Source organism: Medicago sativa, chromosome 8 (genome assembly GCF_051527215.1).
Source record: "Medicago sativa cultivar Bolivia chromosome 8, Bolivia_mono, whole genome shotgun sequence".
Taxonomy (NCBI): Eukaryota; Viridiplantae; Streptophyta; class Magnoliopsida; order Fabales; family Fabaceae; genus Medicago; species Medicago sativa.
The window spans coordinates 16,220,968-16,293,056 of record NC_140756.1 but is presented as its reverse complement, the minus strand read 5'-3'; the positions used below and the strand labels follow the sequence as shown (position 1 = coordinate 16,293,056).

General features: G+C 35.6%; 2 protein-coding genes and 1 pseudogene across 4 annotated transcripts; 2 read left to right on the top strand and 1 right to left on the bottom strand.

Moving 5' to 3' along the window:
• Positions 1 to 1,544: 1,544 nt before the first annotated feature.
• LOC146897359 (uncharacterized) lies at positions 1,545 to 6,520 on the top strand. Of its 2 annotated transcripts, XM_085734772.1 has the most exons (5): positions 1,545 to 1,822; positions 2,011 to 2,132; positions 4,059 to 4,133; positions 4,265 to 5,573; positions 6,198 to 6,520. In XM_085734772.1, the coding sequence occupies exon 4, from the start codon at positions 4,267 to 4,269 to the stop codon at positions 5,449 to 5,451; it is 1,185 nt and encodes a 394-aa protein (XP_085590898.1). In that variant the 5' UTR covers positions 1,545 to 1,822; positions 2,011 to 2,132; positions 4,059 to 4,133; positions 4,265 to 4,266; the 3' UTR covers positions 5,452 to 5,573; positions 6,198 to 6,520. The 2 variants fall into 2 exon arrangements, with proteins under 2 accessions (XP_085590898.1, XP_085590899.1); XM_085734773.1 differs by having other exon boundaries at positions 4,059 to 5,573.
• Positions 6,521 to 49,231: 42,711 nt separating this feature from the next.
• LOC146897358 (TMV resistance protein N-like) lies at positions 49,232 to 57,262 on the top strand. Its single transcript, XM_085733939.1, has 7 exons — positions 49,232 to 49,812; positions 52,189 to 53,233; positions 53,342 to 53,653; positions 53,735 to 55,226; positions 55,352 to 55,524; positions 55,598 to 55,681; positions 55,783 to 57,262. Exons 1-7 carry the CDS (start codon positions 49,304 to 49,306, stop codon positions 56,785 to 56,787), a joined length of 4,620 nt encoding a protein of 1,539 aa, XP_085590065.1. The 5' UTR covers positions 49,232 to 49,303; the 3' UTR covers positions 56,788 to 57,262.
• Positions 57,263 to 58,790: 1,528 nt separating this feature from the next.
• Positions 58,791 to 60,215, bottom strand: LOC146897357 (linoleate 9S-lipoxygenase pseudogene; annotated as a pseudogene). Its single transcript, XR_015022436.1, has 2 exons — positions 60,047 to 60,215; positions 58,791 to 59,720 (listed from the first exon to the last, which is right to left on the bottom strand). The product of XR_015022436.1 is annotated as a linoleate 9S-lipoxygenase pseudogene (transcript).
• Positions 60,216 to 72,089: the final 11,874 nt, after the last annotated feature.

Sequence of the window (72,089 nt, the reverse complement as noted above, 5' to 3'; positions counted from 1 at the left end):
AACTTTACAAGAAGCATCATATTATCAGAGGAGCTCTTGTCACTGCCATACCCAAAGCAGAATACATGAAGATGAGTGACAAATCCGCTGCTAAAGCTATGTTTGCTTCTCTCTGTTCAAATTATGAAGGGAGCAAGAAGGTCAAAGAAGCAAAGGCTCTCCTGCTTGTACATCAGTATGAGTTATTCAAAATGAAGGATGATGAAACTATTGAGGAGATGTACTCAAGGTTTCAAACCTTAGTTTCTGGTCTACAGATTCTAAAGAAGAGCTATGTTGCTTCTGATCATGTAAGCAAGATTCTCAGAAGCTTACCTGCCAGATGGAGACCGAAGGTGACTGCCATTGAGGAAGCTAAAGATTTAAACACTTTAAGTGTCGAAGATCTTGTTAGTTCTCTCAAAGTTCATGAGTTAAGTCTTAATGAACATGAGTCTACTAAGAAGAGTAAATCAATAGCTCTTCCATCCAAAGGCAAGTCATCAAAAGCTCTCAAAGTGGTTGAATCTGAAGAGGAAGAACAGTCAAGTTCAGATTCTGAACCAGATGCTGCAGAAATGGCCATGCTCTCAAACAGACTTCAATATCTGGCCAAGAAGAACAGAAAGTTTCTCTTCAGAAGGGGTAACTCCAGAAGCTCAAGGAAAGAAGATCAGAAGGGATGCTTCAACTGTAAGAAGCCAGGTCACTTCATTGCTGAATGCCCTGATCTTCAAAGAGAAAAGTCAAAGGACAAGTCAAAGAGGTCTACATTCAAACCAAGCAAATTCAAGAAGCAAATTAAGCAGAGTTTAATGGCAACCTGGGATGATTTGGGTAGTGAATCTGGATCTGATAAAGAGGAAGCTGATGAAGATGCAAAGGTAGCTGTTGGGTTGGTAGCAACAGCAACTTCAGAAGCTGGATCAGATTCAGACTCAGAAGATGAAAATGAGGTATATTCCAAAATTCCCAGAGATGAACTTGTTGAGTCACTTAAAGAACTTCTTACACATTTTGAAGTAAGAACCAATGAGTTGAAGGATTTAAAAGAAAAATATGCTGATTTGGTACAACAGCAAAAATCAACTTTATTGGATCTGAAAGCTTCTGAACAAGGACTTAGGGGCTTTGACTTCATGTGTAAAACATATGAAGATCAGCTCAAGTTCTTATGTCAGAAGCTACAAGAAAAGTGTAATGAAAAACCTTTAAGTCACTACAAAAAAACGCGTTAATTGCGGCGGTTTTGTACTGGCGGTCCCTGTAACCCGCCACTATATCCGGTGTATTGCGGCCGTTTTTCTAGCCGCCGCTATCTACAGTACATTGCGGCGGTTTTGACCGCCAGTATTAACAAAATTTTGTTGCATAATTTACATTATATATTATGGCATTTTTGACTGCCGAAATCAACCATTTTAACTTTCCTAACCTCACAATATTTGGCGCACTAACTTCCCTCTTTTTTTTCCCAATTTTTTAGAAAATCCCTCCATCCTTTTCTTTTGTCCTTTTCTGTTGACATAAACTATTTTATAACAAAACTATTTTATAACAAAACTTATATCTTTTTCCAAACCTTCTCTCTTATATCTTTTTCCAAACCTTCTCCATGTTCCAAAAACCCTCAAACACGTTTCCATCTCTTCTAAACTATAACTAACCCTTTCTTCCTCAATGTTTCTTTGATTCCCGTCCTTTTCTTCACTGATTCCTCAATCTTTTTCAATTCATTACAGAACCCTCAAACACCCAACCCATTCGATTCCCTCAAACCCAATCTTCAACCGATTTCTGAAACCCTCATCTTTGGTCCCTGTCGAAGTCTTCTCTCAACTTGGTGAGTTTGAAGATTGCTTAGTCTGAAATACCCAAACCCTCATCTTTGTATTATTCTTGATTTTAGTTGGTTAACAAGGTTCAATTTTGATTATAAGGTTCAATTTTGATTATATGATTAAGACTTTATGCTGTTGGAATTTGTTGTTGTTTTCGTTATTGATTTTTTTGTTTTTCTTTTACTGGTAGAAAAACTCAGGTTTGTGACAAGAAACAAGCAGATCTACTGTTGATTATTTGAGGAGGTTTTGATTAAGCTAGAGATTTTGATTATTTGAGGGGGTTTGCTGCCAAATCAGGAGGATCTAGAGGTTTGTGAAAAGGATCCTTTCAAATAACATGTTTTTTATTACTGTTGTTTTATGTGTTTCACTTTTTATGTTTATACAATATGTTCCATCAAATAACACGTTTATGATTTTTTTGTTTTGTTTTATGTTTATTTTATTTCCATTTTTTTTTTATGTTTTGTTGAATAATTACTCTCTAGCTTGGTTATTTTAATTTTGGTTGAGTTCTATTTTTTTTTTTGGGATGTCATAACAACTTTAGATGACCAATGAACTAAGGTGATTTTTTTCCAATTTGTGTACCTTAAATGGTTTCAATTTGTGTGAGATGAGTTCAAACATACTTGTAACCTTAATTTTTTTTGCCTATAAAGATCTTCTGAATTGATGCCATTTGACTCTAGAAAAGTCAAAATTTTCGGTTAAATTGTTTATCCTATGGCCTTGTTTAATCGTTTCTCCTAAAGTTTTCTTTGATCTACTTTTCTTACCGGAGCCTTAATTGAAATTCTTTCAACATGATCAAACCACCCTACTTTTCTCCTCAACAATTGGTGTTTGTTTTGTATATATATTTGTTTCCTGTTTGTGTTGAGCATGGCTCATAGTCATTGATAAGTGGGAACCGCTCAACTATACTTATTACTTCATTTTAGTTTGTTGGTGGAACCTTTCTACTGTATAATCAAATGATAGAGTATCATTGTTCTTATCTTAGTAGTTAGGAGTTGATAAGGGATAGAATAAAGGGAAAATAAGAGTAGTTAAGAGGAGGTAGTGGAGTTTTTTCGTCTCTGTTTGTGCCTGTTTTTGGTGTCTGGGTGGTGCTGTTTGGCTGCTGGTCCAGCAGAAGTGGCAGGCCTCTGTTGTTTTTCTGCTATGGTGTGTCTTTGTTGTGGCTTGGATTGCATTTTGGGTCCTTGTATGTGATTTTTTTGGTGTTTTAGGCATGATAGTAAGTTGTGTAACAGCTGATGTGTGCAGTTGCTACAACTTCTGTAGTTGATAAGGGATAAAATAAAGGGAAAAAAGAGTAGTTAAGATTTGTTACTTGTTTGAGTAGTTAGTTAGCTATTTGGTTAGGTAGAGAATACAAGGATGGAGATGATCATTGAGTATTGTAAAAAAAAGCATATCCTTCGTAGCTGAGCTTTCTGTCATAAGCCAAATTAATTGTAGCCAAAGTATGTTTATACTTTATACTTGTTGCCTCCTCCTCCTCCAGAAAATTTTTCCTTCCTCTAGAGTCTACTTCTAGAAGTGCAACAGTTTCTCAATGACTTATTTTGTCACATACAATTCAACTAACTGAAGTTACATAGATCTTATCCATTATATATATTAGTTTTAATATTTCTATACTTTTGTTTCTTGCGCAATTCAAAACTTGCTGAATTTCTAGTTTTATAAGAAATAATTTAATGCATATACAAATAAAGCTAGTCATTGTAGTCTTCTATAATTGTTTGTTTGATCTCTTGTATTGATGCTCTGATTAGTTTAAAATCAAGTCAATTATGTGGGAGTTCGGCATCCAAATCTAGTCAATATATAGTGGTCTGATTCTTCAAATAATTACATTTTTGTTATAAATTTCATTTGCATTTTTCAAACATTTTCTCAAACTACACTTTTCATATTGTAAAATTAGATGAGCACCACCATTGTCCTGTGGCAGCTGCCATAGGCCACAACACCTATTATATCTAACATAGACCACAGCACCATGTTTTATGGTGGATTGTTGGCTTGCTGCCATAATCTGCAGATAGATAACAGTGGATATTATTATTATTATTTTTTTTTGGCTTTTCTGGATAACATAAAAAATCAAATACATGATTTTTTGCTTGCCAAATCATTGATTTTAGTTTCCTTGTGATTCAAATATACTTCAATTCATTCTGTACTATACTTTTAACACTTCATTTTCTGTTTGTCCCATAGAACTGCTTTAACTGTCAGCACATCAATTGCCGTTGCACCAAAATTGCCGTCTGAAATCTCAAAACTGTGGAGGAGGTATGAGATGCGTTCCTTGTACCTTTATACATTGTCTATATAATTCTATATCTTAATTCATCATCAGTGATTATTAAAATTTGGTAGTTATGAATCTTAAGATGCAATGCTTTAATATATTTTTTTTGTAGTCATGTCAATTGATAAATCATGGATTTGCAAACCACTAAGCACACCTGAATATGAAAATGGGATAATTCACTTTTTGAATTTTGCATTTGAACATCAACCTGCTGATGTACTTACAATTAAGTGTCCGTGTTCAAAATGTGGTTTCAAGAAGGGGGGAACATGGGATGAAGTTTACATACACCTAAAAAATAGACCTTTTCCGAAAAATTACAAAATTTGGACTTGGCATGGTGAAAGACCAAATGTAATCGCGTCTGAGGCAGTTCAAAGAACCTGTGTTGCAGAAGATACTTTTCAACCACAAAATCCAATGGAAAACATGGTCAATGATGCATTTGGAATTGGTCGAAACAACCTGGACGATGCTGTTCCATCCTCTGTGCATAACAATGAAGGGCATAACTCGACACGTGATGCTGACGATGTCGAGATTTATGCGTTGTTAAAGGACGCAAATGAAGAATTATATGAAGGGTGTACAAAGTATTCAAAATTGTCATTTATAGTTAAATTGTATCATATAAAGTGCTTGTGTAGAATGAGTGACAAAGCCATGACTATGATTCTGGAATTGTTAAAAGACGTGTTCGTAGATGCAAAGATTCCTAATTCATTCTACGAGGCTAAGAAAATCATCAACAAACTTGGTCTTGGTTATATTAAGATACCTGCTTGCCCAAATGATTGTATGTTATATTGGGGTGAAGAAAATCAAGAATTGGAAGAATGCAAAATATGCAAGACATCTAAGTGGAAGGATAACAAGAAGAAACAGCCTGCAAAGATATTGCGCTACTTTCCACTAAAGCCAAGATTGCAGAGGCTATTTATGGGTTCCAAAACCGCAGAGTCTATGAGTTGGCATGCATTGGATGGTAACCAAGATGGGCTGATGCGACATCCTAAAGATTCCGAGGCATGGAAAACGTTTGACTTACTTCATCCTGAATTTGCAGCAGATCCTCGAAATGTACGACTTGGCCTATCCACCGATGGCTTTAACCCTTTTGGAGTTATGAGTTCAAACTACAGCATTTGGCCGGTGGTTCTTATCCCATACAATCGCCCTCCATGGGAATGGGAATGGTTCCTACTATTGCTTTTAAGCATACTACCACACGACTTAGCGGTATGGAGTTTGGCTCTTTTCGAGGTAGTACTTCAAGCGGCAGTTCTGCATTGGTGAACCAAAAACTTGCAACTATGGAGGCTCAAATGGCAGCACTTGTTGGCTACATTAAAGCGAAGGAAGGTGGTTCACTACCTCCAGAGTTAGCTGCTGCCTTATTTCCCAATGATACACAACAGGTATAACAACTACTCAATGCATTTATGATTTTGTGCATGTGTCTTTCTGGAGTAGTAGCCTACAACCTTCCTCATTGCTAAATATATAGAGATGCATTTCTAGTTGCGTAGAATCCAAAAGGCCCAAGTTATAAAATAAGTGAAGATAACCAAGAGTTGATAATGACTAATCCATCACGTTCAGACATGATCAGTAAAACGCAATTTTGTGGAAAAAGATATTATGTAACATGAAACTGACGAGAATAAATGAAAGTTTTAAGGGTTACGGACCAAATGTTGTTATGTAATATGATTTCAAAATTTCTATACCACTACCACTATTACCGGCGCTACATTAAGCTTTGGAAGCATTGATATTATTTGATGATATTTTACAAAATGGATCTTAATGCTATTGGGCTAATGAAATAAATACTGCTAATTTTTTTATCAATTAAATGCATTAATTTCTTTAAGTTTTTCATCATCAATCTTTAAATTCATCAATTATGAAAAATTGATTTTGGATAATACTGTCTTTCAAGCTTTTACTTTGATAATAACTTTTACTTTGCTTAGGTTGTTGAATTGGCAATAATATCTTGCTCAATATGAGTTAACAATTATAATATTTTTTTGCAGGCATCAAACGTAGGAAGTGAATCTCCAACACCTAATGACATATCTAGATCATCAGATGAAAGCAACGCACGTGGAGCACGAGAGTCCTAATTTTAGTGACAGCAGTAGTGTAGTCATTTTCATGTTTTGAAACTTGTTATTTTGAGAATAGCTAAAGATGGTAGCAATGGTTTGTGTAACTTTATGTTTGGAGACTTGTTTATTTTGAGACTTGTTTATTTTGAGAATGGGTTTATTTTGAGTATGGGTATTTGTATCAAACTCCACTTGAGTTGAATTATAACTATATCAATGACAATGTTCAAAATTTGTTTGTCCTTTAATTTTGTTCAAAAAATAGAAATGTACAATTATATATTCCTATGAAATAATAATATTATAAATAAAATAATTTCAATTTTCTGAGCATTGTGGCATTTTATATGTCAATTGTGGCAGCTAAATGATTAAATATCAGAAGTAAATTTTGGCAGTTGGACATGCCACTACATGCAGAGGTCTCGGGAGTAATTTCTGGCGGTTAAAACCGCCGGTACTTTCTGCATATTACGGCGGTCAAAAATGCCAGAAACACCTATTGGCTTTGTCACAATAATGTAAATAATGGCGTTTGAAACTGCCGTTAAATACAATTAAATAACCGCCACTTTAAACCAAGTACAAAACGGCGGACAACATGGCGGTTACGTAAAAACTGCCGCTTTAAACATTGTGGCATGCAAAATTTCGGCATTTTTTAAAATGCCACAATTGTACATAGTGGCGGCTAAAACCGCCGGAACATACATTTTTTAGCCGCCGGAAAACACGCGTTTTTTTGTAGTGAGTAACCATGAAATTGCTCTTGAAGATTTTATTATATCTGGCATTGACAGAAGCAGAGTGGCTTCTATGATTTATAGCATTTACAAGAACAATGGCAGAGGAATTGGTTTTCCAGAAGTGAAACTGGAGAAAACCAATCTAAAGTCTTGTTGTGAATGCATCAAGGAAGGTCTGAAAACATTCTTTGTACCAGAAGGGGCTGAGTTGGAAACTGTTGTTCAATCAGAACCTGAAGCTTCTAGTTCTAAGGCTAAGATTACTTCAAAGCCAAAGAACTCTAAGTCAAAGGCTATGATCAAATCTGATTCCAAAACTTCAAAGGTTAGGATCCTGAAAAGATCAGAACCTATTCCTCAGAGTCTGGTGAAACCAAAATCTGGGGTTCTGAAGTCTAAGTTTCAGAAGAAGACAGTTACTGCTTCTGAAGTACCAAAACCTAAGGTGATGGCTAATCAGAAGCAACCCAACTCACAGCACAAGGTACAAGGAGTGAAGAGTAAAGCCTTAAGTACTAACCTTCCAGGACCCATAGAACAATGGGTACCTAAATCTAAAAATGTCAATGATGCAGGTATGTCTAAGAGCAGTGCCAAAGCAAAGATCATGGTACCTAGACAGCGGTTGCTCAAGACACATGACAGGAGACAAGTCCATGTTCCTCAGCCTAACAATGAAAGAGGGAGGAAATGTGAAATTTGGAGGCAACCAGTCAGGCAGGATCATAGGTACAGGAACTATTGGTAATTCCTCTACCTCAATTAATAATGTATGGTTGGTAGATGGTCTTGAACATAACCTTTTGAGCATAAGTCAATTTTGTGATAATGGTTATGATGTGCTTTTTGAAAAACCCAACTGTACAGTAATCAACAAGAAAGACAAATCCATTGTGTTCAAGGGAAAGAGAGTTGACAATGTCTATAAAATCAATTTTTCTGAACTGGCTGATCAGAAGGTGATTTGCCTACTATCAGTGAATGATAAGAAATGGATGTGGCACAGAAGGTTGGGACATGCTAACTGGAGGTTAATCTCTAAGCTTAGTAAGTTACAACTTGTGAAAGGGCTACCAGACATTGACTATCATTCAGATGCACTTTGTGGTGCATGTCAGAGAGGGAAAATTGTGAAATCATCTTTTAAAACCAAAGACATTGTCTCAACATCAAGACCTTTAGAATTACTCCATATTGATTTATTTGGACCAGTGAGTACTGCATCCTTATATGGAAGTAGATATGGATTAGTCATTGTTGATGATTACAGCAGATGGACTTGGGTGAAATTCATAAAGAGTAAAGATGTTGCGTGTGATGTATTCAGTAGCTTCTGCACTCAAATTCAATCTGAAAAAGAATCAAAAATTTTGAAAGTCAGAAGTGATCATGGTGGAGAATTTGAAAATGAGCCATTTGAAGCTTTTTGTGAAAAACATGGAATTTTCCATGAATTCTCTTCTCCTAGAACACCACAACAAAATGGAGTTGTAGAGAGAAAGAATAGAACTTTACAAGAAATGGCCAGAACCATGATTCATGAAAACAATTTACCAAAACATTTTTGGGCAGAAGCAGTGAATACAGCATGCTATGTTCAAAACAGGATCTATATTAGACCTATTTTGGAGAAAACAGCATATGAACTCTTTAAAGGAAGAAAACCCAGTATCTCTTACTTTCATCAATTTGGATGTACTTGTTACATTCTGAACAACAAGCTCTACCTAAAGAAATTTGATGCCAAGGCCCAAAGAGGAATCTTTTTAGGTTACTCTGAAAGGTCAAAGGCATACAGAGTGTATAATTCAGAAACACTCTGTGTTGAAGAATCTATGCACGTTAAATTTGATGACAAGGAGCTTGAAGATAAAACTTCAAAGCAGGGTGAAAGTTTTGCAGAGATACAGGTTCCTGAAGCTACTCCAGAACCTGATCAGATAGCTGAGTCTGAAGATAGTCCAGAAGCTGAACCCACATCAGAAGCGCAAGATGAAACTGCTTCTGATGAAGCACAAGATGGCTCACATCAAGAAGATCCTCCCAGAAACACATTCAAACACAAGTCTTCACATCCTGAGGAGCTAATCATTGGAAACAAAGATAGTCCAAGAAGAACAAGATCACATTTCAGACAAGAAGAGTCAATGATTGGACTAATCTCAATGATTGAACCTACAACAGTTGATGAAGCACTTTCAGATGATGGATGGATCCTAGCTATGCAAGAAGAGTTGAATCAATTTCAAAGAAATGATGTGTGGGATCTGGTACCCAAACCTCAGCACAAGAACATTATTGGAACAAAATGGGTATTCAGAAACAAGCTGAATGAGCAAGGTGAAGTAACAAGAAACAAAGCCAGACTTGTTGCACAAGGGTATAGTCAACAAGAAGGCATTGATTACACTGAAACGTTTGCTCCAGTTGCAAGATTGGAAGCAATCAGGTTACTTCTTTCCTATGCAGTTAATCATGGCATAATATTATATCAGATGGATGTCAAGAGTGCATTTCTCAATGGTGTCATAGAAGAAGAAGTGTATGTTAAGCAACCTCCTGGATTTGAGGATATTAAATATCCTGACCATGTTTTTAAATTGAAGAAATCACTATATGGCTTGAAACAAGCTCCCAGAGCTTGGTATGATAGACTAAGTAATTTCTTAATCAAAAATGATTTTAAGAGAGGACAGGTTGACACTACACTCTTCAGAAGGACCCTTGGGAAAGATATTCTTGTTGTGCAAATATATGTTGATGATATAATATTTGGTTCTACTAATGCATCTCTTTGCAAGGAATTTTCTGAGTTAATGCAGGATGAATTTGAAATGAGCATGATGGGAGAGCTGAAGTTCTTCCTTGGCATTCAAATCAATCAATGCAAAGATGGAGTCTATGTTCATCAATCAAAGTACTCAAAGGAGCTTCTGAAGAAGTTCAAACTTGAAGATTGTAAAGTGATGAACACTCCAATGCATCCTACGTGCAACCTGAGCAAAGAAGATGAAGGAGCTAAAGTAGATCAGAAGCTGTATAGAGGTATGATTGGTTCTTTGTTATACCTCACTGCATCTAGGCCAGATATTTTATTCAGTGTATGCTTGTGTGCAAGATTCCAATCAGATCCTAGAGAATCTCATATGACTGCTGTCAAGAGAATCTTCAGGTATTTGAAGGGAACAACTAATCTTGGACTCCTTTATAGGAAATCCTTAGATTATAAGCTAATTGGATTCTGTGATGCTGATTATGCTGGTGATAGGATTGAAAGAAAATCAACCAGTGGCAATTGTCAATTTCTAGGTGATAATCTTATATCCTGGGCTAGCAAAAGACAAACAACTATTGCTATGTCTACAGCAGAAGCAGAATACATTTCAGCTGCAAGTTGTTGTACACAACTACTTTGGATGAAACATCAGTTGGAAGATTATCAGATAACTGCTAACAGTATTCCCATTTATTGTGATAATACTGCTGCTATTTGTTTGTCTAAAAATCCAATTTTGCATTCAAGAGCTAAGCACATTGAAATCAAACACCACTTTATCAGAGATTATGTTCAAAAAGGAATTTTAGATATACAATTCATTGATACTGAAAATCAATGGGCTGATATATTTACTAAGCCTTTAACTGTTGAAAGATTTGATTTTATAAAGAAAAATTTGAACATGCACTTCGTGTCTGATTAAATGTTTGCTTGCTCCTGAATAGGATTTTAGGTTCTGAAGTTAGTTCAGAAGCGGTAGTCCATCAGAAGCTCTTTATTGAGGTTCTGAGGAAAACTCGCTTCTGATGATGACATCAGCATCTGAAGTCCAGAAGCTGGATTTGTTGCTTCTGAATAGTTGAATTAGTGGAAACGTTGGGAGTTACTTGTTAAAGTAACTTCTGGCCCACTAACTTGGTAGTTACTCTGTGAACTTCTTACGTGGCCTGTATGTGTTGGTGTATAACTAAAAGGGCAATGATGATTTAAAAGCTTTGAAAGTACTTTTCACGCGCCCCCAATTTTGTCATTAATGTTATGTTTGTTTGTCTCTTTTGAATTGCAATCGTTTTACTTTTAACACTTTGTCAATTCACACACTACTCACTCACAACAAACACATTTGCTCTCAAACCGTTTGCGAAGTAAGCGCATTCTCTCAACCTTAGAACCCTAAAAATCTTCATCTTCTTCAAATCTTCGTCAATCATCAAATGGCATCATCAAGCTCGCAACGAAAAGATTCAGTATCTACTTCAAGAATGGTCCCTGAATATGACTACAGAGGAAGAAGCATGAAATTGGAAGAATGGGATTTGCAAGTTCAGATAGAGAATCCAGTGGACTTTGATTCTCTGAATTTTCATAGGTGTTCTATCAGAAGCTACTATGAAGAGCAAGGACTCATGGATTATTTCAGAATGTTGAATGGACCAACATATGAAGCTCTGGTTAGACACTTCTGGGTAAGAGCAAAATTTTACAACAAAGCGGCATCCTTATCTGAGGAAAGTCAAATGGTGCTAATGTATCCTGAATTAGAAGGGAAAACAAGAGAAGAAATGGGTCTTGCGCCATTTGTTGAAGATGAAATCAGATCCAGCATCTGTGGTATTCCAATAAGAATTGCACAATGGCACATAGAGTATGTTCTCAAGGCTGCAGCCTCTGGATACTACTCTGGAATTGATCTTTCAGATGCTGCTGAAAAACGCATTTGGAAAAAGCAAGCCAACTTGGTGATTTACAATTCTGAGAAGGAGAAGAAATATGCTGAATTGAGCATGGAAACCAAGATGCTTCTGAAGATTCAGAATGAGACCCTGTTTCCAAGTGGTGACTGTGTGAAACCAAATCTAGCTCAGAAGGTCCTTCTCCAGCACTTCATCAAGAAGGAAAAGGTGAATGTGCCCAAATACGTGTTCAAGTACTTGGTAGAGTGTTTGAAGCAGAGTCAGCTACTGGATAAACCCTGGGTTCCTTATGGAAGACTCCTCTCAGAGATATTCTATCAAGGAGGTATCTTGAACAGTCTCAGTCAATCTCAAGGCTTCACAGATCAGCTACTTGACACAAAAACTGGAAAATTCATTAATGCTCATACTCTATTGAATATGAAGCTAATCAGTGAAGTCACCAAACTTCAAACTGATTTAAGTGAATCACTTGTTATGTCTGATCTTATGAAGGACTTTCCACCCATCTGCAAGAAGGATCCCATTGAAGTGCAATTGTACTATATCAAGGAACATTTTGAGGCAACCAATGAGAGAATCAGATTGGAAGATATTCCAGAGGAAATGTATGGTGGTGCTCTGCCACGAGCCAGAGGCAGAAAGTCAAAAAGGAAGATGACTGCAGAGCAATATCTAGAGGTTGAACAAACTACTAAAAAGGCAAAAGTTGCTGCTGACAAGCTCAAAATTGGTAGTTCATCAGTACCTTCTATTGAAGAAGCCATTGAAGACATGGACTCCAGGATGATCATGGGTGTTGACATTCCTCTTGATCAACCTGCTATACCAAAGAGGAAGAGAAAGCCAGCCTTGAGAAGAACCAAGGATTTTCCTCATATCACCTTAAGAGCTCAAGCTGCTTCTGATTTGAAGTTAAAAGAGTTACAAGAGAAGAAAGCAGCCGCTGAAAAAGTTCTGGAAATTGCTGCTGAGCTACGAGAGTCTGTAGTTTCAGAAGCCAAGCAACTGTTGCAGGTGTCCAGTGAATCTGCTAAAGAGGATTCTGATCCTGAACCAGAAAAGGTAATTAATATATCTTCAGATTCCGCATCCGCATCATTATCAGATTCTGATGATTCTGATGATGATGTACCCTTAGCTCAACTTTTTCAAAAACCAGTAAAAAGCCAATCAACATCAACCAAAACCAACGATAAGCCCTCTTCGTCAACTTCTTATGAACCAGTTGGCCACATAGTTAATGAGAAGTTAGCTGAACTGGCTGTGCAGAGAGAAAGAGTCATTGATTCTATCTTTCGCCTTAACCCTCAACCCCTTTGCATTCAACCTCTCAACATGATTCCTCCTGAAAATGTTGAGTCCACCTCAGAAAAAGCCTCTGAAGCAACTCCAGAAGCAGCTGCTTCTGAAAACGTTGTTTCAGAAAACCCCCATCAACAAACACCTGAACCACAAAAACCCACAACACCCCCACAATCACCAACAACTACCATTGACCCCCAACTCAACACTCAAACATCAACGTCACCACAACAACCACCATCTGAAACTGAATTTCAACCTTTACCTGAACACTCTCCTGAACCAACTCCCATGGATGTTGACATCTCTCTAGTCAATGTTCAAGCCTCAACCTCCACCACACACATTGATTCTGACCAGCCCTCATCTTCTAACACACAAACACACCTTACCATTCCAGTTCCTAACCCTATTCAAGACTTAGAAATCAGTGATTCTGATCTTGAAATCCTTGAACATCCACCCACAAACATCCTGGAATCTGGATATATCAATTCTGAGCTTCTGACAATCCTTAGTCAATTGCTTAATCTTGTGGATCAACGAAGGACAATTGATCTCACAAGTGCATATGAAGACTCCTGGGCATCACTTCAGAACCGGGCAACTGAGCTAATTGAAAGCTTAAGGGCTAAGTGCATCAGAAGCAAGGAAGCTTCTGTCAGGAAGTTAATGGAGCATCTGAATCAGAGTCTCAGAGTAAGAAGTTCTACACTGCTCCTGGCAAACCAGCCTTTCTTCTTAGAAACGGATTACTTGACCAGAGAAGCAAGGTTGTGTAAGCTTCTGAAGAAACAGATGGCACAGCAGCAGCAAGAAGCTAAGGAAAGGGAACAGGCTCTTCTCCAGAGGCAACAACAGCTTGAAGAACTGTTGCAGAAGAAGATTGAAGAAATGGAGGAGATGAAGAAACAACATCAAACCAACACTTAGTTGCACACCCTTGTGTTTTTCTTTTTGTTTGTTGTTTGTTTTGAATTCCTAGTCCTTGCTTCTGAAACCATTCTGTTTTAATTCTCTTTGCTTCTGAATGCTTACTGATTCTGACTGTTTAGCTGCTTCTGACAATTGAATATACATGATTTTTGCTCTGATTTATTTAGTTCATTGCTTAGTATACTCTCTCACGTTTGAGTTTTTCTCATATCTTTTTGTCTTTTGTGCTTAGATTTATTTTTTTTTGATAATGACAAAAGGGGGAGTATATGTGACAAGTATTTAAAGGCTCTGAGCCCCATTAATGGCATTTGAAATTTTTGAAAAACTTCTATCTTTTTACCTTATTGGTATAAGCTATGAATGAACGAAGGAGTATCAAAATTCAAGTAAAGTTAATTGAACCATTCTTCTTATCTATAAGTAAATTCTTTCAATGATTCAATTTTGCTTTTAAGCTCTGATAATAATTATTGCGCAAAATGAATTTAATTAACCTGGATAGAACTTAGGGGGAGCTTACAAACCTCACCTTAAAGACTATCAGACTCAGGGGGAGTTTGAGCTTACAAACCTCAGATTCTGAGCTTACAAACCTCAGAACCCCAAAGTCAACTTGTTAATTAGATTAACAACAATTGATCAATTTTAAATACTGTTGTTTGTCATCATCAAAAAGGGGGAGATTGTTGGAACAAAATGTGTTTAACAATAAACCTTAAAGAGTTTTGATGATAACAAGGTATTAAAAATTGTAAATTGGATTAGCTAATATTTGTTCAAGTGTACAGGACCATAATTATAAAGTTACATCATCATTGGTTCTGAATGAGCAAATAAAGAGCTATGGAAACAACAAAAATTTGAAGCTTGGACGCTCCTGAAGGCAACTTGCTCCTGAAGAAAAAGCGCTCCTAAAGTCAAGCTGCTCCTGAAGAAATAGCGCTCCTGAAGTAAGCTGCTCCTGAAGAATAGTGCTCCTGAAGACAAGAGGTCCAGAAGTCACATCATCAGAAGCTGCAGAAGTCATCTCATCAGAAGCTACATCATCAGAAGCTGCATCATCAGAAGCTGCCTCATCAGAAGCCATTTCACCAGAAGCTGAATATCAACTGGATTTGCAAAGAATCAAGAATTGAAGAATCATCAATGCAAAAGCTGTCTATTGGATTCGAAAACACAAACAAAGGATTAGTGGAGCTTGCAACGGTCATTCCAAAGGTGTTTGAAGGTGTGTGTTTGCAATTTGGACGAAAGCGTTGACATTGTACTTTGTACGAATTGTACAACCACGTTCTCCACTACTCTGTTTTGTGTCTGCACTTCAAGACAAGAAAACAGCTCCAGAATACGGTCTCGCCTGCATAGATGTTCCTTTGGATAAGGAATGGATTTCAAATTTGTTCTTCATAGGACAACAACCAAATCAGGCAAAGGATCATTGGTGAAAGATCAAGCTTCAACAACGACTCTTTGGTGTGCTGGCAATTTCACAACGTCTCTTTCACACCTCTATATAAAGGAGTGAAGACCTAGAGAATTGGTAATGCAAGAACGCTGAACGAAAGACTCACAAGATTTTCACAAGTACCAAACCTCTGCTGAAATTGTTCTGCATTCACTTAGAATTTCTGTGTCTCAAAGTCATATCTTAGAAATTCTTAAGTCCATTGAGTCTGTATCTGATTTGTATTGTGAGCACCTCTGATTGTATATCAAGTGTTCAACCTTAAACAATTTTCTGTGTAATTTTGTTTAGTTAGGAAGTCTCTTGCAGTTGTGCTTGAGCAGGAAGTCTCTTGATTGTGTTCTTGAGCAAAGGAAGTCTCTTGCTTGTGTGCTTGAGCATTGGAAGTCTCTTGCTTGTGTGCTTGAGCATTTGTAATCAGATATTACTCATAGTGAAATCTCCTTGGAAGTGCAAGGGGGACTGGACTACTTCCGGATTGTGGAAGGAACCAGTATAATTGCTTTGTGTCGTTCTTCTTCTCTCTCTCTGTTTTATTCCGCTGCATTTAGATTCTGATCATCACTTCAGAAGCTGTCTCACTTAGCTTCTGATCAGTGTATTCAGTTATTTAGAGAAACGAAGAATTTTTCAAAACACAATTCAACCCCCCTTCTTGTGTTTTTCTCACCTTCACAGCTTGTACCCGTTTCTTGTTTGTATTTCCTCGGTCAAGTGGCAAGTTCGATCCAAAGAACAGCTTGTACCTATCTCTTGTTTGTATCTCTCGGTCAAGTGGCAAGTTCGATCCAAAGAACAGCTTGTACCCGTTTCTTGTTTGTATTTCCTCGGTCAAGTGGCAAGTTCGATCCAAAGAACAGCTTGTACCCGTCTCTTGTTTGTATCTCTCGGTCAAGTGGCAAGTTCGATCCAAAGAACAGCTTGTACCCGTCTATTTGTTGCCCGTTCTTTCTACCTTGATGTCTATAAATCCCTTGGTGGTGCGACACAGCCCGTAGATTCCGGTTCGATTGTCTTGCATTCATAAATGAAATGTTGCATGGCATTCATGATTTTGAAAATCTGAAAACGTATTTTTATGTCCAAAAGCAGTGCAAATGTTAATATTTAAGTATCTTTGTCCCGTCAATTCTAAGACTTCGTCTCTTGATTCTCCGGACAAAGAAACTTAAATAGGGGCAGCTGTTATACCCTAATTTTGGACCTAAAAATACTTGTTCAATTCTTCTTTTCTTGCATTATAAGTCATTTGATATGTCTCTGATCAATTGCATCTTTCTTTGCATTTTATTTCAATGTTATTTGCAAAATTTACATGCAAGGGTATTTTAGTCATTTCCTATGTCAAATGTCTCTCAGTCTTTGAAAAATTGTTTGAGTCTTTTCAAATAGTTTGAATAAGTCTTCATTTCAATTTTATGTCAAAATCCTTTTTTAAAAAATTGCATTTGAAGTCATTTTGAGTCAGTTTTGCCCCTAAGGGCATTTTGGTCTTTTCATGTGTCAAAACCCTGTTTAAATCCTAAAAATTGTCTCTGAGTCTTTTAATTTTGATTGTATGAGTCTTTGCTTCAATCCCTGTTAAAAATCCATTTTAAAATTTGCATCTGAGTCATTTTTAGTCGTTTTAGCCCCAGGGGCATTTTGGTCATTTCACACGAAATTTTGGCAGAGAGAGGTTACTTTAAAGTACCTCATTTAGGCCATTGGTTCGTTTTAGTCCGTTTTGTCAATTTTAACTGTTTCACTTTACGTTTATTTCAAATTACTTTTTTTACCAATTTTATTATTAATTACTTTTTTAAGTCCTTTTTTTTGTCTCTTTTTGCATTTCAGTCCTTTTTTTTTAGTTTAATTACAGTTTAGTCCAAAAGTCAGTTACAGTCCAGTGCCACATGGCAGTCTATCATTGGTCCGGGGCTACACATGGCAGCCTATAAATCCCAGTCATCACAGTCAATGGTCAACAGATTTTCTCATTATTGCACATTTCCCAAAAAATCATAAAGGAATCAGAGAGAGAAAATTTCTCTCTCTTCTCCCTCTCAGCAACCGTAACAACCTTTCCCCACCCTTCCTTCCGCCGTAACAGAACTTTCCGGCCACCAACCACCACAAACAATACCACTTCCACCACTCAAATTTCATCGCGAATCCGATTTCCTTCACCATCAACAACATTTCAACACGCAGGGACGAGGATCAAACGGAGATCCAAGCCACTACGTGAAGCAATCGACCTGCAAACAACACAAACAGTTTCGTTTTGGTGCAAGGTTCGCGTGAGGGAATCAAGAAGCAAAGGATTGAACAGATTCGAAGAAGAAGGAGTGTCGCAACTTTCTCGTCGAATTTTTTCTCCGATTTACAAGAGGTAACTCACGCTCGTTCTTCCTCTTTCCTGGCCGTGACTTGGTATATGCATGATTTTGTTGCTCTAAGAACATTTAGAAGGATATATGTGAATTTGAATCCGAACCTAAAAGTGTAGATCTAGGGTTTTGTGTTGGTTATTCAAGATTTTCGAGTTGATATATGAGAAGGGAGGAGGAAAAGGGACTAGATCCAAAAAAAAAACTAAAAAAAAATGATCTCAGTCTTCCGACGCGGCGGCGCCGGCGCCGGAAACCGGCCGGCCACCGCGTCGGACTCCCATCTCCTCCGTCTTCTCCGGTTATCATTTCTAGTGAGGGAAGAGAGCTCTCATGTTAAGAGAGAGAAGTGCATGTGAGAAATGTGTGTGTGGACCGGTTCTAGGGGTTTTATACTACCCCTGAACCGGGTTGACCCATGCCAGCCTCTTGCAACCCGCCACCCATGACCCTGCGGGCTTGGTCAAAAGCCCAACGTTTTCCTACCTGTTTTCCAGTTCTGCTATATCCACCCCCCCATTCCTGCATATTCTTGTTGTTTTTTTGATATTTGCACCTCTGTCCATCCAATTTTGTTCACAAAAATCCTAAAAAAATTTCTACGTGTTCTTGATATTTTTCTTAACATTTTTGGTGACATTTTTTGTGCTAAAACTTGAGAAAAAATATTTGAAGCATTTTTTTCCTATTCTTGTTAGAATTAGTACTTTTCTTGCACTTTTTAGCCTTAAAAAAATCCTTTAAAAAATTCCTAAAAAAATTCCTATGTGTTCTTAATCACTTTCTTGATATTTTTGTGATATTGTCATATATTGAATCTTGGTTAAAAAGGTGTGTGATATTCTCCTTGACAATTGTTTACTATTTTGGTTAAAAATTGTGAAATTTTATATGATTTTGTGTCTAAAAATGCCTTAAAAATTCTAAAAATTCTCATACACATTCCTTGATAGTTTTGTGGTATTTTTGTGATAATTGTTGCATGTTAAAATTGATAAAAATATATGTGGAGTTTTCTTGTGATTTTATGTTACTTTTTGTTAATTTCTTGTGAAATTCTTGCATGTTCTTGATCCCAAAATCTTGATATGGTATATTGACCCTTGATATGAGAATTTACAATGTGTATGCCTCTGATTTGGTGCTATTCTTTACTGTTTTGGAGTTTGATTTGTTAATTTCTTGTTTTACAAGTCATGTAAATAATTGTTTGTGGGATTAAAGTGTGAAACATGCTTAAAAGGTGTCATAATTCTTGGTTTAATATTGTCTTATAAATTTTCATGTCATAGCTGAAATAAAATTCTTTGAAGATTATCATGGCATGAAAACTATAGGCCTTATATTTGTGGGAATTTTATGACAAAGTTTAGGCATATTTTACCACTTTTGTGTGCTAAGATTTTGTTACTTTTTTGTCAAGTTTCATTACTTTCCTATGCTATTTGCAACTATTTCAATCCTTATTATTCCTTATGCCACTAACCATTTTGTTTCATGTTTCATGCATCACCACAAGCATACTTCATTCTTCCACTATAGTTTCATTTCTTGCACTTTAATTCCCATATTAATGCTTAGAATGTAAAGGTTTAGGAATTCTTGTAATATTTTACTTTCATGCTTTTAATTTCTTGGCAAAGAGGCCATAGAATGTATCTAGGCCAATGATGTAATAAGGACAATGGACTCTAATAATGTACACCGACACAAGCACCGACACATACACACACACCACTTTAGGTATATAGCTAGAATATGCATGTTTAGATGTATGTTTAGGATTGTATGTTTAGATGAATGTTTAGGCTCTATACTTAGAAAAACCAATTTTCCAAAAAAATATAAACAATATCACTCAAGCTTTTTTCTTAATAAACCTTGGGATCAAAATCCCATTGTATTTTCCTTTTTCATTTTCTTAATCAAATTTTAATGAATTTTAATCATACTTGGACCATTTTTGCAAGTAACTAATTCCACCCCACTTTTTTCTTAAAACTCATGCCCTTGAGGCCTCTTTCTATTCTTCAAAATCCCATTTTCAAACTTAAAATCAACCAACAAAAACAAAAAAAAACACATTTTTGGAAGAGAACTACGGTGGATTTGATCCCTTAAACGGGTACGTAGGCAAGGAACAAAATTCCTTCAATTCAACTAAAATAAAAATCCAAAAACATTCTTCTCCCTCCAATTCTTCACTTAGAATACCTTTAGGCCTAATATCATCTTTCAAAATAGCATTTAAAAATAAAGCGCGCGCGTAGAAATTAAAAATGGTTCCTATAGGATACTATAGTCGTTATGGGTGCCTAACACCTTCCCGTAGCGAAAACGACTCCCGGACCTCGATTCTCAAGGGTTTTGCTTACTTTTTCCCTTCCCAAGAAAAAATAAGATATCACCGGTTTAAAAGGTTCAAACGTAATCAATGTTTGACACCCGAAAACCAAGATAAAACAGCTCGCAATGGCGAGCTTACAGGTCACTCGCAGTTGCGAGTTGCATTGCTCGCAGTGGCGAGCTCTGGGTCCTGGCTCGCAGATGCGAGTGTTCTTGCTCGCAGTTGCGAGCGATGAATGTCAGTACGGCCAGAAACCTAAAATTTACAACTTTTCACCTATCTTCATGATTCTTTCATCCAAATAGCATCTAATTATCATCTTAGGCAATATCTAAGGTCTGTACAATCTAACATCTTTTCATGGTTTAATCATCAAATCGGTCATTTAACCCTAATCCCAATTCTCACCAACATTCAACCTAATCATGTTAAATTCAATTCTCATAACCATACCCTTAATTATATTGAAAGCTAGTCTCACCCTTACCTGGTTATTGCAGAAAATCGACAGCCTCCTCTTGTTCTTCTCTCTTTCTGACTTTTTCTCCCTTTTCTCCGAAAACGTACGTTCTGTCTAGAAACTTTTCTCAACCTAACTCCTTCTATTTATAACCTCACTTCTAATTTCTCTTTACACCTCTAAAAATGCTCTTTTCACATCACAGCCCAAATTCTAATATTTTTATTTTACTTTCATATCTTATTTTATTAAATAATAAAATAAGTCTCAACACCTCATAACATCTCTAAAAATCATAACATCGCATATATCACATAATTTCCAGATAAATCACATATCTCTCCTAAAATCACGTAAACCTCATAAATCACTTAAATTCATAAATCATATAAATATATATAAATATATTTCTAAATAATTAAATAATTTACGACGGGCGTTACAACTCTCCCCAACTTAAAGAATTTTCGTCCTCGAAAATTTACCTCAAGCAATCAACTTTGGATAAGACTCCTTCATCTTACTCTCTAGCTCCCACGTCAAGCTTTCACCAGTCGTTCCACTCCAAACAACTCTCACTAGAGGTATCTCTTTTCCTCTCAACGTCTTCACCTCGCGATCATCGTCCGCAACACACCTTGATCATCTACTTTAAAGTCACCATCTTCAGTTTGATTACTAGCAACCAACAAGTCCACAAACTTAACATCGACTTTCTGTGCATCTCTAATACTTTCCAAGAAATCATTATCAATTTTCAGCATTCCTAGCTTAACACTCCGAGACGACATTTCACAAACTAAGCTCAAATCTCTAAACTGTTCAAGCAATTCAAACTCTTTAACCATCATAGCAGACATGTGTAAAGTCTTTCTACTTAAGGCATCTACAACAACATTAGCTTTACCCGGATGGTAATTCAAACTAAAGTCATAATCCTTCAACAATTCGAGCCACCTTCGTTGTCTCATGTTCAATTCCTTCTGATCAAACAAATACTTCAAGCTCTTGTGATCACTAAACACCTCAAATCTTGAACCATACAAGTAATGTCTCCAAATCTTAAGCACAAATACAACTGCAGCTAATTCGAGATCATGGGTAGGATAGTTTCGTTCATGAATTCTCAACTGTCTTGATGCATAAGAAACCACTTGACCATCTTGCATAAGCACACCGCCTAAGCCCAACTTGGACTCGTCACAACACACCACAAAAGATTCATAAGGTTTCGGCAAAATTAAAACTCGAGCCGTCGTCAAGCATTTCTTCAATTCATTAAAACTGTTCTCACAATGAACATCCCACACAAAGGTTTTACCTTTACATGTTAACTGAGTTAACAGAAGTGCTAACTTAGAAAATCCTTCTATAAATCTTCGGTAGTAACCTGCCAAACCCAAAAAGCTTCTAATCTTTGTAACTGACTTAGGAGTCTCCCATTGTGATACTACTTCAACCTTAGATGGATCGACTACAATACCACTACCAGAAATAACATGGCCAAGAAAACTTACTTCCTTCAACCAGAATTGACACTTAGGCAATTTAGCATACAACTTCTTCTCTTTCAACACTTGCAAGACAATCTTCAAATGTTCTGCATGTTCTTCTTCTGTCTTAGAGTAAATCAAAATATCATCGATGAACACAACCATGAAGCGATCCAAAAATGCATGAAAAATGCGATTCATATACTCCATAAACACGCCAGGCGCATTACTCACACCAAAAGGCATCACCTTATATTCATAATGACCATATCGCGTCCTAAAAGCTGTCTTCTGCATATCTTCATCTTTTACTCTGATGATAACCCGACCTCAAATCAATCTTGCTGAACACACGTGCACCCGCCAGCTGGTCCATCGAATCATCAATTATAGGAAGTGGATACCTATTCTTTATAGTTACTTAATTCAGTTGTCGATAATCAATGCACAACCTCATACTTCCATCTTTCTTCTTAACAAAAAATATCGGCGCTCCCCAAGGTGAAACACTCGGTCTTATGAACTTCTTGTCTAGCAAATCTTCCAACTGTTTCTTCAACTTAGCCAACTCAGAAGCTGACATACGGTAAGGTGTCATAGACACAAGCTTCGTTTTCGGAACAAGATCAATAGAAAATTCAACTTCTCTCTCCTGTGGTACATCAGGAATTTCATCAGGAAAAACTTCAGGAAAAATCATACACCACTTGTAACTTATCAATCACTGCTTGATTCTCAATGGACAAGACGCCATCAATGAAAACATCAAGATTCCATCGCGTTCTAACTGCTTCAGCTGCTTAGTAGACAAAAACTCTGCTCCACTTTCTTCTTCGGCAGAAGAAAAAATACACCAACTTACTAAAACAATTAATGTGAACATGGTTGTACTCCAACCAGTTCATACTAGGGATTACACAACAAACAACAAACAGGACAACTCAAATACAGTACAAAACTGTAATACGACACAACGCGACTCTACTACTTGGCCGGACGGACCGACCTGCTCTGATACCAATTGTAACACCCCGTTTTCCCAACATAAAAATTTCATATAAATCAGAGTATTTATTTCATAAACGGAATGTCACATATTCTTAAAAATCATAAAATAGATAATAATTATCCTTCAAGTTCATTCATCATAAAATCCGAAACTACGCAGCGGAAAATAGTTCAACATAATAAAAGTCTTGGACACAGGCCTTATCAGAAATCTCATAAGTCTTAGTGAATGTTTATTCACAAAAGTTCATGAAAGCAAGCCCCATCCCGTTACATATCAGAGCACCTAGACACAAGGTGAGGAGTCCACTCACGAACACTTCTAGTCTTTATTACCTGCACATTACCCACGGTCGAGGCAATATATACGCAGAAGGGGTGAGATTTCACAGTCAATAAATTAAACATATAATTCATCAAAGTACATTTAACAACATAAATCATCATTTACATGTAAAACATTTATCATTTAGCATTATATCAAATCATATTCAATTATCATTATCAAATATCATCATTAGTTCGTAAACAATTATCATCTCTAATTCATAAGCAAAAATCATCATTAAATCATAATCAAGTATCATCATATATTTTACAACTTAAGACATCATAAAAATCAGCATTAATAATCATTTAGTATCATAATATTATCATCATCAATCATAAACAGACATCGTCATCAAAATATCATCATCAAGTCATAATCAAACATCGTCATCAAAACATCATCATCAAATCATAATCAAACATCATCATCAGGGCATCATGAACATCAACAACAATTATCATTTATCACCTAATAGTCATCATAAGACATCATGTTCAACTTAACACTTGACTCAACAACACGACCCAACTTGACAATACAACTCTTATCAACTTAACAACTTAACATCAACGACAAATGCAACGATAACAACTTCAACATCAACGACAAATGCAACGACAACAACTTCAACATCAACGACAAATGCAACGACAACAACTTCAACTTAACATCGTACATATGCATGTGGTACCAGCCAACAACATAAATGAGCGTAATTAGCCTCTTCAACGTGTGAGCACAAGGCTGCCGGGCCTAAAGCCCCCAACTTTAATGAGCACAAAGGCTGCCGGGCCTAAAGCCCCCAACTTTAATGAGTATGCAATGGACTCGACCTTCCAACAACTTAGACAACATCGTGAACAACTTATACAACTCATAATCATGGACAACTTCTTAAATTCTGACAACATAGACCGACTCATGCAACTTCAAGACATTAACAGTCAACAGCAGAAAACAGCAGCAAGATACAGCATATAATAACACTTGAATGCATTAACATCATCTAAGGAATGAACTACATCAACATAATTATCATAAAGCATCATAATATCACTCATGCAACATCACTACTAATCTCAGTCACCTGAACAGACTGCTGGAGCTTCTGAAGTATCCCAAACAACTATCTTTCTTACTTCTAAGGCCATCTCATGTCTACACATGCGAAAGGATCGCATCGGAACAATTTTGGGCAACTAACAGTCTAACTCGCAGTGGCGAGTAACTTTGCTCACAGTGGCGAGCAAAGCGTGCATTTCTGGGGTCCCTAAGTCCTTGCTCGCAGTGGCGAGCTATTCTGCTCGCAATGGCGAGCTTACAGGTCACTCGCAGTTGCGAGTTGCATTGCTCGCAGTGGCGAGCTCTGGGTCCTGGCTCGCAGATGCGAGTGTTCTTGCTCGCAGTTGCGAGCGATGAATGTCAGTACGGCCAGAAACCTAAAATTTACAACTTTTCACCTATCTTCATGATTCTTTCATCCAAATAGCATCTAATTATCATCTTAGGCAATATCTAAGGTCTGTACACTAATTTTGCATCAATCTAACATCTTTTCATGGTTTAATCATCAAATCGGTCATTTAACCCTAATCCCAATTCTCACCAACATTCAACCTAATCATGTTAAATTCAATTCTCAGAACCATACCCTTAATTATATTGAAAGCTAGTCTCACCCTTACCTGGTTATTGCAGAAAATCGACAGCCTCCTCTTGTTCTTCTCTCTTTCTGACTTTTTCTCCCTTTTCTCCGAAAACGTACGGTCTGTGTAGAAACTTTTCTCAACCTAACTCCTTCTATTTATAACCTCACTTCTAATTTCTCTTTACACCTCTAAAAATGCTCTTTTCACATCACAGCCCAAATTCTAATATTTTTATTTTACTTTCATATCTTATTTTATTAAATAATAAAATAAGTCTCAACACCTCATAACATCTCTAAAAATCATAACATCGCATATATCACATAATTTCCAGATAAATCACATATCTCTCCTAAAATCACGTAAACCTCATAAATCACTTAAATTCATAAATCATATAAATATATATAAATATATTTCTAAATAATTAAATAATTTACGACGGGCGTTACAGCCAACACTCAACCAAATCCTAAGGAGCATCACAAAGCATAGCAGTCAAAAGCTATTGCTACAAGGAGTGGTAGAGTAGTAGGTAAAGGGGTAGGTGAAGAGATTGTAGTTGAAAAGAAGGATGATGAAGTTGTTAATGAGGAGGATATAGAGAAGTTCGAGGAGGACGTTGTGGAGATAGAGAAGGAAGTGTATATAGGAAATAAAGAAGAATTAGTTGAAAAAGAAAAAAATAAAAAAAGAGAACTAGTGGAACAAGAGGAGATGGAGAGGAAGAAGAAAGATGTGGGGAAAGATAAAGGCAAGAAACAAGAAGTTGAAAAGCAAGTGGTGGCTCAACGCTTACCATGCCCACATGCTCCATCGAAGAAAGACAAAGAGCGGCAATACGCAAGGTTTCTTGAACTCTTCAAGAAGTTGCAAATTGATATACCATTCTCAGAAGCCTTGGAGCAAATTCCGGTCTATGCGAAATTCATGAAAGATATCCTTTCCAAGAAAAGAAGAGTCAACGATGAAGAGACGATCCAAATTGATGCCAATTGTAGTGCTATTATTCAAAGAACGATGCCTAAGAAAGAGCAAGATCCGGGAAGAGTCACTCTACCGGTAGCTATTGGCACAACACATGTAGGTAAAGCACTACTTGATCTTGGATCAAGCATAAATCTTATGCCTTTGTCCGTTGCCAAAAGAGTTGGTGACCTTTGTATAAAGCGGACTAGGATGATGTTGCAATTGGCCGACAAATCCTTTGCAAAACCACTAGGTATGGCCGAAGATGTTCTTGTAAAAGTGGATAAATTTAATTTTTCGGCTGACTTTGTGGTTATGGATGTCGAAGAAGATGAGGATGTGCCTATCTTAATGGGAAGGAATTTCATGCAAACGGCTCGGATGATGATTGATCTTGATGATAATATCATGAAGGTCAAGGTAAATGGTGAAGAGGTTACTTTCAACATCCGGGAAGCCTTGAAGTACTCAAAAGACAAGGGTGCCTGTTTCAAAATGGATGCAACCGAAGAAGTCATCTTGACTACTCGGAAGCAATTGCAAAATAGAACACCTCTTGAGAGTGCTTTGGTGGACGCACTCAATGCTATTGATGAAGACGAAGCAAGAGCTATTGAAGAGTGTTTGAAGTAGCTAGATTCCTTGAAGGAGATTCTTCCTAATCAAGCCATAATTGAAGATTTGAAAGAAGAATCCAAGGAAGAAGCAAACGTTGATGACACCAAAGTAGAATTAAATGTTTTACCATCTAATTTGAAATATGTTTTTCTTGAGAAAGATGATACAAAATCGGTGATCATTAGTAGCTCCTTGTCCATCAATGAAGAAACAAAGTTGGTAGAGGTCCTCAAGGCCAACAAGGAAGCGATAGGGTGGAAGTTATCCGACTTGAAAGGGATAAGTCCATCTTATTGTATGCACAAGATTATGATGGAAGAAAACTACAAACCGGTAGCACAACCACAACGCCGCTTAAATCCAAACATGAAAGAGGTGGTGCGAAAGGAAGTAGTGAAGTTGCTTGAAGTCGACATGATCTATCCTATCTCGGATAGTGCTTGGGTAAGCCCGGTTCAAGTAGTTCCCAAGAAAGGAGGAATGACTGTGATCACTAATGATAAAGATGAGTTGATCCCAACTAGAACCGTCACCGGATGGAGGATGTGTATAGATTATAGAAGACTCAATCAAGCAACAAGGAAGGATCACTTCCCCTTGCCCTTCATGGATCAAATGCTTGAAAGACTCTCCGGTCAATCCTTTTATTGCTTCCTAGATGGTTACTCCGGTTACAATCAAATCGCCGTGAACCCAGATGATCACGAGAAGACGGCTTTCACTTACCCCTTTGATATTTTTGCTTATCGAAGAATACCATTTGGCTTGTGTAATGCACCTGCAACTTTTCAACGGTGTGTTCAAGCAATCTTCTCCAACTTTATTGGTAAATGCATGGAGGTGTTCATGGATGATTTCTCCGTTTTTGGTTCGTCATTTGATATGTGTTTGAATAGCTTGGATACCGTGCTGAAGCGGTGTATTGAAACTAGCTTGGTGCTCAATTGGGAGAAATGTCATTTCATGGTTACCGAGGGTATTGTCCTTGGTCATAAGATTTCTGCTAAGGGTATTGAGGTAGACCAAGCAAAGGTAAATGTTATTGGAAAGCTTCCACCACCGGTGAATGTCAAAGGTGTTCGGAGTTTTCTTGGTCATGCCGGATTTTACCGGAGATTCATTAAAGACTTCTCAAAGATAGCAAAGCCTATGAGCAACTTGCTCAACAAAGATAAGTCTTTTATTTTTGATAATGAATGTCTTTTAGCATTTGAAACTTTGAAAGAAAGATTGACCACTGCACCAATAATCATTGCTCCTAATTGGAACTTAAATTTTGAATTAATGTGTGATGCAAGTGATTATGCTGTTGGTGCGGTCTTGGGTCAACGTAAGGACAAAATTTTTCATGCTATTCACTATGCAAGTAAGGTTTTAAATGAGGCACAAATCAATTATGCCACAACTGAAAAAGAGTTACTTGCAATAGTTTATGCAATGGAGAAATTTCGTTCTTACCTTGTAGGTTCCAAAATTGTTGTCTATACTGACCATGCAGCTATCAAGTATCTTCTTACTAAGTCCGACTCAAAGCCAAGGCTCATCTGTTGGATGTTGTTGCTTCAAGAGTTTGACTTAGAGATCAAAGATAAGAAAGGCACGGAGAATCTTGTAGCTGGTCACCTTTCAAGGTTGACAAACAATGAGGTAACCAAGAATGAACCGGAAGTTCGTGAAGAATTTCCCGATGAAAGGTTGCTTGCAATCAATGTGAGACGTGGTTTGTCGACAAGGTAAACTACAAAGCAACCAGGTTCATTCCGGAAGATTTTGAATGGCAACAACGCAAGAAGTTCCTCCATGATGCTAACCACTATGTGTGGGATGAGCCTTACTTGTTCAAAATTGGAGCGGACAATCTCTTGCGTAGGTGTGTGGATGATGAAGAGGCAAAGAAGATCCTATGGCGATGTCACAATTCACCCTATGGAGGTCACTTCAACGGGGAAAGAACCGCCACAAAGGTACTTCAATCCGGGTTCTATTGGCCAACTCTTTTCAAAGATGCCAATACACATTGCAAGCATTGTGATGAATGCCAAAGAACCGGATCAATGTCAAAGAGAAATGAGATGCCTCTACAATTCATCCTTGAAGTGGAAGTGTTCGATGGTTGGGGTATAGATTTTGTTGGCCCTTTTCCTTCATCATATTCTAATGAGTACATCTTGGTAGCTGTTGATTATGTTTCAAAGTGGGTGGAAGCCGTAGCATCGCCTAAAGCCGATAGCAAGACGGTAGTGAAGTTCCTAAAGAAGAATATTTTCACCCGGTTTGGTACACCAAGAGTTCTTATTAGTGATGGAGGGTCACACTTTTGCAATGCACAACTTGCCAAAGCCCTAGATCATTATGGAGTCAAGCACAAGGTAGCATCACCGTATCATCCGCAAACGAATGGACAAGCCGAAGTTTCCAACCGGAAGGTCAAACGAATACTTGAGAAGACGGTCTCTACATCTCGGAAGGATTGGTCGGCTAAACTTGATGAAGCTCTGTGGGCATATAGGACTGCTTACAAGTCTCCTATAGGCCTCACTCCTTTCCAAATGGTCTATGGCAAATCTTGTCACTTACCGGTCGAGCTCGAACATAAAGCCTTTTGGGCATTGAAGTTCCTAAACTTTGATCAAGAGAAGGCCGGTGAATGAAGAAAAGTTCAAATGCATGAGCTTGAAGAATTGAGAAATCAAGCTTATGAATCTTCAAAGCTCTACAAAGAAATGACCAAGAAGTATCATGATAAGAAGATCATTCTGAGACAATTCATGCCTGGGCAAATGGTGTTACTTTTCAATTCAAGACTAAGACTGTTTCCGGGCAAATTGAAGTCTAAGTGGTCCGGACCTTTCATGGTTAAAGAGGTCAAACCATATGGAGCTGTTGAGCTTGAGGATCCAATCACAAAAGCCAACTGGACAGTTAATGGGCAAAGACTTAAGCCCTATTTTGGTGGTGAAATTGATCAGAGTTTGTCGACAATTTGCTGGGAGTCACACCCAGTTTTGTAAGTATTTTTATGTTTTAATGCATTTAGGAATAATATCATGATCATTGCAAAGCAAAGCAAGAAGCAATTTTTCAGTTAAGTCTGGGTAAATCTCGCTTCAAGCGAAGTTAATCTCGCTTAAGCGAGATTGGTGTAATTTTGAATTTTGGTTATGGGACAAATCTCGCGCAAGCGAGGTAAACTCGGTCAAGCGAGATTGTTTAAAAACGGTTCCCAACATTTGCCATAACTCCCCTTAACCACACCCCCACCCACTCATTTCCTTTCTCACTGTTTTCTTTCTCTCTTCCCATCAAATTTCTTTTTCTCTCTTCTCTCACACACACAAACACAAACTTCAATTCAAGCATTTCATTACATCAATTCCATTCATCTTACAGCATTCATCATCACTAACAGGTTTCAATCCATGTCATTGCTATGTTTTTATGTTAAAAATTTCATGTTCTTGAACATGTGTAGAACTGGTTAGGCTTAGGGTTAGTGAGTTTGGTGTGATTAGAGACTGTTTCTTTAGGTTCATAACAATGCAAATGAATCAAAATCATCACTGATTTCTTTCAACATTCAATTTTGTACATTTTAACCCATTTTGGAATCTTTGGAAGATAAGGGTTTTGATTGAATGTTGAACACAAGTCTTGATTTTGGTTCCTTTTCATGAATTGGTTTGATTAATTAAGAGGATTGAGGTTGAATTCTGTTGAAAATTTTGTGGTTTTTTGTGTTATGCTGGAAATGGGTCAATTTTCGCAGGTGCTGACCAATCTCGCGCAAGCGAGTTTCTTTAGCAAAAATCTCGCTCAAGCGAGTCTTCAAGTGAATTTCTGGAAAAATCTCGCTTGCAACTCGCTCAAGCGAAGCACAAGCGAGATTGTCTGTACCTATGTTGTTAAAGTCTATTTGCCTTAACCCATTTGATTCCATACTTGTGCTAATCATTGTTCTATACTGTATATGGTTTTTCCTGGTTGTTTTGCAGATGGCACCCAAAAATCAACAAACCAGGAAACGAAAAACCACAGCTTCCTCATCAGGTGTTGTAGACCATCCTGCACCCTTACCCAGAAACCCGGACCGTACCATTTACACATCAAACAAAACCTATGCCAGGTTTCTCGAGCTGAAAAAAGAGAGAACTTGGCATGACAAAATTTTCCGGATTGACCCTGAGGGTGAGTATGCGGACATTGCAGCCGTTTTTACTGAGAGAAAGTGGGAGAAACTCCTTAACCCCTACCCAAAAATCAACCTGGACCTCTTGTGTGAGTTCTATGCCAATTCTTTACCAGATTGTGATGCTAAGGAAATGCACGCTGCGTTATCTTACACCACCACGGTGAGAGGAAAGACCATCTGCTTCGATAGGGATGCGATAAATGATTACCTAGGCAAGCCTTACACCCTACCTGAGTCTGATGACCCTGACACGCCTGCCTTGTGTCCTTATGGGGAAAGAGAGAAGGCTGCTGATTGGAACCTTGGTAAGATTGAGAGGGAAATTTTGCTACCGGGAAGGACGTACATTGAGTCCAAAGCGAGTAACCGCAATTTGGCAGCCTTCACTGATATGAGACCAAAAGCTGGGATTATTTTTAAGTTCTTGGTTCATAATGTCTGGCCAAAAAGCCATGTCACCACAACTCCAAAGAGAGTGATGTCTCCTCTGATCTGGCATATTTGCAAAGGAAGGCCGGTGGATCTGGCTTCGATTATTTCAAGAGAGCTGAAGCATGTAGCTCTCGGTGGTGTAGCAGGACCAGAGACCAGACTTGCTTTTCTCGGATTTATTATGGGATTGCTTAAGCATCATGAGGTGCCAGTCACCGAACCTTTTTTAGAAGAGCTGGTTTCTCCTATTGATGACTGATACATTAGGGGCTTCATCAAGAAAGCTGCAACTAAGTCATTACCTTCCTCCTCTACTGTTCCTCCACCTATACCTCCACCTGAGGATGATCCTCACCAGGACTATCCAGAGCAGAATGATCCTTATCAGAGCATGCCACATCAGGATGCATCTCAGCAGTTCGGTACTTTTGATTTTACATCTTTTCAGGCATATATGGCTCAGTATGAGCAGCGAGCAGTTGAGAGAGCTCAGGCACAGCAGCAGCAAGCCTTTCAGTTAGCTCAAGCACAGGAGCATAGAGATATCCACATGATGAGCCAGATGGCTGCTGTTTTCCGCAGCAACCAGGGGATCTATTCGCATCTCTACGATGCTCACCAGGATCCGAGGTGTTTTGCATTCACTCCTACACAGTTCACTGACTCTTGCATGTGGCCTGGGGACAGGCCAATTTACCTAGGAGGGGGCAGTGGAGCAGGTGCTGATCATGGTGCTGATGATGATCCAGAGAGGACAGCCAGTTTCCATCCATCTGATGACATGGTTGATGATGATGCGGCACACTGACCGCATCTTTTGGATTTTTAGTGATGTTTATTTGTTTTTGACTTCTGCTTTGACTCTTTATTTCATGTTTTTATTTTGGAACAATTTTTATGCTTTTGTACTTTTACTTCTTGAGCATGGTTTTGGGTGTTCAACATTTTGGTTTAATTTCAATTTCATTTTGGGTTAAATAACTTAGCTTGTTGTTTGGTTTTTAACTTATTGCTTTGGATGAAATTTTTGTTTAATCTTGCTTGTGTTTCGTCAAAAGAAAAAGTGCTCCATGGAGCCAATTATTGAGCAAAAGCAGGTGAGTGATAATGATATGAATTGTGAGAAAGCGCAATGCCAAGGTATTAGTTTCCTGTTGTTTTAGGTGTTACTATGAATGTGAAATTTGTACTTCGCACAAAATGTATATCATTTAATTCTTTTCATAAACATAAATAATTTTGAACCACTTAGTACTTAACATAAATGTGAGGTAGCTTCAATCTGTTGTATATATGCTGGAGACTGATAATCACCGTCTAACTTGTTTTAGTTATGTTAAATCTGATAATTATTTTGAATTGTTTGAAAGCATGGAAAGGATCAAGGCACTTTTTGAATTGAGAGTAACCTACTTGACCACATAAAGCCTACCTGTGAGAAGAGCGAGTATCTGATACCCCAATCTGAGCTAAATGAATCAAGTCCTTAAACATGAACTGTCAATATTCATAAGCACAATGCTCATTGAATTTGCCTGAATTTTTTCAAAAATCCAGTTCATGGTTGATTCTTATAGGACTTTGATATTTTTTACTTTGTTGAACCCTTAACCTTTTTGTACTTTGTCCCTTGCCTTAGGATAGGGGAACATTCAATTAGAGTTTTATTGTATTCAAGTTGGGGAGAATAAGAAGGCATTATATGTCAAGTTCTGGTGAAATTGTTAAAATAATCTGACAACATTGAATCAAAGAAAAAGTTGTACATTTGAATAAGAAAAGAAAAGAAAAGAATAAGAAGAGAAAGAAAGAAAGAAAAAAAAATCAAAAATAGAATAAGTTGTCAAGGTTATTGGTTTGATTGTTAATCACTAAAGGTTGTAATTTTTGGTAGGGAAGATATTGGATTTCAAGTTGTATTACAAAGAATGTTCCTCTTTGATAGGCTTTCTGATCAATTGCCCTACATATGACATTTCTTTTGTAGCCCGGCCAAGTTATAACCTTTGCAAGACCTTTTGATCCATGCTTTTATGCTTTTTGATACGATATTTGGATGGACACCTAACTTAAATAGGATGTTAGCATGATTGTTGGATGTGTGTTCATTAACTCACTTATTGTTATCATAGTATTACATTTACTTTTAAAGAAGTGTGTTAGGTGTGGTTCATAGATAGTTATGTTTATGTTTTGAAGTTTATGATGTATATTTTGTGCTTAGGACTTGTTTCACATTTATAGCTGTGCTAGGAATAATGGAGAACTTCATGCTTGCTGGTGCATTCACATTTGAATCACCACGTGAAAATTTTTAATTGATTTGAATTGTTTGGTAATGTGCTAGAAAGCTTGTCCAAAGCCTTGTGAGTTTCCTTTTGATTCTTTTGTTTGAGGACAAACAAAAAGCTAAGTTGGGGAGAGTTTGATAAGTGCTCAAAAGTAATATATTTCATGTGTTAAAAAAGGCATTTTTAGTGACTTGTTATGCAAGTTATCTACGGAAAAGCAATCAATTGTTGTAATTATACCATTTATGCTTTATATGCCTAATTCTACCCAATTTATGCAGGAAATGACAAGCAAGGACCAAAACTCAAGTGTGTGAACAAAGCAAATCTCGCTTACGCGAGATTTCTCCAGGGAGCAGCTCAACATTCGCTTACATCTCGCTTCCAGGGTCGCTTGTGGAATTCAGAATCTCGCTTACGCGAAATCATCTCGCTTACGCGAGATTTCTCCAGGGAACAAATGTAAATTTCGCTTCCATCTCGCTTCAAAGTCGCTCAAGCAGGATTCAAAGGCGGTTTAAGGTTTAAGCAACCTCGCTTACGCGAGGTCAACCTCGCTTACGCGAGATGCATCTTCTTCAGGGATCAGGGCTACGTGGCAAGGCTTCATTGGTCAGTTTTAGATATTATTGATTCTCGCTTGAGCGAGATTTACCTCGCTTAAGCGAGATTACACGAACTTAGCCCTTTTAAATAGAAGTTTACCTCTCTTTTGAACTATTCACTATTCCATTGTTAAATTATATACATTTTAAGAGAGAGGTCAGAGCTATTTCCAAGAGAGAAACACAAAGCAAGTGGTTTAGGAGTAGATTCAACTCAAGATCGCTTTGGACACGAAGGATCTTGACATAGAATCTTCATCTTTCCTTCATCCTTTGCATAGTATACATGTCTATGTGTAGCTATCATCTTCTTTATAGTATTGAGGTAACAAACAAGCTATTATGTAATCTTTTGATCTTTTAATATATAAGGTTCTAGCTTAATGATTCAATATTGTTGTTATTCTTAAGTTTAATGCTTTCAATGAGATTCAAGATGATTTGGACACGAACTCTTGAATCTAGAACTAGAATAACAATCTATCTTATGTTATATCACTCTTGACAAGTTTGTAAACCTTTGATAATTACTTTTAATCAAGATTTTAATGCTTTCGGATACTTAATCAGGCTGAACACGGTCGATTAAGTTATCCGATCGATTTTGTTATCGTTTAAGGGATTTGGACACGAATGTTTAAACGCTAACTTAGAAATAACGATGTCGCTTTGGACACGAAGGATGTTGTAGAAATGATTGTAATAATATTGGTTATAAAGCTAGAGTCTGTTAATCGATCGAGAGATTGCTGCTGTTATGCTTGCTCGTTATCTTATACCACAAGCGAAATAGTTCGATCTCCTCTCGTTTTTACTTTTATGTCATTTGTGTATATAGTGTTACAAACAAACAATTTATATCCAAACCCTTAATGTGAACTATTGTGAAAATGCTTATGATTAACGTAACTCCCTGTGGAAACGATCCTATACTATACTAACGTATATATAGATTTATTACATGTACAAAGAATTTACATCATTCATCTGGTCTTAAATATAAGAAAATATTCTTTTTTTAGTTTCATTGAATAACTGATGTATCTGATTTATATAATAGGCTAAATGTAATTTGTGACAAACTAGTCCCACACAAACCTAAATCAGAATTTAAAAAGGAAATAGTATTTGTGATGGGCATGTCCCTCACAAACGTAAACAAGAATTTATTGGGGACAAAACTACTGCAACTGCACGATGAATTACAGTTTGTGACGGAAGAAACAACCAAAAATATCAACTATTTAGAAAACAATTTGTGCTCGTTTAAACAGTCATAAATTCAAATTCTTATTTTGGGTCGTTTTTGGCTCTAACAAACTAAAAGGTTTGCGACAAATTTTATTTTTTAGTTGTGAGGAATTTATTTGCCACAATTTTTTTAGTAGGGTTAAAATGTAAAACATATTAGAGTGCATTTGTTTTGTTTTTTTTTTTTAAGTTAAGGGGGCCTCAATTGACCCCTCTTAAACCCTGCCTTCGCCCCCTGTGGAAATCTAAAAATCGGAGGAAAAAACAACGACAGTTGTTGAACTACAACAAGAGAATAACATATCTAAACATAAAAATTACAACTTATAAACTTCTCTGAAAACCCACGACCCCAATACACCATACTCTCAAAGTCAAATATCTGAACTACATATCATAACACTCTTAAGACAAGAGTATACGAGAAAAGAAGAAAGTCGGATACAAGTTTAAAGTATTTCCAACCGGTGCATCTTGGAATGAAGAACTAGAACAATATATATATGTTTGACATCTCTTTCCACACACAATGTGAGACATTTTTCCACATATTTTAATCAAATCCAACAATATCCATCTTGATTGAAATTGATAGATCTTATGCTTCCATTGTCTACAAAAACAATTATGGTTTGAAAAACCTAACATACTCCACCATAAATAGTATACTTGAGTTGGAGATAAACCATAAGATATTCTAATGTCAAAAATAATGTTGAAAAATAATGGTACAACTTCCATGTTGTCTTTCTGATGTAGTTCTTCAGCCATTAACAAAATCTCACATCACATTGTGCATCTATTCCAATTGATGCTCGTGTGCTAACCAATACCTTGTGTAATATCGGCGGTATTAACTTAACCTTAACTTGCATATTACTAGTTATAAGTGATTCTTCCACCAAATTTCTCAATGAAAAACTTCACAACAGAACTTGGCATTGCAGTTGTATTTGTAATACAATTTTGTTTTAAGTTGAGTGGCAATTTCAATTTTCAATGCAATCTAACTACTTTCTCTGTCATAAAATGTTTCACATATGTTAATGCATAATTTGGACTTTTAATTATCTATTAGCAAAAAATATTAAAAATATATATTTTGAAAATATTCATAGAGACAAATTCATCTTATATGCTATTATTTGTCCTTACATATCAATAGAAAAATAGAGTCAAAGTATGTTATGTGAATAATGTATATTTCAAAGATGCTCAATCATTTTGGGACAGAGTGAATACTTTATTTTATTGTTCACTAATACTTGCATTATTCTAAAATGAATAACTTAGCTTCGGCTTTATATTTATGACAATGTAAATACATTAATACTTGATTAAGAGTAATTTTATAAAAGTATTATTATTTGTCTTTCATTTATATTTTATTGTAAGGTGTTTATTTTACTCTCTGCTTAGAGAATCTCAAATACCATGTATTTTTTTTTGGCAAAATATTATTTTAACTATTACAATATATGAATATTGCCCCCACAGTCTAAATTTTTTTGGCTCCCCCACTACTACCAGAAAATAAGAATATATGAAATTTATTACAATACATAGACTTCTCTCAATATTCCACGGCCTCGGTGTAACTACACTCTACAAAACAAATACTTGAACTACATCTCATAATGCATGAAGACAAGAAAATAAAAGTGGAAAATTGGATACAAAATGCATCTTCAACAACCAGAGTTAATATATACAAGTCTCTCTTCTCCAAAAAAAAAAAAAAAAAAAATACATACTAGGCTTTCCCTTTCTTTACCATACTAGGCGATGTGAGATATTTTTCAAGATTATTTAATCAACTCAAACAGATATAACACACATCTCATATTTTAAGTACTTGAATAATTCTATAAGAAAAATTACTTTATCTATCATATTGAATAACGAATTTTAATATTTTTAAGTGGGTCATTTTTGTAATAGTATTTTTTATCAATAAAAACACCCTCTTTTTAGTGGTTTTTTTTTTAGAATTCAACGGACTTTCTATATCAAGTTTTATTTTCTTTGAATAAAATTAATTGAGTGTGTGCACTATCAAAGGTCTTAGTCATACCCATATCACTGGTCTTAGTGGGCATTGATCTTGGTGACGTAATGGATGTTACCTTCTTATGACCCGATCAAGAAGGAGAAATAAGTGAGCACCTATAAAAACATTTCTACTTCCAAGTAAAAAATTCCTGCAGAGGAGTAGCTTAGTGATTTGAATTAAAAATGTCGAATGAGTTATATGTTATAGGTCAAAAATTTAATCTCTGTTATTAATACTTTTTTTCATCTCGCCTAATGAATTAATTACAAATATTTTAACTCAAAAAAAGTGCTTAAGCAGAATTTACTAATTTAGTAAGATAAACAGAGCTCATATATTGGAAGAAGAGAGACCTTATTAAGGCACTAACCTGGATGCTTCGTTTACTTGTGCTCTACGGTTGACATCTTAGATTCAAATTTTGACACACACACACACACACAGATATATATAGACACACACACACACACTAAGGTTGCACCAAAATAAAATAAAATCATATATATAAGTAAAGGAAGTGGGACATCATTTTTCAGGCAAACTTTGGTTTGTTTGAAATTATGATAACCCCACCAAGAAGAATTGGAGATGAAATAGAGTGAGATTCAAATTGGAGTATTTATGTTAATACTAATATTACACATTGGCTGTAAAAAAAATGAGATGCAAAATCTAGCATTTTTCGAAGGAATGCAAAATTCAGCTTAAAATATATTATAAGTTAGACAAAATTACTCTATAGGTCTTGTATCTTATTTATTTATAACATTTTATTCTTTTATCTATATTTTTGGTCCATTTAAACTTTAAGTAATTTATCTTTTAAAGCATGCACAAATAAATTCTCTCTTTCAATTTTTTTTTTATTAAAAATACAGTTGACAACCCTCATAGAATAATCTTAAGTTTGTTAAATATTTTTATTAAAAATAAAGAAGCCAAAAAATTTATGAAACATTCATCGTCATCTTCTTCCTTAAATTAAAAAACATTTCTACTCAAATATATGACAAAATAACAAGAATGTCAATGTTATGCTCACCTTCATCTTAAAAAAACTGAGAAAAATGAGAGGAGGTTATCAATGTTTAGCAAGGAATAGCCGAGAGAAATGAGTGAGGTGAAGGTTTTTGATGACTATGTTGATTTGGAAGTCGTGAATGGGTGTACTGGTCAAAGGTATGGTGATGTTAGCGGTAATTAATTGAAAATTTCGGTTATTCAAAGAAGATGGAGGTGAACATATATAGCACTAAGATTCTTTCTATTTGGTATGTGTTTGAATTTTTTATTTATTTTTTATTTAAGGAAGAAGATGATAAAGATAGATGATGACGAATGTATTCATAAATTTTCAAGGTTTATTATGTATTTAAATAAAAAATATTTTTTAAAAAAGATTTTGCTATGTTGCTTGGCAACTCAGTATTTTTTTAATAAGATTAAAAAATGATTTATTTGCGCGCATTTAAAAGATAAATAACTCAAAGTTACAAATAAATAGAATAAAGGTCCTTAGGGTAACTTTAAAAATTAACATTGTGAAATGAAAATGATCAATTATGTTTTTTTTTTTTTTATGACCAGGTGTTCTCTGTACACAACTACAAAGACTAATTCATCAAGCTGAATTGGACCGCAATAGATAAAAAAAAGCTCTTCATCAAGAGAGATTGATTATATTAAAAGCATATGAAGTGTAGATTAAATTTAAGTAATAAGTATTACATAAAAAATCAAAACCAACAAACAATTGATCAATGTAATATATAATATTCATTAAAATATAAATAAGTATTAAAATTTATTTATGAAGTTTGGTTCAGTTTTGAAAAATTTATCAGAAATCCTATTTGAGTGGGTTTTACAAAACGATATCCAAACACAACTAATAATAGTCGAATTTAGGTCGTTTTTGTTTTTGTTTTTTTTTTGTGTATCAATTTTATATTGAACCAGTTTGAATTTGTACAACCTTAAAATTGATTAATGCAATATATCATACTAGTAAAATAAATAAATTGGTATTAAAATAACTTATGATGTTTGGTTCAGTTTTGAAAAGTTTATCCGAATTTCGGTCCAAATGGGTTTTACAAAATGACATTCAAACACATCTAATATTAGTTGAGTGTGAGCGGTTTTCCGTTTTATATTGGATCAATTTGAATTTGACCCTTAAAATATATGATGCAACCAAATAAGAGACACTAGGGGTTTATTTAGTTCAGGGTAAAGGGAGGGAAATGGAGGTAATATTTTAAATTATGTGTTTGGTTTGATTTAAGGAGTGGAGAGAAAGAAGGAGAGCAAAATCCCTCGTAAACCCTCCAAGTTGAGGGGGGATTGAAAGGAGAGGAGAGATGAACAAAACTCCTATTCAGAACTTTAATTCAATTTTTAATGTTTTATTACGTGGAATGCCATGTCAGCACCACGTGGCAAAAGTTGCACAGTTTGCAACTGCCACGTGGGCTGATACATGCCAACTCAACGAAAAAGTGGGACCAATGACTTTTCTAAAAGATAGATGATTTTGCACGCGTGTTTTTAAGATTTTTTTTTTTTTACAAGGACCAAAACAAAAACTAGCTATGTTTGCAAAGAAGAATTGCATATTTAAGCCTTTTTTGTTTACCGGACTTTCCATTGTGTCATTGTGTTTTAACCTTCACCGTGAAATTTTGGAATCCGTCCCTAGTCGGAAAAATCTATTTTTTTTTTGTGTGTAAAACCATGTTTTAACATCCTAAAATGCCTAAAAAAATTCAATCTCTATATCACTTTTTGGGACCACGCGTATATTATGGGGTCAAAAATAAAAATAATCTCAAATTACGGGGTTAAAATTTGTATTTTTTATTTTACAGGATTATTTTTACATCACGTATTTTACGGGGTTAATTTAAACAATTAACCCTAATTTTTTTTACTGATACTAATTGATGCATTGTAATCAAAAGTTAAAATTCAACTGACCCGTGAGAAGAAAGTTTTAAAATCGAATATATGCACTTCAATCCACGGCGGCTTATTTCCTAACTTTTAACAACCCTGGATGGCAAAAGACAGAAGCATTCCATTATTATTATTATATTAATATTAACTATACTCTAACCCGTACTATGCACATATTTTGTAGTGTTTTATATATAAGTATCAAACTTGTTATATTATTACTTTTAGAGTTACATTCACAGTCATAGAAAAAAAATCAAACTAAGTAATGATCGAGAGTGATCAACATGCAGAATCTCAAAAAAGAAAATTAGAAACATTCAGTTTGCATCAACAAAAATGAATATGGAATCAAAGTCATAAATTAAATTCTGTGAAAGTAATCAAACGTAGAAATAAACACAATAAAAATGATAAATCAAAGAGAACACTCTAATGAAAAGAAAATAATATACAAAAGTTTGCAAGGGCCGCTAAATCTATAAAAGGAAAAGGAACTACTATGTGGTAATAGAAAAAAAAATAATGAAAAAGAATTGCTAAAAAAAATGAAAAGAAACTGATATGCAGTAAGTGAAAGAAAACAAAAATAATGAAAAGGAACAACTATCGGAAAAGGCTAATCGCAAGGGCTGCTAAATCTATAAAAAGGAAAAATGAAAAAGAACTGTTATTAGAAAAAGAACCGCCAATAATGAAAAGAAACTGCTATCGAAAAAGGAACCGCCAAGGTGTTAATGGCTTAAAAGAAAAGGCCTTTAGGATTTTATATCCATTTTAGAAGCAACAGTATTTCAATAAAAATGTTAGTGGCCTAGTGATAAAAGTTTTAAGGTGTTGTTATGTGTTACACCATATTTGATTCCCTACAACTTTTTTTTTTCACAAAAATTATTTGGACCCGCCAAAAAGAGGGGGATTAAGGTTGATTGAAGACTATCTAACTTTTAGTACTACTAGACTCTAACCCGTGCATGTATAAGTATTAAATTGGCTATATCATTATTTTTAGAGTTACATTCAGTACTGATATGTTATCAAACCATTGCAAAAAGCAATAAAAAAAGTTACAAAAATATAACAATTTAAACCATTAACTTTATTTTTTTACCAAACAATATTCTCCGGTTGTGTTCCTTAATTGCCTTCATATTTGATTAAAAGAAGCAATTCTGCATGCATAGGGAGAAACAATTCTACATGCATAGAAAGAAACAGTAAAGGAAAAAGAGAAACAAATAATCAATTCACAATGAATTTGGAGACAATGGAATGAATCTAAAAATAATGACGGATCTTATGGCAAAAACTATAGTAGGTGACCATCTACACTTGAGTTCAACTCCCTACAAATACTATACTCCCCTACAAAGCAAAATTAATCACAAAAGAAATTATGGAAGTTAATGATCATTTTTTTTACAAGGACCAAAACAAAAACTGGCTATGTTTGCAAAGACGAATTGCATATTTAAGCCTTTTTTGTTTACCGGACTTTCCATTGTGGCATTGTGTTTTAACCTTCACCGTGAAATTTTGGAATCCGTCACTAGTCAGAAAAATCTATTTTTTTTTTGTGTAAAACCATGTTTTAACATCCTAAAATGCCTACAAAAATTCAATCTCTACATCACTTTTTGGGACCATGCGTATATTATGGGGTCAAAAATAAAAATAATCTCAAATTACAGAGTTAAAATTTGTATTTTTTATTTTACAGGATTATTTTTACATCACGTATTTTACGGGGTTAATTTAAACAATTAACCCTAATTTTTTTACTGATACTAATTGATGCATTGTAATCAAAAGTTAAAATTCAACTGACCCGTGAGAAGAAAGTTTTAAAATCGAATATACGCACTTCAATCCACGGAGGCTTATTTCCTAACTTTTAACAACCCTGGATGGCAAAAGACAGAAGCATTTCATTATCTATCTATCTATATATCTTTGTAAAGGAAACTTGAGTTGTTCTCATGCAAGCTTTGTGATGATGTGGCACTCTAGAAAAGCTTCCTATCATCTCTTAAATCACTCTTTTGAACTTTGCAACTTTCCACTATATCAATTAAATGTCTAACCTCTCTTAAAACCTTCCAATTCTCCACTATACTATATCAACTTAATGTCTATCTAATTATATATAAAATAATGTCATAGTTGCCCCACTGTTTATTGAATGTATAACTATTCGGTCTCCAATCCAATAGTATATATTTGTTTCAACATCAAAGAAAAAAAATTGAAGAGGTACACATTAATAATCTTTATAGATGTTCTAATGGGTACACTCTAAGAATTCCAACGTATGCAATTATTTTAAGAGATATATATTGATCATTTTAACTATGGCTTAATGGTCACACTCTTAAGAATTCTAGCCTCCACACATCCACACAATTGAGTAGAAATACAATCCTCTTTATATTGAGTTTAGCTAGAATTGGATAATTTTGTAAAAAAAAGAAGAAGCAAGAATTGGATTATAAAAAAAGGTATGTTCGGTACTGATTGTTAGAGGTTTGGTTTCAGGTGTTTGAAAATTTGCAGTACTATTATTGTTTCATTCGACTCTCCCTCCATGCAAAAATCTTGGAACCACGAGAGTTAGAAGGTATGTATTTTTGGTTGTTTTTTTATACATTTTCTTCATATAACTGTATACCGCTATAGAATCAAATTTATGATTATTTCGTACATGACTATATGATTTTATGCATGATGCTAATAATTGTAGGAAAAAAATATTGTAGATCATGGTGAGTTTCCAACCAACTATTTGGTGCTATAAATTTTGATTTTGTGTCGTGGTTTTCTTTCTATGTTTGGATAGGGACTCAAGGTTTCTCTATTGTATTGGTCATACATTATATTCATGTTGTTTTATCACTGGCTTGGTATTGATATAATTTTTGTTAATTTACTTTTATAGCTTTCTTTTTATTTTGTTTCTTAATGTAAATATAGGCATTGTGATCTTTGTTTTTGTATGCATGACGACAAGGGTATAAATGGTCTTTGTTATACCATTGCTGCTCAAGAAGTCCGTGGAAAAGGGAAACTCATGTGAGTATATCTTTAAACTAATATTCGTATCAAATTATAAAAAATGGAATTTGTAATAAGCATGATTTACATAGTTTTCTTTACAAAGATATATAGATCTATAATTTACTCTTAATTTTAATAAAATAAAATTCTCACATTCATGAGTTATCCTCCACTATATATCAATTTATATCTAATTAATGAACCGCTACTACCCTCAAAGTGGAATCGATAGAAAAATTAGTTAAAGCTTTGACATAATGATATGTTGCGATTTATAATGTCCTTTTAAAAACCACGAAAATTTATTTGATGAGATTGTATATATGTAACCGTCAAGAATATGTAATGTATTGTCGATTTATATTACTTAATAGTAGTTCCTCAAACTTATAAAGACAATTTGAACTGCTCCATGGGCTTCTTGCTTTAGTCCTACAAACCTCTGACTCTTGAAATCTTGAGGTTGAGAAGAACAGCCACATAACTACAATTAAAACCACATTTTTATTTGTAACTTCCACCTTTTAATAGTTTAAAAGTCTGTGGAATACGGTCTACTAGGATATGAAAATTCCAATCATTCAATTTGTGTTTTGGAGACGGATGTCTTTGTAAACCTGTTGCTAAGTTTTATAGATTTTCTTAAGTTGGAGCTCAATTGTATGGGCAATGAAGTTTGAGGTGAGAGGATGTTATACATATTGAAAATTTATTTTTCAGCTTTTTATCATGGTGTTTGAGAATATGCATAATGATGCACAAATTATTATCTTGCATGTGTTTGTGTGTGTGTGTGTGTTATTTTTTTTAGATATCTTAGTTTTCTATGATTTATTTTAGCATGTCTAAAGTTACCCACTGAGTTTACAGAATGCAAGAGTTATGCAATGAAATAGAAGTTTTTTGATTTCCCATAACAAAAGAATTATGCCATGATTTAAAAGATGTTTGAGTTCTCATAATACAAGAGTTATACCGTGAATTAAAATATTCTTGAATTCCCATAACACGAGAGTTATGCCCTGAATTGAAAATGTAGAATTTTCAATTAAGCAACTTCTATTTTTACCATCTCAAGCATATTTGTGAAACTAACCTTCAATATTAATTTCATAATGTTATTTAAAATTTTGCCATGTCAGTCAATATCGAATTTGGCAGCTTCTATAACATTTGCATCCGTTCTAACCTCTCTAATCATCACTTCATACAGATTGCCTAAAATCTTTCTTTTTTTTCAGCCATAATTTTGTTAATCCATTTCCATAATTTATTCTACATGACAAGTATATGATTTTGGTTTCTGCAATGCACACATTCCATTAACTCTACATATCTATATGTATCTTAATTAACAAAGATTTTGATTTCTTCACATAAATTGATTGAGGGATAGCGTTAATGAATCTATGGCAACATGATAAACCAGCGTTGTTGTGTAAGTCTAAACTCAAGTGTATATATCAAGGAGGTTAGATTTCTTACGGAGACGGTGATGTGGAGTACGGACCGGGAAACACATTCAAAGAAGTTCATGTTAGGTTACAAAATGTGGTTAATTTGGTTGTAATTTTTGTAACTTTTTTGGCTTTAAAGTAAATATACACAAATTATTATCCACAATGCAATTGAGGAAACCACCAAAATAAAGATGAGGCATACATTATCCCTTCATGAATTAGGGATAATGTACCCCTAATGATAAATACGATTCAATTCTAAAATTAAGAAGATCACATGTTGAATGAAGGAGATGAAGAAACTTAATGTTTTTGAGATGAAAATGATAACTAATTGTAAGAAAAAACCAAAATACATTACCCTTGATGAATTGGGGGTAAACTGCCTCTAATAACAAATATTATTTGATTATGAAACGAAAGAGATGGAGATCACATGTTAAATGAAGATGAAAAAGTTTGATGCACTTGATATGAAAATGGTAACCGATTTTAAAAACAAAGATAAAGAAAATTTAAATTTTCTTTGAAAGGGGTAAATTACCCCCAAATCATGAAAGGGTAACATAGAAAAAACCCCAAAATATAATGTTTGCTTCTCTTTATTTTGACTTAACCTGCTCACATGTAGTATATAAGACGATGCAAAGGAAAGAATGAAATGAAAAGTTGAGGTTAAGACTTCATAGTCTGAGAGTTTAGTGAAGGAGAGAACAAATTTATAAAATATTCTTCATATTCCAACCATTTGATTCATGGTCAAATATTTGTAAGATAGTTCAATAAAGTAAATAAAATGCATCAAAAGTGTTTTGTTCAATTTTAGCTTCTTTCCTTACTACTTTGAATTAAATCTCTTAATTTTATTTGGCATGTTGACAAGTCATGTATTTAATAGCTTAATAGAATTGATTTCATTTACATTCCCCCCCTTTCTATGTTGTTATTTCATAATGTTATTAAATTTCATAATGTTATTTAAAATTTTGCCATGTCAGTCAATATCGAATTTGGCAGCTTCTATAACATTTGCATCCGTTCTAACCTCTCTAATCATCACTTCATACAGATTGCCTAAAATCTTTCTTTTTTTTCAGCCATAATTTTGTTAATCCATTTCCATAATTTATTCTACGTGACAAGTATATGATTTTGGTTTCTGCAATGCACACATTCCATTAACTCTACATATCTATATGTATCTTAATTAACAAAGATTTTGATTTCTTCACATAAATTGATTGAGGGATAGCGTTAATGAATCTATGGCAACATGATAAACCAGCGTTGTTGTGTAAGTCTAAACTCAAGTATATATATCAAGGAGGTTAGATTTCTTACGGAGACGGTGATGTGGAGTACGGACCGGGAAACACATTCAAAGAAGTTCATGTTAGGTTACAAAATGTGGTTAATTTGGTTGTAATTTTTGTAACTTTTTTGGCTTTAAAGTAAATATACACAAATTATTATCCACAATGCAATTGAGGAAACCACCAAAATAAAGATGAGGCAGACATTATCCCTTCATGAATTAGGGATAATGTACCCCTAATGATAAATACGATTCAATTCTAAAATTAAGAAGATCACATGTTGAATGAAGGAGATGAAGAAACTTAATGTTTTTGAGATGAAAATGATAACTAATTGTAAGAAAAAACCAAAATACATTACCCTTGATGAATTGGGGGTAAACTACCTCTAATAACAAATATTATTTGATTATGAAACGAAAGAGATGGAGATCACATGTTAAATGAAGATGAAAAAGTTTGATGTACTTGATATGAAAATGGTAACCGATTTTAAAAACAAAGATAAAGAAAATTTAAATTTTCTTTGAAAGGGGTAAATTACCCCCAAATCATGAAAGGGTAACATAGAAAAAACCCCAAAATATAATGTTTGCTTCTCTTTATTTTGACTTAACCTGCTCACATGTAGTATATAAGACGATGCAAAGGAAAGAATGAAATGAAAAGTTGAGGTTAAGACTTCATAGTCTGAGAGTTTAGTGAAGGAGAGAACAAATTTATAAAATATTCTTCATATTCCAACCATTTGATTCATGGTCAAATATTTGTAAGATAGTTCAATAAAGTAAATAAAATGCATCAAAAGTGTTTTGTTCAATTTTAGTTTCTTTCCTTACTACTTTGAATTAAATCTCTTAATTTTATTTGGCATGTTGACAAGTCATGTATTTAATAGCTTAATAGAATTGATTTCATTTACATTCCCCCCCCCCCCCCCCCCCCCCCCCCTCTATGTTGTCTTACCATTTACAAAAACTTAGTTTCATTATAAATATATCAATTTTTTTGTCAATTAAATTTTAGTATTATTAAAAAAATTGTTAAACTATTAACATATAGTATGAACAACCTAACAAGCCCGTGCAACGCACGGGTTCTATACCTAGTTATTATATTAATATTAACTAGACTCTAACCCGCAAAGATTTTGTAGTGTTTTATATATAAGTATCAAACTTGTTATATTATTAATTTTAGAGTTACATTCACAGTCATAGAAAAAAATCAAACTAAGTAGTGATCGAGAGTGATTGACATGCAAAATCTCAAAAAAGAAAATTAGAAACATTCAGTTTGCATCAACAAAAATGAATATGGAATCAAAGTCATAAATTAAATTCTGTGAAAGTAATCAAACGTAGAAATAAACACAATAAAAATGATAAATCAAAGAGAACACTCTAATGAAAAGAAAATAATATACAAAAGTTTGCAAAAATAATGAAAAGGAACAACTATCGGAAAAGGCTAATCGCAAGGGCTGCTAAATCTATAAAAAGGAAAAATGAAAAGAACTGTTATTAGAAAAAGAACAGCCAATAATGAAAAGAAACTGCTATCGAAAAAGGAACCGCCAAGGTGTTAATGGCTTAAAAGAAAAGGCCTTTAGGATTTTGTATCCATTTTAGAAGCAACAGTATTTCAATAAAAATGTTAGTAGCCTAGGCCTAGAGATAAAAGTTCTAAGGTGTTGTTAAGTGTTACACGATTTGATTCCCTACAACTTTTTTTTTTCACAAAAATTATTTAGACCCGCCAAAAAGGGCGGGATTAGGGTTGATTGAAGACTATCTAACTTTTAGTACTACTAGACTCTAACCCGTGCATTTATAAGTATTAAATTGACTATATCATTATTTTTAGAGTTATACATTCAGTACTGATATGTTATCAAACCATTGCAAAAAGCAATAAAAAAAGTTGCAAAAATATAACAATTTAAACCATTAACTTTATTTTTTTACCAAACAATATTATCCGGTTGTGTTCCTTAATTGCCTTCATATTTGATTAAAAGAAGCAATTCTACATGCATAGAAAGAAACAGTAAAGGAAAAAGAGAAACAAATGATCAATTCACAATGAATTTGGAGAGAATGGAATGAATCTAAAAATAATGACGGATTTTCTGGTCATTTCGAATATGTATTCTAATATAAGTTATTCAACTTGTGCAACCAAAGTTCTAACAATAATCAACACACCAAAATAACTTTTTAATTTCAATTAATTGAAATAATTGTTTGAATCAATATTTAAGAACCAAAAAATATACGCATAATTGAAAGGATAGAAAATGGAAGTTTATGGGAAGTGGAAAATGTGGAATAAGAAGTGGGGGGCGGTTTCAGAAGTTATCAAATAAGGTGTAATAACTATTTGAAAGCAAAATTAATCACAAAAGAAATTATGCGTCTTAGTGGCAAAAACTATACTAGGTGATCATCTACACTTTGAGTTCAACTCCCTACAGTTCAACTCCCTACAAATAAAGATATCTATATTATTTTTATTATATTATATCATGGATGGATGGATGAATTTATCTAACATGTGCAACCCTATTATTATAACCTATTTCTCTGGAAAAACAATAATTGAAATCATTTTGTTTTGGAGCAGAGCAGGTAATCGCTAATTTATATTTTAATATTTTTTGACGAATAGTGTCTTACTTACCGCTAGCTATTCATCACATCCTTTCAAATAAAACGACAGAATGAGTTAGCATAAAAGTAACGACAGCATAAGAATAAATATTTTAAGCTAACAAGTGCCATTAGAAAATCAAAAATAGTCAATTTACACTGGTTACATGATGCAACAAGCTAACCAGAAAAATACTATTATAATTCTATAGTATTGACTACTCTCAAAAGAAATACTATTCATTAATTTATGTTATCATCATCTAGACAGTACTATATATTATTAATGTTAGGCAATGCATACTATGTTTATGTTTATGTTTGTGTTCATGTTCATGTTTTCTTATAGTACATAACATAATAAATTGTAAGAAAGGATGTTGTCGTGTCCGGCAGCCTTGAATCAGAAAACTACCTCTGGCAAGAAGTACGATGTGTTTATTAGCTTTAGAGGCGAGGACACTCGCCACGGTATCACAAGCCATCTTTACGATGCTTTGATTAATAAATCAATAAATACATACATAGATTACCAGCTCAATAGAGGAGAAGATGTTTGGCCAGCACTTGAAAAAGCAATTGAGGCCTCATACGTCTCCATCGTTGTTTTCTCTGAAAATTATGCTACATCGAAATGGTGTTTGGAAGAACTGGTCAAAGTGCTGCATTGCAGAAAACTTCATGGTCAAGTTGTAATACCTGTTTTCTATAAAACAAATCCGTCTCACATAAGAAACCAGACTGGCAGTTATGGGAATGCATTCGCAAAACATGAGCGTGATCTCGGGACCAAAGATAGCGAATCCAACAAATTGAAAGTGCAAAACTGGAAAGATGCCCTTACTGAAGCAGCCAATATATCTGGATGGGACACTCAAACCCAAAAGTAAGTAGCGGCAGTTTTTTTTATGTGACTTTGTTTAATGTTTTGGGCCGTAAATGAGTCGAGTCGAATTCGTCTGAGTTCGACTCGATAAAAATTAGCTCAGTTCAAAACTCGATTCAAAATCGACACGATTTTTTTTTTTTTTTTGTAACTTGAATTCGGCTCGTTTAAAATTTCAAACAACTCGGCGTTTGACTCGTTAGATTTAACTCATCAACTCAAATCACATAATTAAAATTTCAATTTTTTTCTAAAAGGTAAGGCACGTATTTATTTGAATTAAAAGATATCACAAACCAAAAAATAATATTTTTTTTTTTTAAGAAATCAAAATGGAATTAAATCACCAAGAGTGATTCATCTCGCACAAGGTGTGCAAAAGACCCAACAAAAAATAACAAATTATTAACTAAGGTAATACTCAATAATAAATCATTTGACCCTACGCTTTAATGTAGATTGTTGATACATAAACTTCCTTCTTATTTAGGTTAATCTCCTCTCTATTGTTTCAAATCCACTGATGTGGGACTATTTTCATTATGTAAAAGCTTAGACTAGATGAGTGGAACTTTTCACCATTTGTTTTTAAATGAGACTATGTTATTTAATATTATTAGTTGTTGAGCATATTTCTTTTTTTTGTTTTTTGGTGCAATTTATTAGAGCAATGTTATTTGAACAACCCTTTCTTGTGACAACTTGTTGGACAACTAAATTATACATAGAAGTTTAGGTAGTGACACAAAAATCAAAGCAATAGAAAGAGAAAGTAGAAGGACAATGTGAGTATGAGAGAGAAAGTTGTCACAAAAGTTGGGGACGTGATTCACTGCAGTCAAAATAATAATACAGTCATGCAGTCAAATTAATTACAGCCATTCGATCAAAGCAATGCTTCAGATTCACTCACACTTAAAATTCACAACACAGCAAATCCAAATGTGTGAATCTTCTCCCTTTCTCCTCCAAGTCTCCAACCCAGCAAGAAAAAGCACAAGATTGTAAAATACGAAAAGCCAACACCGTCATGTTCTGGTTCATCTGCATAAGTGGTGGAACCTTTTGTTCCGATACTCATGTTTTGTGGCCAATTCATCAATTCAGTCAAATGTTGTAATACCAATTCACTCAATTTCATAGTAGCTGGTTCATGCAATTCCATGCCAATTTACTCAATTTGAATCTCACAATTTTCTTATGCCAATTGAGAGTGGTTATTGCCATTCATACCAGTTTTCTCAATTGCACAGAAACTTTTTCTTCTCACTCTGTGTCACTGCCGACACAAAGACAGACACCGACACACAATACTGAGGCTGTGAGCACCAACACAAACTGCCTCAACCGCAACATAACACACCACCGTAATTTCTACTTTCTATCGTTGTCCTACGGTACAATCGGTACAATTAATTCATAGAAACAATGAACCATCTAAGTCAAACCATCGCAATTAAAGGGTTGTTTACAGTGGTATTGCATCTAAACTGTGAAATTGATTTTTTTTTTGAAAACTCCATTGAATAAAAAATTAATAAGCCCTAATGTGGAAGATGAAGACAAGAAACAGATGACCTGAATCTGAATCGTTGATGGTAAATGGAGGCAAGAAACTGAAAACGGAGAAAAGAGAAGGTTGACGATGGTGGAGAGAGAGAAAGAGAGAACATGGGAAATTTGTTTTGGACTTAAAAGAGTAAAATAAGAAAAGTTAGATCTGGACCGTGGAATAGATCGGATGGCTGATATGCTTTTGACTGTGTGACTGCATAATATTTGTGACTGCTGTGAATCATCATCCCAAAAGTTGTTAAAAAATGGTTGTTCAAATATCATTTCTCATTTATTATGTTTAATCAGACAAGGCTTAAAATTATTATTAGAATGTAGCACGAACCAAATAACATATATACCCTTCAAGTACCTAACTATTCAAAAGTTGCATATCATGTACTTGAACCTGTATCATCAAAGTGAACTGCGAACCATGTGGTTATGCAAATAACCTAAAACAAAAATACAAAAACACCAAAACTGGTGTATATAATAGTGACAAAATTCAACAACTAGAATTGAGAATGTCCACAAGATACTCTTTCATTTCCAAATTATGATAAATATATATCATCACGCCAACTCATGAACCAACTGAGTCAGACTGCATATAGTTTAAGTTTGGCACGAACTTAATTTTCACATCAAGTTCAGCTCATTTGTTCATGAACCAAGTTCAACGAGATAATCGTTGAGTCGAATTTCGAACTATATTCGAGATGGTTTGGTTCATTGTCAGCCCTATGTTTAAATAAATGTTTAAATTTAATTAATATTTTACTTTTTGTGTCGTTTGTTCTTTTATTTTTGTAATGTTAGGGACGAATCTATCCTCATCCTCAAAATTGTGAATGATGTATTGCAAAAGCTACAATTGATGCACCCCAATGAACTAGAAGGCGTTGTGAGAAACGAAAAAAACTGCGAAACCGTAGAATCATTACTGAAAAGTTTTCGAATACTCGGAATTTGGGGTATGGGCGGAATTGGAAAGACAACCATTGCCAAAGTCTTGTTTGCCAAACACTTTGCCCAATATGACCATGTTTGCTTTGCTAATGCAAAACAATACTCAGTTAGCAAGCTTTTCTCTGAGCTACTAAAGGAAGAAATTTCCCCATCTGATGTTGTAATATCTGAATTTCATATGAGGAGGCTGAGAAGTAGAAAAGTTTTGATTGTAATTGATAATGTGGAAAGTTCAGATCAATTTGAATATTTGTGCAGAGACTACCGTGACCTAACTCAGGATAGTAGACTCATTATAACAACACGCGACAGACAATTGTTGAATGGAAAAGTTGATTGGGTATATAACGTCAGACAATGGGAGGATCCAAAATCTTTAGACCTCTTTTGCCTTGAAGCTTTCGTGCCAAGTCATCCCCGAGCGAAGTATGAGCATCTCTTGCAAAGGGCAATCACTTATGCAGGGGGTGTTCCACTTGCCCTTAAACTTTTGGCTTTGCATCTTCGTACAAGAGATATTGCATTTTGGGAAAGTTCTTTCAAGAAACTCGACGATCATCCTGATGACAAATTGAACAAAGTTTTAAAAGTGAGCTATGATGAATTAGATGCATTGCAGAAGAAGATATTTCTTGACATTGCATTCTTCTTCATAGGAGAAAAGAAAGAGTGTGTCACAAAGATACTAGATGCTTGCGGTTATGAACCAAATAGTGGAATAGTAGTCCTCAAAGACAAGGCTCTGATAACTATCTCAAATAACCATACAATACAAATGCACGACTTGCTACAAAAAATGGGATCGGACATAATACGTAATGATTGTGGCGAGGACCCGGCAGCACATACCCGGTTGAGTGGGAGTAAAGCTCGTGAAGTTATTGATGAAAACAAGGTTAGAAGAAGAAAAGCATACATTTTTCAACACAGTTAAATTTATAATACAAATTAATTGATGTAGCTAATTAATTGGATACATACATTTACTTTCTTGTCTTGTCAGGGGAGTAGCTCAATTGAAGGCATAACATTGGATTTGTCTCAAAATAATGATATACCTTTAAGTGCTGCTGACACATTCACTAAGATGAAAGGCTTAAGAATTCTTAAATTCCATGCACCTTCTAACCTGCAGAGATGTACTAACACGTACCTCAGCCTTCCCAAATTTCTGGAGCCATTTTCAAATAAACTGAGGTATTTTGAGTGGTATGGATACCCTTTTGAGTATCTTCCACAACCTTTTTATGCCAAGTTTCTTGTTGAGATCCGCATGCCGCACAGCAATATTAAACAACTGTGGCAGGGGAGGAAGGTAATATATTATATACACACTTAACATTTTTTTCTTCTTTAGAATTTACATTTTGATCATATCTTCTTTTGAATGTTACAGGAACTAGGTAACTTAGAGGGAATCGACCTGAGTGAATGCAAACATTTAATAAAGCTTCCGGATTTTTTTAAGGCATCAAGTCTTAAACGGGTTAATCTATCTGGTTGTGAGAGTCTAGTTGATCTTCATCCATCTGTTTTATTTGCAGATACGCTTGTTACTTTGATACTGGATAGGTGTAAAAAGGTTAGGAGGGTTAGAGGTGAAATACATTTAAATTTTTTGGAGAAGATCAGTGTGGATGGGTGCACAAGCCTGGAAGAATTTGCAGTGTCCTCGAATTTGATTGAAAACTTGGATTTAAGCAGTACTGGCATCCAAACACTAGACCTATCAATTGGGAGTCTTGAAAAACTCAAACGACTTAACCTAGATAGTTTAAGACTCAACTGTCTTCCAAAGGGGTTATCTAGTGTGACATCTATTATTGAGTTGAAGATTTCTGGCAGTGCACTAATAGCTGAGAAACAACAGATACATAAGCTGTTTGATGGCTTACGATCCCTACAGATACTACATATGAAGGATTTTATAAACCGGTTTGAACTCCCCAACAACATCCACGTTGTATCAAAGTTAAAGGAGTTAAACCTTGATGGAAGCAACATGAAAAGGTTGCCTCAAAGCATTAAGAAACTTGAAGAACTGGAGATTTTGTCTTTGGTGAATTGCAGAAAGCTTGAGAGCATACCAGAGCTTCCACCTCGCATCACAGTGTTAAATGCAGTCAACTGCTCATCACTGGTTTCAGTGTCAAATCAAAAAGAATTAGCAACAAAGATGATGGGAAAAACAAAACACATTTCATTCAGTAACAGCTTGAATTTGGATAGACAATCACTCAGACTTATAATGGAAAGTCTTAATTCAACAATGATGAGTGCTGTGTTTCAAAATGTGTCTGTGAGAAGACTCCGTGTGAATGTTCACAGCTATAACTATAACAGTGTTGATGCTTGTGGACCAGGAACGAGTATCCCAAGGCTGTTAGATTGTGAAACAGTTGCTGACTCCTCTATTACCATTCAATTGATTCCTTACAGTTACAACTTGCTGGGATTCATATACGCAGTGGTTGTTTCTCCAGCAGGTGGAAATGGAATGAAGAGTGGAGTAGCTAGAATAAAATGTCAATGCAAATTGGGAGAAGATATAAAGGCTAGCTGGCTAAATACCGATGTCTCAGAACTGAACTCGGATCATGTTTATGTGTGGTATGATCCATTCCATTGTGACAGCATTCTCAAATTTTATCAATCTAAGATTTGTTTTGAGTTCTATGTTACAAACGCGACTGGGGAAGTTAATGGTTCAATTGGTATTAAAGAGTGTGGGGTACGGCAAGTAAGTGTTGAAGAATTGGAGAGTATTTTGCCAGAATTGGAATTGGATTCACAAAAGGAAGAAGAGTTGAAGAAGGCAGTGGAATTAGAATCAGAACATATTATAACCTTGGAGCCAATTCAAAAGCATTCCCTAAGTATTTCACTAGGTTTGCAACTTTTTAATTACTCCCTCTTCGTAGTCTCATCATATATGCTTTGCTAGGCTTATTCCTACTACTATATTAAATTGAATCCATTTTTTTTTTATCTCATTAGAGTTATTTTTCTTTAGACTCTGGTGATACTCAGGTACATGAGAATCTTCAAGAGAAAGAAAATTTGGATGATCATAAATCCAAAGAAATCATGAAATCTAAAATTCTTCATAAGAGTATTTCCTTAAAGAAGGTGGATTCTACTGGAGACGGTTATGATGTAGAAGGGTTTATAAATAAAGAAACTAAGGTAATACTTACACCTTTCAACCCTTTATTCTTGCTAATTATATCACACTCATCCTCTTATTCTTTTCAAATAGTGTCTTAGTAATGTTGCTAAGCAAGGGAAAATGAAAGCTCGACAAAATATCCAATATATTGAGCCTACTAAAGAATCTACCGAGGTATTATGTCATTATGTGTCTGTATAAATAGAAGTACATAATATGGTTATTGAACTTCTAGAAGACACTCGATCTTGTCTAAATGATTTTTCATTGTGCAGTTCAATAGCACTGGGAATGAAGGAAGATCAACGGAATCTGAAGCTGCATTGCATCTACCTCTAGTGTTAACTGTAGAAGGAAATGATTCTGATAACAAGTCAAGTGAAAACAACTACGGTTGGCAAGACAATTTTGACGAGACCAAGAATCAAGACGAAAAACCAAATATACAAGGAGGACAAATCACTGTTCCTGACATCAATGATCTGATAAGTGAACCAGAGCAGGAAAAAGAAAATGAACCAATAATAGATTTTAGCAAACATGAAGATGGATCAGATGATGACCTTTTTGCTGAACTTGATAGCATCCTGTTGGGAAGTCCAGAGTCCTCGCCAAAAGCAACCTGTTCCACAAGCGATGCTGCTGTAAGCAAAGCTTTGCATAACCTTGAATGCCTATTGGAAAATTCACTTGAGTCCATTCTCAGTGATGTTGAGCTACAGAGGCAATTACATATGTCTTTGGAATGCATAAAACAAGAATCTCATGAAAACGTTTCTCCTAATGTTGTGAAGCTTGTCCAGAAAATGACATCCTCTATTGAGAACCTTTTCAAAGACTTTGTCATGGCTAAAAATGTGGTTGAGGATCACAATAATGCTATGCAACAAAAAGAGAAGCTTATGAAGCGTGTGAGAGATGCTAAGAAACAGAAGGAATCAATGAAGAAAGAAAATAGTCAGTTTGAGGATGAAGCTGAGCGTCTCGCGGAAGAGGGTGAAAAGGTGGATGAAAAAATTAGAATTCTTGTTGTTCAAAAGAAAAGTATTGAGTTGAAAAAAACCAGGTTGAAGGAGAGCATGGAAAGATGTCAAGGTGAAAAGAAGAAAGTGGATGCTGACGCTAAGAATTTAATTACTGAAAGCAAAGAGCTGATGGCAAGTATTAAGAAGTCTAATCCTTCCTATACTGCTGCCCTGTCAAAGCAGCAGAAGTTGAAAAACAAATGGGAAGGTTTCAGAATAGAGTTTGCAGACAACTATGGATGTAGCAGTAGCTGAGAAGTATTGATGTTGGGTTCAATTGTGTGTGGCTGAAATTTTGATTGAAGATTTGAAGTTATGTATTTATTTGTTTCATTCAATTTTCCCTGATTATGGAATTGAATTTGAAGACTGGATAGCATTCATGAATGTTAAACTGAATGAGTTGGAGTATTCCCATCTTAGTATAATACAAGTTTTTTAAGAGGATTGGCTTTGCCATCCAGAAAAGATTAGCGAAACGGCTTATTGTGCACTTGTCTTCTACTTTTGTATAAATTATTAAGTTTTTTAAGAATGAGAGTTCTATAAATCCGCTTTAATTATTGTAGATTAAGCCAGCGCTAAGCAGATGCTACGATCAATTATCAAATAGCTGACACTAACAGTAGTGTAGGATGCACCGATACTAGGGAGCCTCCCCATACTATTATCTAAATATAAGCTTTTAGCGTCAAAGAGCCCACGCTAATGTCAAAATATATTTTAAAAAGTTGCAGCACTGAAATACGGTCTGCTGATGTGCAGTATCATAAGATGATACAAATCCTTGAGAAATGAAGAAGTTGTAGGCATATTTGCCCCATTCCAATCACTTTGTAGTAAAAGTATGATTTAGATTAGGGACAATTTCTAGACAAGGAGAAATTATTTCAACGAAAGTGAAAGAAAGATTTTGATACCAAGAGGCAATTGAATAATGTACTGCATTCAAGGAAAGTTCAATGATGCCTAAAATACATGCTACTTTCGAAAACCTTAAAGAAATACATAAAAGTATGTCAAAAATCCATTTAACATAAAAGTATGGCAGAACATTTTTTTTCCTAAATGAAAAATGTTTTTTTTTTTTAAGAAACTAAATGACAAATGTTAATAGTTAGATGTTGGATTAATATTTACTCATTTGGAATGACTCTCTAGAGACGATTGAAGATCAGTCTATCCTCTTTGTAGAGTCTGGCGAAGCTTCAGTCTGGGACATCTTCTGATCGGAGGCAACAAGTGATTTCTTAATAGAACTAGACAGTTTGTTCTTAATTCCTTTGATCTTCATCAAACGCTAATCTTCTTCTAACTTAAACTATTGACTACTCACTCATAGACTCTTGTGTTATGACAACCAGAAGCACGATATATCCAAAGCTTCTGCTTCTAGAACCTGATTTGCACACTTAAACAATTAGTAGGCAAAGTGTTCTTTTGTTTTCCGTTATCATCAAAACATCAATAATATAGTTTGTATATGAACCAATATGGTTCTAACAATTGTGTGTCGAAAATGTTAATTACAATGAGTATTTATAAGCAGAGCTCGCATCTTGTTAGTTAAGACATTATAGTCTACAAAATCTTGCCTTATTGTCGTATTTGGCTATTCCCACAGGTGATGTGTGCGTTAACACTCGTTGTTGGGTGTATGCGTCGCCTCATGTTTAGCTTGGATGCCTCCCATTTCGGGACATTCCACTTACCCGGGTCAACACGTTCTTTTGCACCTTTGATCACACTCCAAAAAAAAACAGTTGTTTTCCCTTCATATGGAGCTAAAAACATGGAACACGAGTCTTGCAGTTGAATTGTCAATTTGCAATTCACTTCAAACTTTTAAGTTACAAACATTAAATATTGACAGAAATGGTGAAAGTTACTGCATTTGTAACTTAAGGATCATAGTATGTAATGTTTGTTAATTAACAGACCAAAATATGTAATATTTGTAACTTAAGAACGTAAAATACTTCAAGGATTTGTCCAATTTTTGCAACTTAAGGGACCAAAGTAAAAACTAAAAATAGCTCACGGATCAAATATATAATTAGCCTAAATAATAAGAGATCCATTTACATTTCCTTCAATCACAATTGCATTTACTTAAGACCGTACTGGAAATAAAATCATCATTTTCTATTATTTTTCAACGTTATCATTTTTGCATTGCTATCTTTGCACAAGCCTCGATATTATTCATTTTCTTAAAATATGAAGTTTGCATTTGAATTTGATATAGTAAGTCCATCCACACAACAAACATAGTAGTTTTTATAGAAATCAATCAATCATACATAATAACATAACATGACCATACATAGGGAGGTGAGGGAATTGTATTCCTTCTCATCGATTATTTAAAGCGCGCAACAACACAGCAACAATGACATATTTTAGATGGAGACACTGTTGGGAATGCCTCTGGAAGTCAATCCTTCCTCACTAGAAGGATAAAGCAAAGTATATGGCATCTTCACAGGTCCATTTCGATTCCTCAGTGTCTCATCATTGTTCCTTTGAATGAGGTTTTTCTCGATTTCAGCCAACTTCTTTCCAAACTTCTTGTAGGCCTGTTTTGGCTGTGAATCAGAAGTCCAGAGATCACCTTCAATTCTCTCTCCAAGGTATTGCTCATCAGAAGCATGCCTTGACAAGACCTCTAAAACGGTCAGGTTAGTAAGAGTATCATTCTTTGCGGTGATTGTCCTTAAATAAGTCTTCTGGTAGTCCTTAGCAAGCTCATCATACTCAACAGATCCTTTCTCAGGCATGAATCTTCTACTTTTTGTTGGTCGGTTAAGGATATATCCTCCATACGCATATTGTCCAAAATTAACAGCTGCATGAAGTGCTGAAGAAATCCATATGAGAATGGTGCAAGCTTCTTTCAACTCCGTACGAGTTTGCATCTTAAACCACCATGTTGCATTCCTAAAGTCACCATGACCCACCTCTACAAGTTCTTTCCAAAATGCTTGGAGTTCAGAATCTTTTACAACATCTGCATCAGACTTGTAGTAGAAATTCACATATTCATCAACCCATGACTTAACAACAGCCCATATCTCTTTTGTCAAAAAAAAACAGCCCATATCTCTAGTCCATCAGAAGCATAAGGATAGTCCTCTATCAGAAGTCGAACACTGTGTGGAGAAGCTGGATCCTGAACTGCCACTCCTCTAAGTAACATGCAAGGAAGATAAAATTAACTTACATATAATATTAAAAACAAAATTGGAGAAGGAATTCATTAATATTATTATTTAAAGTGATACTAATTAATGATCATTTTACAACTGTTTTAGAGGAGATATAAGTTTGCCTAATAGAAATATAAAAGTTAGTTAGAGTTTGTTATTAGGGCGTTACTTCGTTGATTTGTAGTTATTACCACTGAGAATCTGAGATGGCACCTCATGAACATTACAAAAATATGTTTTAGATCAATATCTTTTTAAAAAAAATGGACTGACACAAGATGTAAGGTTTTGGTTTGTAAGGTTACCTTTTGATTAGATCATTAGGTAATCCTTGCTCAATGAAATTCCAATCCTTGTAAACAACAGCGGACATTTCAACAGCATAATCTCCCCACAAGAAAGTTAATTCCATAATGCAGGGAGTGTTATGGAATTAACTTTCTTGTGAGTCTTTCGTTCAGCATTACAAATTCTCTAAGTCTTCACTCCTTTATATAGAGGTGTGAAAGAGACGTTGTGAAATTGCCAGCACATCAAAGAGTCGTTGTTGAAGCTCGATCTTTCACCAATGATCTTTTTCCTGATTTGGTTGTTGTCCTATGAAGAACCAATTTGAAATTCATTCCTTATCCAAAGGAACATCTATGCAGGCGAAGCCGTATTCTGGAGCTGTTTTCTTGTCTTGTAGCGTGGACACAAAACAGAGTAGGGGAGAAGGTGGTTGTACAGTTCGTACAGTAGTACAATGTCAACGCTTTCATCCAAATTGCAAGCACATGCTTTCAAACACCTTTGAAATGACCGTTGCAAAATTCCACTAATCTCTTGTTGTGTTTTTGAATCCAATAGACAGCTTTTGCAGTGATGATTCTTCAATCCTTGAATCTTTTTGCAAATCCAGTTGATCTTCAGCTTCTGGTGAAATGACTTCTGATGAGGCAGCTTCTGATAACGCCGCTTCTGATGATGTGACTTCTGGACCTCTTGTCTTCAGGAGCACTATTCTTCAGGAGCATTATTCTTCAGAAGCACTTTGCTAACTTCAGGAGCGGCTTTACTTCAGAAGCGCTTTTTCTCTTCGAGAGCGAGTTGCCTTCAGGAGCACTAAGCTTCAATTGTGTTGATTCCTTTTGCTCTTTATTTGCTCATTCAGAACCAATAAATGATGTAACTTTTTAATTATGGTCCTATACACTTGAACAAATATTAGCTAGTCCAATCTTCAATTTTTAATACCTTGTTATCATCAAAACTCTTTAAGGTTCATTGTTAAACACATTTTGTTCCAACAATCTCCCCCTTTTTGATGATGACAAACAATAGTATTTAAAATTGATCAATTGTTGTTAATCTAATTAACAAGTTGACTTTGGGGTTCTGAGGTTTGTAAGCTCAGAATCTGAGGTTTGTAAGCTCAAACTCCCCCTGAGTCTGATAGTCTTTAAGGTGAGGTTTGTAAGCTCCCCCTAAGTTTTATCCAAGTTAATTAAATTCATTTTTCGCACAAAAGTATCAGAGCTTAAAATGAAATGAGTTATAGATGAGAAGAGTGGTTCAATTAAATTTTTATTTGAAAATTGATACTCCCCCTTTTTGATACACCTCTCTTTAGGTAAGACAAAAAGATATAAGTTTCTCAAAGTTTTTCAAATATCATTAATGGGGCTCAAAGCCTTTAAATACTATCACATATACTCCCCCTTTTGTCATTATTAAAAAAATAAGCTATCAAGACAAAAAGATTTGAGAAAAACTCAAACAATAAAAGAGTATAACAAAGAATCAGAACCTAAAATATTATCAAGAATATAAGTAACTACGTAAATCAAGCAATGAATGTAAACAAAAATATTCAGGCATTGTTAGTCAGAACCATTAAGTATCCAGAAGCAGTAAGAAACATAGAGACAAGAGGTAGGCAGAAGCAGGAAATAGAAGAGGATTAAAACAATCAGCAAACAAAAATAAACACTAAGGTGTGCAACTAAGGTTTGGTTTGCAATTGTTTCTTCATCTTCTCCATTTCTTCAGCTTGTTTCTTCAACTGTTCTTTAAGAAGTTGTTGCTTCTGGAGAAAAGTTAATTCCCTTGCCTTAGTATCTTGCTGTTGCTGTGCCATCTGTTGCCTCAGAAGCTTGATCACTCTAGCTTCTCTTGTCATATAGGCAGCTTCTGAGTAGAAAGGCTTGTTTGACAGAAGCAGTCTAGGACTTCTAACTCTAAGTCTTTGCTTCAGATTTTCCATTAATCTTCTGACAGAAGCTCCCTTGATTCTGATGCATCTAGCCTTTACACCTTCTATTAACTCAGCAGCTCTGTTCTAAAGTGATGTCCATGCTTCTTCATATGCATTGGTGAGATCAATTGTCCTTCTTTGATCCACCAGATCATGCATTTCAGAAAAGATCTTGAGTAGCTCAACATCAATATGTTCAGATTCCAGGATGTCCAGGGGAGGTTGTTCAAGGGTTTCAAGTTCAGAATCACTAAGACTAAGGTCTTGAACAGGGTTGGATTCTGGAATGGTGATTTGTTGAGATGGAGTTGATGATGATGGCTGTTCAGAAGCAATTTGTGAAGTTGAGGTTGAGGCTTGGATATTGACTTGAGGATTGTCAATATCCATTGGAGTGGGATTGGGAAAAGTTTGTTCTGGTTGTTGGTTTTGTGGGGAGTCAGTTTCAGTGTTGGCTGGTGGTTGATGTGGTGAAGTTGGAGTTTGAACATTGAGTTGGGGGTCAATGTTAGCTACTGGTGATTGTGGTTGTGGGGGTGATGTGGGTTTGTGTGGTTCAGGTGGTTGTTGATGGGGGATTTCTGAAACAACATTTTCAGAAGCAGCTGCTTCTGGAGTTGTTTCAGAGGATTTCTCTGAGTTGGGTTCACCATTTTCTGGTATGATCATGTTGAGAGGTTGAACGTTGAGAGGTTGGGGGTGATGGCGAAGGATAGTGTCAATGATTCTGTCTCTCTTCTCAGCCATTTCTCTTAGCTTTTGATTGATTATATGACCAACTGGTTCATAAGAGCTTGACTGAGAGGGCTTTTTGTTGGTCTTCGAAGAAGTTGAGCTATGGGTATATCATCATCAGAATCTGATGATGATGAGGATGCGGAATCTGATGATATATTGACTACTTCTTCTAGTTCAGGATCAGAATCCTCCTTAGCAGACTCACTTGCCATCAGCATCAGTTGCTTAGCTTCTGAAGCTACAGTCTCTTGTAGCTCAGTTGCTATTTCCAAGACTTTTTCAGCTTCTACCTTCTTCCCTTGTAAGTCCTTCAAAACCAAATCAGAAGCAGCTTCAGCTTTCTTGGTAACATGAGGGAAATCCTTGGTCCTCCTCAATGCTGGTTTCCTCTTCCTTTTTGGTATTGTAGGTTGATCGAGAACAATACCAACATCCAGGATCAGCCTTGAATCCATTTCTTCAATAGCTTTCTCAATTGATGGTACTGAGGAACCACCAATCTTGAGCTTGTCAGAAGCAACTTTTGCCTTCTTACCAGACTTTTCAACCTCCAGATACTCTTCTGTAGTCATCTTCCTCTTTGATCTTCTACCTCTGGCTCATGGTAGTGCACCACCATACATCTACTCCGGTACATCTTCCAACCTGATTCTTTCATTGGTTGCCTCAATGTGTTCCTTGATGTAGTACATATGTACTTCAAGAGGATCCTTCTTGCAAATGGGTGCAAAGTCCTTCATAAGATCAGACTTAGCAAGTGATTTACTTAAATCAGTTTGAAGCTTGGTGACAACAGTGATCAACTTCATATTCTTGAGGGTTTGAGCATTTATGAACTTTCCAGTCTTAGTATCAAGCAGCTCATCTGTGAAGGCTTCAACACTGCTTAGTTTGTCCAAGACTCCTCCTTGATAAAATATTTCTGACAAGAGTCTTCCATAAGGTACTCAGGTTCTATTCTGCCGCTGACTCTGTTTCAGACACTCTATCAAGTACTTGAACATATATTTAGGCACGTTCACTTTCTCCTTCTTAATGAAGTGTTGGAGAAGGACCTTCTGTATCAAATTGGGTTTCTCACTTCCACCACATGGAAGCAAGTCCTCATTCTGAATCTTCAGAAGCATCTTCTTATCCATGCTTAGATCAACATACTTTCCTACTTGCATGTAGTTGAACAGAGCCAAGTTTACTTTCTCTTTCCAGAAGCGTTCTTCAGCTGTACTTGAGAGATCAATTCCAGAGTATTTTCCAGAAGCTTCTCTACGGAGTACTGCTTCTATCTGCCATTCTGCAATTCTCACTGGAATACCACAAATACTTGACCTGATTTCAACACCGGTAAATGGCTCAAGTCCCATGTCTTCTCTGGTCTTCTCTTCCAGTTCTGGATAAATCAACACCATTTGACTTTCTTCAGCTATAGACGGAGCTTTGTCATAAACCTTAGCTCTCACCCAGAAGTGTCTAACCAATGCTTCGTATGTTGGTCCATTCAACATCTTGAAGTAATGCATAAGTTCTTGCTTTTCATAGTAGCTTCTGATCCAACACTCATGAAAGGCGAGTGATTCAAAATCCACCAGATTTTCTATTTGAACTTGTAGTTCCCACTCTTCCAGTTTCATACTTCTTCCTCTGTAGTCATATTCAGGAACCTTTCGTGCTGTAGATTCTGAAACTCTTGAACTTGATGATGCCATTTGATGATTGAAGAAGATTTGAAGAAGATGATGATTTTAGGGTTTTAGGGTTGAGAGAATGCGCTTACTTCGCAAGTACAGGTTTGAAAGCAAATGTGTTTGTTTGTGAAGTGAGTATTGTGTGAATTGACAAAGTGTTAAGAGTAAAAACGATTGCAATTCAAAAGAGACAAACAAACATAACATTAATGAGAAGTTGGGGGCGCGTGAAAAGTACTTTCAAAGCTATTAAATCATCATTGCCCTTTTTAGTTATACACCAATACATATAAGCCACGTCAGAAGTTCTCAGAGTAACTACCAAGTTAGTGGGCCAGAAGTTACCATAAAAAGTAACTCCCAATGATTCCACTAACTCCACTATTCAGAAGCATAAAATCCAGCTTTTGGACTTCAGATGCTGACGTCATCATCAGAAGCGAGTTTTCCTCAGAACCTCAATAAAGAGCTTCTGATGGACTACTGCTTCTGAACTAACTTCAGAACCTAAAATCCTATTCAAGAGCAAGCAAACATTTAATCAGACACAAAGTGCATGTTCAAATTTTTCTTTATAAAATCAAATCTTTCAACAGTTAAAGGCTTAGTAAATATATCAGCCCATTGATTTTCAGTATCAATGAATTGTATATCTAAAATCCCTTTTTGAACATAGTCTCTGATAAAATGGTGTTTGATTTCAATGTGCTTAGCTCTTGAATGCAAAATTGGATTTTTAGACAAACAAATAGCAGCAGTATTATCACAATAAATGGGAATACTGTTAGCAATTATCTGATAGTCTTCCAACTGATGTTTCATCCAAAGTAGTTGTGTACAACAACTTGCAGCTGAAATGTATTCTGCTTCTGTTGTAGACATAGCAATAGTTGTTTGTCTTTTGCTAGCCCAGGATATAAGATTATCACCTAGAAATTGACAATTTCCACTGGTTGACTTTCTTTCAATCCTATCACCAGCATAATCAGCATCACAGAATCCAATTAGCTTATAATCTAAGGATTTCCTATAAAGGAGTCCAAGATTAGTTGTTCCTTTCAAATACCTGAAGATTTTCTTGACAACAGTCATATGAGATTCTCTAGGATCTGATTGGAATCTTACACATAAGCATACACTGAATAAAATATCTGGCCTAGATGCAGTGAGGTATAACAAAGAACCAATCATACCTCTATACAGCTTCTGATCAACCTTAGCTCCTTCATCTTCTTTGCTTAAGGTGCACGTACAATCTTCAAGCTTGAACTTCTTCAGAAGCTCCTTTGTATACTTTGATTGATGAACATAGACTCCATCTTTGCATTGATTAATTTGAATGCCCAGGAAGAACTTCAGCTCTCCCATCATGCTCATTTCAAATTCATCCTGCATTAACTTAGAAAATTCCTTGCAAAGAGATGCATTAGTAGAACTAAATATTATATCATCAACATATATTTGCACAACAAGAATATCTTTCCCAAGGGTCCTTCTGAAGAGTGTTGTATCAACCTGTCCTCTTTTAAAATCATTTTTGATTAAGAAATTACTTAATCTATCATACCAAGCTCTGGGAGCTTGTTTCAAGCCATATAGTGATTTCTTCAGTTTAAAAACATGGTCAGGATATTTAATATCCTCAAATCCAGGAGGTTGCTTGACATACACTTCTTCTTCTATGACACCATTAAGAAATGCACTCTTGACATCCATTTGATATAATATTATGCCATGATTAACTGCATAAGAAAGAAGTAACATGATTGTTTCCAATCTTGCAACTGGAGCAAATGTTTCAGTGTAATCAATGCCCTCTTGTTGACTATACCCTTGTGCAACAAGTCTGGCTTTGTTTCTTGTTACTTCTCCTTGCTCATTCAACTTGTTTCTGAATACCCATTTTGTTCCAATAATGTTCTTGTGCTGAGGTTTGGGTACCAGATCCCACACATCATTTCTTTGAAATTGATTCAACTCTTCTTGCATAGCTAAGATCCATCCATCATCTGAAAGTGCTTCATCAACTGTTGTAAGTTCAATCATTGAGATCAGTCCAATCATTGATTCTTCTTGTCTGAAGTAGGATCTTGTTCTTCTTGGACTATCTTTGTTTCCAATGATTAATTCCTCAGGATGTGAAGACTTGTGCTTGAATGTGTTTCTGGGAGGATCTGCTTGATGTGAGCCATCTTGTGCTTCATCAGAAGCAGCTTCATCTTGCGCTTCTGATGTGGGTTCAGCTTCTGGACACTTTCTTCAGATTCAGCTATCTGATCAGGTTCTGGAGTAGCTTCAGGAACCTGTATCTCTGCAAAACTTTCACCTTGCTTTGAAGTTTTATCTTCAAGCTCTTTGTCATCAAATTTAACGTGCATAGATTCTTCAACACAGAGTGTCTCTGAATTATACACTCTGTATGCCTTTGACCTTTCAGAGTAACCTAAGAAGATTCCTCTTTGGGCTTTGGCATCAAATTTCTTTAGGTAGAGCTTGTTATTCAGAATGTAACATGTACATCCAAATTGATGAAAGTAAGAGATATTGGGTTTCCTTCCTTTAAAGAGTTCATATGCTGTTTTCTCCAAAATAGGTCTAATATAGATCCTGTTCTGGACATAACATGCTGTATTCACTGCTTCTGCCCAAAAATGTTTTGGTAAATTGTTTTCATGAATCATGGTTCTGGCCATTTCTTGTAAAGTTCTATTCTTTCTCTCTACAACCCCATTTTGTTGTGGAGTTCTAGGAGAAGAGAATTCATGGACAATTCCATGTTTTTCACAAAAAGCTTCAAATGGCTCATTTTCAAACTCTCCACCATGATCACTTCTAACTTTCAAAATATTTGATTCTTTTTCAGATTGAATTCGAGTGCAAAAACTACTGAATACATCACAAGCAACATCTTTACTCTTTATGAATTTCACCCAAGTCCATCTGCTGTAATCATCAACAATGACTAATCCATATTTACTTCCATATAAGGATGCAGTACTCACTGGTCCAAATAAATCAATATGGAGTAGTTCTAGGGGTCTGGAGGTTGAAACAATGTCTTTGATTTTAAAAGATGATTTCACAATTTTCCGTCTCTGACATGCACCACAGAGTGCATCTGAATGATAGTCAATGTCTGGTAGCCCTTTGACAAGTTGTAACTTACTAAGCTTAGAGATTAATCTCCAGTTAGCATGTCCCAACCTTCTGTGCCACATCCATTTCTTATCATTCACTGATAGAAGGCAAATCACATTCTGATCAGCCAGTTCAGAAAAATTGATTTTGTAGACATTATCAACTCTCTTTCCCTTGAACACAATGGATTTGTCTTCCTTGTTGATTACAGTATAGTTGGTTTTCTCAAAAAGCACATCATAACCATTATCACAAAATTAACTAATGTTCAAAAGGTTATGTTCAAGACCATCTACCAACCATACATTATTAATTGAGGTAGAGGAATTACCAATAGTTCATGTACCTATGATCTTGCCAGTTTGGTTGCCTCCAAATTTCACACTTCCTCCTTCCTTCATTGTTAGGCTGAGGAAGCTGGACTTTTCTCCTGTCATGTGTCTTGAGCAACCGCTGTCTAGGTACCATGATTTTTGCTTTGGTGTTGCTCTTAGACATACCTGCATCATTGACATTTTCAGATTTAGGTACCCATTGTCCTATGGGTCCTGAAAGGTTAATACTTGAGGTTTTACTCTTCACTTCCTGTACCTGGTGCTGTGAGTTGGATTGCTTCTGATTAACCATCACCTTAGGTTTTGGTACTTCAGAAGCAGTAACTGTCTTCTTCTAAAACTTAAACTTCAGAACCTCAGATTTTGGTTTCACCAGACTCTAAGGAACAGGTTCTGATCTTTTCAAGATCCTGATCTTTGAAGTCTTGGATTCAGATTTTATCATAGCCTTTGGCTTAGAGTTCTTTGACTTTGAAGTAATCTTAGCCTTAGAGCCAGAAGCTTCAGGTTCTGATTGAACAACAGTTTCCAACTCAGCACCTTCAGGTACAAAGAAGGTTTTCAGACCTTCCTTGATGCATTCACAACAAGATTTCAGATTGGTTTTCTCAAGTTTCACTTCTAGAAAACCAATTCCTCTGCCATTGTTCTTGTAAATGCTATAAATCATAGAAGCCACTCTGCTTCTGTCAATGCCAGATATGATAAAATCTTTAAGAGCAATTTCATGGTTGCTTAAAGGTCTCTCATTACACTTTTCTTGTAGCTTCTGACATAAGAACCTGAGCTGATCTTCATAAGTTTTACACATGAAGTCAAAGCCCCTAATTCCTTGTTCAGAAGCTTTCAAATCCAATAGAGTTGATTTTTGCTGTTTTACCAAATCAGCATATTTTTCTTTTAAATCCTTCAACTCATTGGTTCTTACTTCAAAATGTGTAAGAAGTTCTTTAAGTGACTCAACAAGTTCATCTCTGGGAATCTTAGAATATACCTCATTTTCATCTTCAGAATCTGATTCTGATCCAGCTTCTGAAGTTGTTGTGGCAACTAACCCAACTGCTACCTTTGCATCTTCGTCAGCTTCATCTTTATCAGATCCTGATTCACTTCCTAAATCATCCCAGGTTGCCATTAAACTCTGCTTGATCTGCTTCTTGAATTTGCTTGGTTTGAACGTTGACTTCTTTGACTTGTCCTTTGACTTTTCTCTTTGAAGATCAGGGCATTCAACAATGAAATGTCCAGGCTTCTTACAGTTGAAGCATCCCTTATGATCTTCTTTCCTTGAGCTTCTGGAGTTACTCCTTCTTGCTAGAAACTTTCTGTTCTTCTTGGCCAAATACTGAAGTCTGTTGGAGAGCATGGCCATTTCAGCAGCATCTGGTTCAGAATCTGAACTTGATTGTTCTTCCTCTTCAGATTCAACCACTTTGAGAGCTTTTGATGACTTGCCTTTGGATGGAAGAGCTATTGATTTACTCTTCTTAGTAGACTCATGTTCATTAAGACTTAACTCATGAACTTTGAGAGAACTAACAAGATCTTCGACACTTAAAGTGTTTAAATCTTTAGCTTCCTCAACGGCAGTCACCTTTGGTCTCCATCTTGCAGGCAAGCTTTTGAGTATCTTGCTCACATGGTCAGAAGCAACATAGCTCTTCTTTAGAATTTGTAGCCCAGAGACTAAGGTTTGAAACCTTGAGTACATCTCCTTAATAGTTTCACCATCCTTCATCTTGAATAACTCGTACTGATGTACAAGCATGAGAGCTTTAGCTTCTTTGACCTTCTTGCTGCCTTCGTAGTTAGAACAGAGAGAAGCAAATATAGCTTTAGCAGTGGATTTGTCACTCATCTTCATGTACTCTGCTTTGGGTATGGCAGTGACAAGGGCTCCTCTGATAATATGATGCTTCTTGTAGAGTTTCTTCAGCTCAGGAGTATGTTTCTTTATATCCACAACAGCTCCTTCTTCATCAAGGACTAGGTCACCAACACCATCTTCTAGAATATCTCATAGTTCTTCATCTAAGCTCATGATATAACTATAGAAGTTGGTTTTCCACCAAGAAAATTCTTCAGCATCTCCATTGAATTTTGGAATCTTTCCAACACTGAATTTCTTACCATCACTATAATCATGTGAGACATTATTATAGCTGGTTTGACCAGGAGTAGGAGTTGGAATAGGACCAGACATGTTTTTCACAGATCTTTGACTGTTGCACGGTTAAGTGTTACACAACAGACCAAGGCTCTAGATACCAATTGAAGGTGAGAAAAACACAAGAAGGGGGAGTTGAATTGTGTTTTGGAAAATTCTTCGTTTCTCCTAAAAACTGAACACACTGGTCAGAAACAAAGTGAAACAGCTTCTGAAGTGGTTATCAGAATCTAAATGCAGCGGAATAAAACAGAGAGAGAAGAAGAACGACACAAAGCAATTATACTGGTTCCTTCCACAATCCGGAAGTAGTCCAGTCCCCCTTGCACTTCCAAGGAGATTTCACTAAGAGTAATATCTGATTACAATTGCTCAAGCACACAATCAAGAGACTTCCTTTGCTCAAGGACACAAGCAAGAGACTTCCTATGCTAAAGAACACAATCAAGAGACTTCCCTGCTCAAGCACAACTGCAAGAGACTTCTAACTAAACAAAATTACACAGAAAATTGTTTAAGGTTGAACACTTGATATACAATCAGAGGTGCTCACAATACAAATCAGATACAGACTCAATGACTTAAGAATTTCTAAAATGAAACTTTGAGACATAGAAATTCTAAGTGAATGCAGAACAATTTCAGCAGAGATTTGGCACTTGCAATAATGTTGTGAGTCTTTCGTTCAGCATTACAAATTCTCTAAGTCTTCACTCCTTTATATAGAGGTGTGAAAGAGACGTTGTGAAATTGCCAGCACATCAAAGAGTCGTTGTTGAAGCTTGATCTTTCACCAATGATCTTTTTCCTGATTTGGTTGTTGTTCTATGAAGAACCAATTTGAAATCCATTCCTTATCCAAAGGAACATCTATGCAGGCGAAGCCGTATTCTGGAGCTGTTTTCTTGTCTTATAGCGTGGACACAAAACAGAGTAGTGGAGAAGGTGGTTGTACAGTTCGTACAGTAGTACAATGTCAACGCTTTCGTCCAAATTGCAAGCACATGCTTTCAAACACCTTTGAAATGACCGTTGCAAAATTCCACTAATCTCTTGTTGTGTTTTCGAATCCAATAGACAGCTTTTGCAGTGATGATTCTTCAATCCTTGAATCTTTTTGCAAATCCAGTTGATCTTCAGCTTCTGGTGAAATGACTTCTGATGAGGCAGCTTCTGATAACACCACTTCTGATGATGTGGCTTCTGGACCTCTTGTCTCCAGGAGCACTATTCTTCAGGAGCATTATTCTTCAGAAGCACTTTGCTAACTTCAGGAGCAGCTTTACTCCAGAAGCGCTTTTTCTCTTCAAGAGCGAGTTGCCTTCCGGAGCACTAAGCTTCGATTCTGTTGATTCCTTTTGCTCTTTATTTGCTAATTCAGAACCAATAAATGATGTAACTTTTTAATTATGGTCATGTACACTTGAACAAATATTAGCTAGTCCAATCTTCAATTTTTAATACCTTGTTATCATCAAAACTCTTTAAGGTTCATTGTTAAACACATTTTGTTCCAACATCATCCACTACACATAATAATTAGTTCTTCTAAAAGATAAATGAATTTTATTTATAAGTACGTGTTTGCTTGCTTGTGCGGTAGAATAATGTGTACGCGCGTTAATGAGAAGCTACAGATTGTAGCTTTTGTTTTTCCACAGCAAAACTTGCCTTGAAACGTGAAAAAATAAACGCGTTAATCTGGCTTAGTACATCAGTAGAAAGCTTAATTCCACCATTGTAAAGAGAGGGTATATCTTCAAAGGTGTTAAACTCAGGGTTATTGAGTTGTAATGTAGCTTTAGATCTCAAATTAGGTATGACTCTGTGAGTTGCTGATTTGAGTACGTAACCAAGAAAGTCAGATACCGAATGATTCATCTCTTGGAACGTAAATAGCATCACTTCGACTCTCACTCATAAAAGATAGATTTTCAAAAAACCAACACAATTACTCAACACAAGTTGGATTACTTGTTAGTATTAGCGCAGCAATGGTTTCTTGGTGCGCAAGCAATTTCAAAAAACTAGGGTTAGGGTTTCAATGGAGAA

Coding starts and splice junctions, on each gene's coding strand:
- LOC146897359 (XM_085734772.1), top strand. CDS start 4,267: ATGTCAATTGATAAATCATGGATTTGCAAACCACTAAGCACACCTGAA.
- LOC146897358 (XM_085733939.1), top strand. CDS start 49,304: ATGTTGTCGTGTCCGGCAGCCTTGAATCAGAAAACTACCTCTGGCAAG. Junction 53,234..53,341: donor AAGTTATTGATGAAAACAAG/GTTAGAAGAAGA, acceptor TTGTCTTGTCAG/GGGAGTAGCTCAATTGAAGG. Junction 55,682..55,782: donor CTACTAAAGAATCTACCGAG/GTATTATGTCAT, acceptor TTCATTGTGCAG/TTCAATAGCACTGGGAATGA.